The sequence below is a fragment of the Malania oleifera genome, chromosome 3 (assembly GCF_029873635.1).
Source record: "Malania oleifera isolate guangnan ecotype guangnan chromosome 3, ASM2987363v1, whole genome shotgun sequence".
Lineage (NCBI taxonomy): Eukaryota > Viridiplantae > Streptophyta > Magnoliopsida > Santalales > Ximeniaceae > Malania > Malania oleifera.
The window spans coordinates 2,762,898-2,834,986 of NC_080419.1; the positions used below are offsets into that span (position 1 = coordinate 2,762,898).

At 37.8% G+C, this 72,089-nt stretch overlaps 3 protein-coding genes across 3 annotated transcripts; 2 read left to right on the plus strand and 1 right to left on the minus strand.

Moving 5' to 3' along the window:
• Nucleotides 1-219: 219 nt before the first annotated feature.
• LOC131150339 (ferritin-like catalase Nec2) lies at nucleotides 220-719 on the minus strand. Its single transcript, XM_058100986.1, has 2 exons — nucleotides 568-719; nucleotides 220-379 (listed from the first exon to the last, which is right to left on the minus strand). The coding sequence occupies exons 1-2, from the start codon at nucleotides 717-719 to the stop codon at nucleotides 220-222; spliced, it is 312 nt and encodes a 103-aa protein (XP_057956969.1).
• Nucleotides 720-35,245: 34,526 nt separating this feature from the next.
• Nucleotides 35,246-35,677, plus strand: LOC131150340 (uncharacterized mitochondrial protein AtMg00820-like). The gene has a single exon (XM_058100987.1). The coding sequence runs from the start codon at nucleotides 35,246-35,248 to the stop codon at nucleotides 35,675-35,677; it is 432 nt and encodes a 143-aa protein (XP_057956970.1).
• Nucleotides 35,678-37,159: 1,482 nt separating this feature from the next.
• Nucleotides 37,160-42,625, plus strand: LOC131151718 (serine carboxypeptidase-like 33). Its single transcript, XM_058103098.1, has 10 exons — nucleotides 37,160-37,563; nucleotides 37,680-37,787; nucleotides 37,927-38,022; nucleotides 38,140-38,232; nucleotides 38,664-38,752; nucleotides 38,907-39,179; nucleotides 39,313-39,461; nucleotides 39,595-39,690; nucleotides 40,935-41,040; nucleotides 42,350-42,625. Exons 1-10 carry the CDS (start codon nucleotides 37,260-37,262, stop codon nucleotides 42,485-42,487), a joined length of 1,452 nt encoding a protein of 483 aa, XP_057959081.1. The 5' UTR covers nucleotides 37,160-37,259; the 3' UTR covers nucleotides 42,488-42,625.
• The last annotated feature ends 29,464 nt before the right edge of the window (nucleotides 42,626-72,089 follow it).

Sequence of the window (72,089 nt, forward strand, 5' to 3'; positions counted from 1 at the left end):
TCTTTCCCTGATTCAACAATTCTCTGATGATTGCATCTTGGCTCCATTCCACCGCCATTAGTCCTCCCACCAACTGATACACATGTACATGCATATATGCAACATTATATCTCATCCATGAATCTTATACATACATATATATATATATATATAGAGAGAGAGAGAGAGAGAGAGATATTTTTATGGAATTTGAGGTAGGCTTACCCTTCGGGATAAGGATCATTGGAGATTAACGTTACCTCCGACGTAAGGAGTATAGTAGCTGGAAAGGAGGAAGTTGATGTTATTGGCAAAAGGGTTGAAGGGAGGATACAAGGGATAACCAAATGCCTGATGCATAATCTCTGCAAACACTGCTACACTTAAATTCGTTTGCGGCCTTGCAAATCCCGATACTTTAGTCAATATGGCTCTACAAAAAAATAAAAAAGGATATATGCATATATATATATATATATATGTATGTATGTACATATGTTAAGTATATATAAATTTCTTTTCAAGTTAGCCCTTTCAAGTTTGAGATCCCTCCTAAAGGATGCGCCCAAAAATGGTAAGTATACGCACCTTAGGTGGTCGACTTCTTGCCAGGCAAATTCGTCGAAAAGTTCAGCGAATTCAAGGTTGAGGTTGGCCATCTCTGGAGGAATGGGTGCTGGACCTCCCATTGCTGACTCCGGAGCAACGTCATCTAATCCCTTTCCCGTGGCTCCAACCATGAAGAGTTATGTTATCTACAGTGATGCGTCCTTGAAGGGACTTGGCTGTGTATTGATGCAACATGATAGGGTGGTAGCGTATGCTTTGAGAAAGTTGAAAGAGTATGAAAAGAACTACCCTACCCATGATTTTGATACATGCATTGAAGATTTGGAGGCATTACCTGTATGGCGAGCGATGTGAAATCTTCTCCGACCATAAAAGTTTAAAGTACTTATTCACTCAGAAGGAACTGAACATGAGGCAGAGAAGGTGGTTGGAGCTTATTAAATATTTTGATTGTACTATCAGTTACCACCTAGGAAAAGCAAACGTGATAGTTGATGCGTTGAGCAGGAAGTATGTGGGATCAGCGCTAGCAGCTATAGAGATTCAGTGTCCGATCATGATGGATCTGGAGAGACTCAGCATAAAGTTGGTTGAGAGTGATCCTCAGGCATGTATTGTCAGTTTAGTGATGCAACCTACTTTGCAGGAAAGGATTAAAGCTGCTTAGAAGGAGGATCCAGAATTAGCAGAAGTAATAGTTTGAGTACAAGGTGGTCAGGGAGAGGAGTTTTGTATTGCAAATGACGGAACTTTGCAGTTTGTTCTAGGTTATGTGTTCTTGCGGATGCTGGTATCAGAAAGATCATTCTAGAAGAGGCTCACAGATCTTTATACATAGTTCATCCCGGCAGTACAAAAATGTATAGGATCTGCGAGAGTCTTATTGGTGGAGTGGTATGAAGAAGGAGATTGCCGAGTATGTATCACAATGTTTGACGTGCCAGTAGGTAAAGGCTGAGCACCAGAGGCCAGTAGGCCAATTGTAGCCACTTTTTATCCCAAAGTGGAAATGGGATCATATATCCATGAATTTTGTTTCAGGGTTACCATCGGCATTGCATGGTTATAATGCAATCTAGGTGATTGTAGATCGTTTGACTAAGACTGCTCATTTCCTTTCCATCAAGATCAGCTACTCCCTTAACAGACTGGCAGAGATATACATTCAGGAGATCGTCCGTTCTCACGGTGTGCCTGTATCTATAGTGTCAGATCGGGACCCACGTTTCACATCACGATTTTGGAGGAGCTTGTAGGAAGCTCTAGGGTCTTAGTTATCTTTTAGCACGACATTCCATCCTTAGTCAGACGGGCAGAATGAGAGGAAGATTCAGATATTAGAAGATATGCTTCGAGCATGCATGCTAGATTTTGAGGGTAGTTAGACTCAATTCATGCCACTAGTGGAATTTGCATACAATAGTAGTTATCAAGCTAGCATTGGCATGACACCGTTTGAGGCGCTCTATGGTAGAAGATGTCGTTCTCCTCTATACTGGGATGAGATAGGTGAACGGAGAGTTGTGGGACTACAGTTAGTACAGCAAGCGTATGATAAGGTTCGACTCATCAGAGATAGAATCAGTGCAGCTCATAGCCGACAGAAAAGTTACGCCGATAATCGCTGCAAGAAAATTAGAGTTTTATATCCGTGATCATGTGTTTTTGAAAATAGCTCTGTTAAAGGGGGTTATTAGATTTGGAAGGAAAGATAAACTTAGCCCTAGGTTCATTGGCCCATTTGAGATTCTAGAAAAAGTGGGGCCAGTTACCTACATGTTAGCTTTACCACCTGTGTTGTCCAGGATACACGACGTATTCCATGTCTCCATGTTGAGGAAATATGTTCCAAACCCTTCTCATGTAACCATTTATGGTGAATTAGAGATCAGTGATTCACTGGTTTATGAGGAGGTACCAACATAGATTTTGGACAGGAAAGAGTAGGAATTGCGTAATAAGAAGATTCCTCTAGTAAAAGTTCTGTGGAGAAATCATGCAATAGAAGAAGCTTCTTGGGAGCTCGAGGAACAGACAAAGCATAAATATCCACAATTGTTTAGTGGAATTCAGTTGTAATCAGAAAAGTGCAAGTCATTGTGTAATGTTTCTTTTGCAGGTTAGTCAGTGTATGTGTTAGTTTAGTTAATAAGTAGTATTTTGGTTTTGGGAGAATTTTATTTTATTTTATAAATGCAATCTCCTAGAACTCTGAATGTAATCAAGGTATTCCTCCCCCATAAGTGAGGGTAAGTAATAAAATAAGTAGATTGTTTGCTTTTAGGGGATGGTGAATCATATGGATAGTAATTTTCGAGGACGAAGTTTTTATAAAGAGGGGAGAATATAGAGACCTGAAGAATTATGGTATTTAAATAATAAAATAGGGAGAAAAAGAAAATTATAAATGGGGTCACAGCAGGTCTTCGTCGATGAACGCGATTGGAATCGTCAACGGGGACACGTGTCTCATCAACGAGAAGTTACCGAGGGCTATTTTATCAGCTCCAAATTTCGTTGACGAGGAATAAGCGTTCGTCAACGAACTTCCTTTGTGGCCTCATCGACGAAGTGATGTGGCTCGTCGATGAATGCAGGTGTATAAATAGCCTAAACTCGATTTTTTTCTTAGAAATCACGCGAAGAACCTCTCTCTCTCTCTCTCTCTCTCTCTCTTCTATTCGTCCCCTCTCCCTTCTTTCTAAGAATTTGGGCCGGTCTCTTTCCAGTTCAACGATCTGAGGCCACCACGACACTCTTGGGAAGTTTCTCTTCAAGTCTGCTGGAGTGGATTGTTGGTGGGGCTAACTTGGACTCCATCCCAAATTCAGGGTAAGACTTTATGTTAAGTATTTGGCTTTCCTATAGTTGTAGAAAAGTTAGTACTCGAAGAAATACTAAAGTTTTGTTCAGGGAGATGTTATTTTCAGGGTGTTGAACGGGGAACCATGCAGGTGTAGGACTAGACATTGTAGGGGCCTTTCAGTAGTTAAGTAAGGGAGTAAACTAAAATAGTAATTTTCACGAAAATTATTATTATTATTTACTAGTAGATTTATGTTCAGAAAGTATGAATTATATATAAGCATATTTGTATAAATGTATATTTGGGAAAATACTGTTGTTACACAGGAATATGTATTTTTAGTATGAAATGTCAGGAAATATGATTTGAGAGCAGAATTCATGATTTTATTCTGTATTGTGTGGCATGCATATTATTTTACACATATTGTATTATGTTAAGTCAATTTTACAGAAAAAGCATGTTTCTGCTATTTTCAGGAATAACATGATAATATAGTAAACTATGATTTTAGAATATGTATGATAAACAGTACATTTAATCGGCACAAGGCCGTAATTATTTATGTTATTATAAAAATCAGAAAATGCTATCAATCTTTTTATGTTCAAACAGTATATTATCATGTATTATATGTTATCAGAACCCGGATGATAATTCAGATCAGTTATCAGGAGCATGGTACCGTAGCTATACAGTTCAGTTCAGTTCAGATTTGTGCTAACTACTCCTGCTAGTAGAGGGGGTGGGAGATGGATAGTCGATGTGACTTTCAGTGTAGAGTTGTAGACGTCCACCTGACATTCTAGACCAGGGTGCGGTGGGCCCATCGTACTTACAAATATTTTTGACTCAGCAGTGGTCGGCCAGCCATTGTCGGGTCCCGCCTTTGGCCTGCACAACCCGTCATGGGGGGTAATACATGAAATCAGTTAGCTAATCATCCTGGGTAAATTTCAAAATTACTAGTTATATTAGATGATTTTATGAACAGTGAAATACAATATGATTTAGTAAAACTATGAAATTGTATGTTTACTCAGTTATGATATGATCAGTGTTTTCAAGCATGTGACATGTACTGTATATTTATTATAGCACGCAAATATTCATGTTACCACACAACTGTATTTAATTTATTTTCCTTACTGAGAGGTGTCTCACCCCATCTTAAACCATTTTAGGGAACCCAAAAAGACAGGTAGACCGAGCCCGCCGTTGAGGCAATATTACTACCCCGCTAGGAGGGTGAGTTTTTTTTTTTAACTGGGGTCAGTAGGTTTTTGGTGCAAGATCCTAGTTTTATCTTTTAATGTTTTGAGGATTATATATATACAGTAACATGATGGAATATAGGTAACTCTGGTATATTGTATTCTATGGTTGAGTGTATGAAATTTACGTTACTGTTGCTTAAGTTTTCGCTGTGTATGACAGATGTGTCCCTGTTACCCATGAGTTCGAGTTAACGTTGCTATCTCATTAGTTAATGGTATCAGAGTATTTAACATGATTGATTATGTAGTAAAATTTGTAGGTCATTACAGCTTAGGTTCCCCTTTTTCCTAAATCTCATTACCCCTTTCATCGGAGCAATCCTAAAAAAAATGACATCACCTACCTCAAACTCTAACTCTCGCCGGAATTTATCCGCATAGATCTTCTACCGACTCTATGCTGTCTTTATTCTTTCCCTAATAAACTGAACTTTCTCAGAGGTCTGCTGAATAAGCTTCGACCCTAAAATATGTTACTTACCGACCTTATCCCAATACAATGGAGATCGACGCCTACGACCATACAGTACCTCATACGATGCTATCTCAATACTGGCTTGATAAATATTATTATATACGAACTCAACTAACAGTAGATATTTAATTCAACTACCCCCAAAATCCAATACATATGCTCGTATCATATCCTCTAGAATCTGAATGGTCCTCTCTGACTAACTATCGGTCTGTAGGTGAAAAGCAATACTAAAAGTGAGTTGAGTTCCCAATGCTTCTTGTAGACTCTTCCAAAATTCGGAAGTAAATCCCGGGTCCCTATCTGAAACGATGGACACAGGCACCCTGTGCAGTCTGACTATCTCCTGCACATAAAGCTCTACCAGCCTATTCATGGAATTATTAACTTTAACCGGAATGAAATGAGCAGTCTTCATCAGCCTGTCAACAACCACCTATATAGCATTCTGTCTCTAAAATGCAAATGACAATCTTGTGACAAAGTCCATGGAAATATGCTCCCACTTCCACTTTGGAATGAGAAGTGGTTGCAACAGTCCTGCTGGCCTCTGGTGCTCGGCCTTCAACTTTTGACACGTCAGGCACTGCTCAACAAAATGGGCGATCTCTCTTTTCATATTAGACTACCAGAAAGATTCCTGCAAATCCCTGAACATCTTTGTGCTCCCTAGATGCACTGTATATAGAGAGCGATGTGCCTCTTCCAGGAAGGTTCGTTTAATCTCAGCATGATTTCGTACGCATATCCTGGTGTGAAATCTCAACACCCTATTGTCAGAGACATTGAAATTCAAATTCAACCCATCCTGTATTCCACTCACAATCTCTACCAGCTGCGCATCTTTCATTTGAATCGTCCTAATCATTTCCCGTAAGGTCGGTTGCACTACTAGGCTAGCAATGAACACCTAGTGATTTTCTTCCACTAACTCCACACCCAACCTTTCTAGATCCATTATGATCTGATGTTGAACCCCAACTGCTGAGACTGACGCAGTCACTGACTTTCAACTCAAAGCATTAGCTACCACATTAGCTTTTCTTGGGGGGTAACCGATGGTACAATTGTAGTCCTTTATCAACTCAAGCCATCTTTGCTACCTCATGTTTAACTTCTTCTGAGTGAAAAAGTACTTAGGACTCTTGTGGTCGGTAAAGATCTCATACCTTTCACTGTGCAGGTAGTGCCTCCAAATTTTTAATGCATAGACTACTATTTCCAATTCCATGTCATGCGTTAGATAATTCTTCTCGTACTCCTTGAGTTGGCGAGAAGTGTACGCAATAACCTTTCCCTGTTGCATTAAGACACACCTGAGTCCCTTCTAAGATGCGTCACTGTAGATCACAAATCTACCCTCTCCTGATGGAATGGTCAATACTGGGGCAGTAACTAGTCGCTGCTTTTGTTCTTGAAAACTCTGCTCGCACTCATCATTCCACTCGAACTTCATGTTCTTCCTCGTGAGCCATGGTAGTGGACTTGAATTTATAAAAAAAAAAAAACCCGCTACAAACTGGTGATAATATCCTACCAGACTCAAGAAACTTCTAATCTCATACACATTCTTTGGTCTTGTCCAATCCACTACCGCTTCTATTTTGCTTGGGTCCATTGAAACACCTTCTCTATACACTACATGCCTCAAAAATTCTACTTGCTTTAACTAGAATTCGCATTTCTTAAACTTCGCAAACAACTCATTTTCTTTGAGTACCTGGAGTACTAACCTCAAATGAATTGAATGCTCCTCAGGACTCCTCAAATAAACCAGAATGTCATCAATGAATTCAACCACAAACTGATCTAAATACTTGTGGAATACCCTGTTCATCAAGTCCATGAATGCCGCAGGAGCATTGGTCAATCCGAAAGGCATAACCAAAAATTCGTAGTGGTCATACCTAGTATGGAAGGCTGTCTTTGGTACATCCTTTGATTTAACCCTCAACTGATGATATCCGGATCGCAAATCAATCTTGGAAAAGACTTATGTGTCCTGTAGTTAGTCAAACAGATTATCAATTTAGGGTAACGAGTATTTATTCTTTGCCGTCACTTTATTAATCTCTCTATAGTCGATGCACATTCTTATCGACCCATCATTCTTCTTTACAAACAACATTGGTGCTCCCTAGGGTGATACACTTGGCCTGATAAACCCCTTGTCAAGAAGTTCCTACAACTACTCTTTTAACTCCTTTGGTTTAGCTAAAGTCATTCTATATGGAACCTTAGAAATAGATGTCGTTCCTGGAAGCAACTCAATGGAAAACTCCACCTTCTGATCAAGAGGCAATCCTGGTAAGTCCTCTTGGAAAACATCTGAGAACTCCCTTACCATGGAAATATCTTCCAGTTTATGTTGTTCCCTTGGTGCCTCTTTTATGAATGATAAATGCCCTTGGCATCCCTCTAGGAGTAACTTCCTTGTCTGAATAGTTCAAAGGATCCGTGGTGCAGAGCGCACACACGACCCAAAAAATATAAGCTCCGACTCCTCAGGAGGTCAAAACACTACCTCCATCCCGTGGCAGTCAATAATCACATAGCTGGCTACTAACCAATCCATCCCCAGAATAGGATCAAAGTCATGCATGTCAAAGCTAATCAAGTAAGCAGGTATCATTCTCCCCTGAATTTCTATTGGGCAGTCTCAAATCACTTTACTACACACTACCACTGACCTTGTCGGTGTGACCACTTCTAACTTGGCATCTAATAGTTGTGTTTTTACCACACACAATTTAATGAAACCCCGAGAAATAAAAGAATGCATCGCACTTGAGTCAAACAATACAATGAATTTATTTGACAAAATAAAAATTGTACTTGTCACCACGTCATCGACGTTCTCAGCGTCGCTAGGAGTTAAGGAATACACCTGCATCTGGGTCGTACCCCTCTGATAGTTTCCGCGTGATGCCTGATTACCTCCCTGATATGGCTGTTGGGGAGGAGCGTTGTTCCACGCCATGCGGCAATCATGCGCCAAATGTTCGGACCTGCTGTTGGGCTTTTGTGGAGCCTAGTTGTGTTTTAATTTGGATGACAACCCGACCTCTATTTAATTATAGATTTCTATCCTAAGGCTTAGTCCATGGAGCGAAAGCTTGGGCCGTAAGGCGCAACATATAAAAAAGGATTGCTTTCGGGTGATTAGGATTCGTGTGGTTGTACCTGTGAGAGAGCGAGAGGGAGAGCATTGTATCGCCGCACTCTCTGTGTTTTCTTCTTGATAATATTGAAATCCCTGTAACTCCGTGGACGTAGGCAAAATTGCCGAACCACGTAAATATTGTCTTGTGCGTGTGATTGATTTTTCTTTGGCGTTATTCTTTCTCTATTTTGTTTCTCATAGGTTTCGGGAATTTGTTCTTTATTCCCAACAACTGGTATCAGAGCCTAGGGTTAGGTTCGAGTGGGAGCAATGGAAGAGGAAGCAGGAAAGCCGTCTGGAATAGAAAAGTTTGATGGCACAGACTTTGGATTCTGGAGGATGCAGATCGAGGATTATCTCTATAGGAAGAAGCTACATCTATTGCTTCTAGGAGAAAAACCTGCTACTATGAAGGACGAGGAATGGACTCTCCTTGACAGACAGGTATTGGGAGTTATAAGATTAACTCTGTCCAAGTCTGTTGCACACAACGTCGTGAAGGAGAAAACTACAACAGATCTGATGAAGGCTTTGTCTGGTATGTATGAAAAACCATCAGCAAATAACAAGGTACATCTGATGAAGAAATTATTTAATTTAAAGATGGCAGAAAACGCATCTGTAGCACAACATCTGAATGAGTTCAATACTATCACAAATCAATTATCGTCGGTAGAAATTGATTTTGATGATGAGATTCGTGCACTGATCGTTTTGGCTTCGTTTCCAAACAGTTGGGAGGCAATGAGGATGGCAGTAAGCAACTCTACTGGAAAGGAAAAACTAAAGTATAATGATATACGGGATTTAATTTTGGCTGAGGAGATTCGTAGAAGAGATGCAGGCGAAACCTCAACATCCGGATCTGCCCTAAATCTTGAGACCAGAGGCAGAGGTAATGACCAAAATTTAGATCGGGGTAGATCAAAATCCAAAAACTATAATCGAAACAGAAGTAAATCCAGACCTGGCCAAAAGGGACAATGCTGGAACTGCAGGAAAACGGGTCACTTTAGGAGACAATGCAAAAGTCTTAAGAAGAAGAGTGAGGATGATTCTGCTAATGCTGTAACAGAAGAGGTATAGGATGCACTACTTCTTGCAGTAGATAGTCCACTTGATGATTGGGTTTTGGACTCAGGAGCTTCATTTCATACTACTTCACACCATGAAATCATACAGAACTATGTAGCAGGAGATTTTGGTAAGGTGTATTTGGCTAATGGTACAGCCTTGGATGTTGTGGGTATGGGAAACGTCTAGATGTCACTGCCAAATGGGTCTGTTTTGTTACTAGAGAAGGTACGACATATTCCTAACCTGAGAAGGAATTTGATTTCTGTCAGACATCTTGATGATGAAGGGCATGCGATCCTGTTTGCTGGTGGCACTTGGAAGGTTACAAAGGGAGCCAGAGTATTGGCTCGTGGAAAGAAATCTGGCACTCTATACATGACCTCAAGTCCAAGAGATACAATTGCAGTTGCTGAAGCAAGTACTGGTACAAGCTTATGGCACCGCAGACTTGGTCACATGAGTGAGAAGGGGATGAAGATGCTGCTGTCAAAAGGGAAACTACCGGATTTGAAGTCCGTTGATTTTGACTTGTGTGAAAGCTGCATCTTAGGAAAGCAGAAAAGGGTGAGTTTCTTGAAAAGTGGCAGAACACCGAAGGCTGAAAAATTGGAGTTAGTGCACACAGATTTATGGGGTCCTTCTCCTGTTGCATCCCTTGGGGGTTCAAGGTACTATGTTACTTTCATTGATGACTCAACCAGAAAGGTATGGGTTTATTTTCTAAGAAATAAATATGATGTATTTGAAACTTTTAAGAAGTGGAAGGCTATGGTTGAGATAGAGACAGGTTTGAAAGTAAAGTGTTTGAGGTCGGACAACGGAGGAGAGTACATAGATGGAGGGTTCAAAGAGTATTGTGTTGCACATGGAATCAAAATGGAAAAGACCATTCCTGGGACACCACAGCAGAATGGTGTGGCTGAGCGCATGAACAGAACTCTCAACGAGCGTGTTAGGAGTATGAGGCTACATGCTGGACTACCAAAAACTTTCTGGGCTGATGCTGTCAGTACTACAGCTTATTTGATAAACCGAGGACCTTCAGTTCCCATGGAGTTTAGACTTCCTGAAGAGGTTTGGAGCGATAAAGAGGTAAATTTTTCTTACTTAAAAGTTTTTGGTTGTGTTTCTTATGTTTATGTTGATTCTGATGCTCGTAGTAAACTTGATGCAAAGTCCAAAATATGTTATTTCATTGGCTAGGGTGATGAGAAATTTGGCTATCGGTTTTGGGATGAACAAAACAGGAAAATCATCATAAGTAGAAATGTGATATTTAACGAACAGGTTATGTACAAGGACAGGTCAACTGTAGTGTCAGATGTCACAGCGATAGATCAGAAAAATTCTAAGTTTATTAACTTAGATGAGTTGATTGAAAATACTGTCCAGGAAAGGGGTGAAGATGATAGGGAGAATGTAGAATCGCAGGAAATTCAAATTACACCTGTAGCTGCGGTCCGTAGATCTTCCAGGGCCATTAGACCTCCATAGTGTTATTCACCTGCTTTAAATTATCTTCTGCTAACTGATGGTGGTGAGCCAAAGTGTTATGATGAAGCCTTGCAGGAAAAAAGTTCAAGCGAGTGGGAGTTAGCCATGAAGGATGAGATGGACTTCTTGTTAGGGAATCAGACATGGGAACTAACTGAATTGCCAGTAGGGAAGAAGGCTCTGCACAACAAGTGGGTATACAGAATAAAGAACGAACATGATGGCAGCAAGCGCTACAAAGCCAGATTAGTTGTCAAAGGGTTTCAGCAAAAGGAAGGCATTGACTTTACAGAAATATTTTCTCCAGTTGTGAAGATGTCAACAATTAGACTAGTACTGGGAATGGTGGCTACAGAAAATCTACATCTTGAGCAGTTAGATGTGAAAATGGCATTCCTTCACGGTGACTTGGAGGAAGACATCTACATGATTCAGCCAGAAGGGTTCATTGTCCAGGGACAAGAGAATTTAGTTTGCAAACGGAGAAAGAGCTTGTATGGTCTAAAACAAGCTCCAAGACAGTGGTACAAGAAGTTTGATAGTTTTATGCATAAAATTGAGTTCAACAGATGTGAAACTGATCACTGTTGTTATGTTAAGTTCTTTGACAATTCTTATATCATTTTACTGCTATATGTAGATGATATGCTTATTGCAGGGTCTAGCATTGAGGATATTAATAATCTGAAGAAGCAATTGTCAGAACAGTTTGCAATGAAGGATTTGGGAGCTGCAAAGCAAATCCTTGGAATAAGAATTATTAGAGACAAGGCGAATGGTACATTGAAGCTTTCACAGTCAGAGTATGTGAAGAAAATTCTCAGAAGATTCAACATGAATGAAGCTAAACCAGTGAGCACACCCTTGGGTAGTCATTTCAAACTAAGCAAGGAACAGTCACCAAAGACAGAAGAAGAAAGGGACCATATGAGCAAGGTGCCCTATGCTTCAGCTATTGGCAGCTTGATGTATGCTGTGGTGTGTACAAGGCCAGACATTGCACATACAGTGGGAGTTGTGAGCAGATTCATGAGTAGGCCAGGAAAGCAGCATTGGGAGGCAGTAAAGTGGATTCTGAGATATCTGAGGGGTTCATCAGATACATGTCTTTGCTTCACTAGTGCAAGTTTGAAACTGCAGGGTTATGTAGACGCTGATTTTGCTGGTGATAATTGTAACGACCTACTCCTTTTTCACATATATTTATTTTTTTATAAATAAATTATCATCACATCATACATTCCAGCTCAGCAGGTCACAATCCACCTGGACCCGTGGGCACCAGGGATATAACAAAACATACAGTAGAAGCCTACGTAGTAGAAAGTATAAAATCATATACATCTTATTTATAATGTGCATAATACATATCAGAGTCACTACAATTACTATCTCACAGTATATACATTTCAAAAATGAAATCTAGGGACAATCCCACAAAACCTAACTGTCCCTACCAAAAACTTACCCTTCCAAAGAGGGCAAACAACTGATCTAGATCAGCGGGGCTTTTCCCGCTCTCCTATCAGGGGCTCCTAAAAAATGTATAAGATTTAGGGGTGAGACACCTCTTAGTAAGGGAAATAAACTAATACCAGTGTGTGGCAACATGAGTATTCTGTGTTCTACATAAACCATACATAACATATTCAATACTGTTTATCAAATCTGGGAAAACATATGCATATCAAAACATGGCAAAACATACTGCATTTTCATAAACATTTCTCATCTCATATCATAATAATAATAACATAAAAACAATCCTGGTAGGTTAGCTGGCTGTTGTCATATATTACCCCCACATGACTGGGTTGTGTGGCCCGAAGGCAGGACCTGACAATGGTTGGCCGACCACTACCAAGTCAAACATTAGTCGGTAGGTTCGATGGGTCTACCCAGACTGGTCCGTACACCAAGGGCGATAACAGCACACTTCTTGAAAATAACCACATCGACCATCTAATCTCAAACCACTCCGTACAGCGGCGTTAACACAGATATCATGATCACGAGGACCATGGAAACATAGCAACGTGCAAGTGCTAGCCTAGACCAAGCCAACCAGGTTTTGATATCATATACATATACTAAAATCGTGATACATGGATATCTCATATCAATAATTATCAAATCAATCATAACATTTTTCACATATACATATTTCATGAAAATCATCGGCCCGTACGCCGTCAAATTACATAGCACAGCCCGTACGCTGGCAAATCACATAGCACAGCTCGTATGCTGGCAAATCTCATCCACATAGCACGGCCCGTACGCCGGTAAACATATCCACATAGCACAGCCCATACGCCGACGACTCACATATATATATATATATCTCGGCCCGTACTCCGGTTTTCCATCGTAGAAATCCATATCGTCCCCATTCGCAGAAAATAGTATTTCACAACATTTTTATACTCATGCCACACTAAACAAATTTTCGACATATTCAACATATCATCATTTAAACAGTATTTTCCCAATATAAATCATATATATAAATATATTTATTTTTTTCTGAAACCAGATGCTACATATATATATATATATATATATATATATATATATATATACATGCATTTTCTCAAAACAAAACTAACTTAGTTTATCCCTTACCTGATTCCTGAAAAGCCCCTAAGAAAATCTCCTCCGTACCCACAAGGTTCTCAACTCAATACCCTGAAAATGAAAACTCGCAGAATCAAAGTTTAGTATTTTCGTACGTACAACATTTTCTATAACTACCACTAAGTCAAATTCGATTTAAAAAGTTTTACCTCAACTTAGGGATGATTCCCAACGTTTCCAATCAACACCCCTGGAACTGAAAATTTTCAGTATTAAAGTTTAGTATTTTTACGCGTATATCACTTTCTTCAACTGTCAAAAATCCAAATATTACATATAAAGCCTTACCTTGGATTTGGGATGAAATCCAACTTCGTTTCCCTGACGATCCGCTCCGGCAGACTTGTAGAGAACTTCGCCAGGAGCGTCGTGGTGGCTTCGGTTTGTCGATCCGGCGTAAAACTAACCCGAAATCGAAGAGAGAGAGAGTCGTAGGAGAGAGAGAGAGAGAGAGAGAGAGAGAGAGAGCACTTCCAAAAAATTTAAACAAGCTTCTTGAAGAAGCTTGAGTTATATTTTATATATAGTAATCATTAATTAAAGTAAAGCTTCTTGAAGAAGCTTTCATACTTTCTATATATATATATATACCTTTAACCTATATATTAAATGCATATCATAATAACTTACTTATATACACACACACACACACACACACACACACACATATATATATATATATATATATATATACATGGTTCAATATTTATATATATATCTGTTCCTTATCATATTATTCATTTTACTTGTTAATTTAATTAAGTAATTTTATTTTATTATTTTATTATTATTATTATTTTTTAAATTTTATTTTTTTTTCCGGTTACTACATTCCTCTCCCCTTAAAAGAATTTCGTCCTCGAAATTTACTGTTTCCGTAACTCGCCATCCTTTAATCAGGAAAAATGGTCTACTTATTTTATTACCTACCCTCACTTATGGCGGAGGAATACGTGGTTACATTCCAAGTCCTAAAAGATTACATGTACAAAAGAAACTTCTTCTAGAACTAGAATACTACACTATTCAAATCATTACATGTACCTGCAAAAGAAACTATCTAACTACTTACATTTTATCCACTCAGACCTCTTGAAATAAATGCGGATATCTCTGTTTCATCTGCTCTTTGGACTCCCAAGAAGCCTCTTCTACTACATGATTCCTCCACAAAACCTTTACCTGAGGAATTTTCCTGTTACATAGTTCATGTACTTTCCTATCCAGAATCTGTACTGGTACCTCCTCATATCCTAGTGAATCACTAAGCTCCAACTCATCATAACTAATGACATGAGAAGGGTCTGGGACGTATTTCCTCAACATAGCAACATGAAATACGTCGCGAATCCTAGACAATACAGGTGGCAAAGCTAGCCTGTAGGCTACCGGTCCCATTTTATCTAGAATCTCAAATGGACCGATTAACCTAGGACTAAGTTTACCCTTCCTCCCAAATCGCATAACCCCTTTCATCGGAGCTATCTTCAAAATACGTGATCACCTACGTCAAACTCTAAATTCTTGCGGCGATGGTCGGTATAACTCTTTTGTCGGCTCTGAGCTGCACTGATCCTGTCCCTGATAAGACGAACTTTATCACACGCCTGCTGAACCAGCTCTGGTCCCACTACTCGCCGCTCACCCACTTCATCCCAAAACAAAGGAGAACGACATCTCCTACCATACAGAGCCTCAAATGGTGCCATGCCAATGCTAGATTGATAACTGTTATTATACGCAAATTCTACTAATGGCATGAATTGGATCCAACTACCCACAAAGTCTAGTACACACGCTCTGAGCATGTCCTCTAATATCTGTATCGTCCTCTCAGTCTGCCCGTCTGACTGAGGATGGAATGCCGTACTAAACGATAACTGAGACCCCAGAGCCTTCTGCAGACTCCTCCAAAATCGTGATGTGAATCGTGGGTTTCGATCTGACACAATAGATACAGGCACCCCATGAGAACGTACTATCTCCTGAATGTAAATCTCCGCTAAACGGCTGAGGGAGTAGCTGATCTTGATCGGAATAAAGTGGGCGGTCTTCGTCAATCGATCAACAATCACCCAGATGGCATTATGACCATGTAACGCCGTCGGCAGTCCTGACACGAAGTCCATCGATATGTGATCCCACTTCCACTCCGGGATGAATAATGGCTGCAATTGCCCTGCCGGTCTCTGGTGCTCAGCCTTTACCTGTTGGCACGTCAAACACTGCGCTACATACTCAGCAATCTCTCTCTTCATAACACTCCACCAGTATGACCCTCGCAGATCTCTGTACATCTTCGTACTACCGGGATGAACTGTATACAAAGATCTATGAGCCTCCTCTAGAATAGTTTTCCTGATCTCAGTATCGGCAGGAACACATAATCTGGAACGGAACCGCAAAGCTCCGTCATCTGCGATACTGAACTCCTCCCTCTGCGCACTCTGTACTCTGTCTATCACCTCCACTAGCTCTGGATCTTCCTTCTAGGCAGCTTTAATTCTTTCCTGCAGGGTAGGCTGTACCACTAGGCTGGCAATACATACTGGGAGATCACTCTCCACCAACTCTATGCCAAGTCTATCTAGATCCATTATGATCGGATGCTGGATCCCCATAGCCGCCAACACTGGCTCCTTGGATTTCCTGCTCAACGCATCAGCTACCACGTTTGCTTTTCCTGGGTGATAATTGATGGTACAATCAAAATCCTTAATCAGCTCCAACCACCTTCTCTGCCTCATATTCAGTTCTTTCTGCGTAAAGAAATACTTCAAACTTTTATGGTCGGAGAAGATCTCACACTGCTCACCGTACAGGTAATGCCTCCAAATCTTTAGTGCATGTACCACTGCAGCCAACTCAAGATCATGGGTAGGGTAGTTCTTCTCATATTCTTTCAACTGCCTGGATGCATACGCCACTACCCTGCCATGCTGCATTAATACACAGCCAAGTCCCTTCAAGGACGCATCACTGTAAATGGTATACCCTTCACCCCCACATGGGATGATCAACACTGGTGCTGTGACTAGTCTCTACTTCAGCTCCTGAAAACTCTGCTCATAACTATCGTCTCACTCAAATCTAACATTCTTCTTCGTCAGTCGTGTCAAGGGCCCTGACAAAGCTGAGAATCCCTCAACAAAACGACGGTAATAGCCTGCTAGCCTCAAGAAACTCCTGATCTCCTGGACATTTCTCGGTCTAGCCCAATTCACTACAGCCTCAATCTTGCTAGGATCCACAGAAATACCGTCTCCAGATACAACATGCCCCAAGAACACGACTTTCTCCAGCCAAAACTCACATTTACTGAACTTGGCGTACAACTTCTTTTCCCGAAGTGTCTGCAAAACTTGACTAAAGTGCGTCTCATGCTCCTCATAGTTCCTAGAATAGACCAGTACATCATCAATAAAAACAACAACAAACTGGTCTAGGTATTGGTGAAAGACTCTATTCATCAAGTCCATAAATACCGCAAGAGCATTTGTCAAACCAAACGGCATCACTAGAAACTCGTAATGCCCATACCTAGTCCTGAAGGCCATCTTTGAGACGTCTTCTGCTTTCACCTTCACCTGATGGTAGCCAGATCTGAGGTCAATCTTCGAATACACCCGTGTACCTTGGAGCTGGTCAAACAAATCATCGATACGGGGTAGAGGATACCTATTCTTGATTGTCACTTTATTTATCTCCCTATAGTCTATACACATTCTCATAGTTCCGTCTTTCTTTTTCACAAATAAAATTGGAGCTCCCCACGGAGATACACTAGGCCATATGAAGCCCTTATCTAGCAGATCTTGCAACTGATTCTTCAATTCTGCTAACTCTACTGGTGCCATTCGATAAGGTACTTTAGAAATCGGCGCTGTACCGGGAGGTAGATCAATAGAGAAATCCACCTCACGGTCGGGTGGCAAGCCTGGTAACTCATCTGGAAAAACATCCACAAACTCCTTCACTACAGGCGTGCTAACAAGTTTCAATTCATTCTCTGACATTTCTTTCACAACAGCCACAAACCCCTGACAACCACTCAACAGTAGTCTCCTGGCCTGAATAGCTGAAACGAGCTGAGGCAGGGATTGCACACGTGACCCTACAAACTTGAATTCTGCTTTCCCCGTAGGTCTGAATATCACCTCTCGTGCACGACAATCTATGCTGGAAAAATTAGCCACTAGCCAATCCATGCCAAATATAACGTCAAACCCATGCATGTCTAACACTATCAAATCAGCAGACAATGTTTTCCCCTGAATCTCTACTAGGCAGTCGCGGAGTACCCTACCACACCTCACTACCGACCCAGTCGGTGTAGATACCAACAGTTCAACATCTAATGATTGTGTTTCAGCCTCACATAATTTAATACACCCCAAAGACACAAACGAGTGTGTAGCTCCTGAATCAAATAATGCAATAACTTTAAAAGAAAGCATAATGACCATACATGTCACCACGTCACCTGACGCCTCAGCCTCACCTGGCGTCAGACTAAACATCCTGGCTAGAGCCGTATTCCTCTGCTGGCCCCCACGTGGCGTCTGATAACCTCCCCGGTATGGTCTAGGAGCTGGAACTGCATCTGGTGGAGTAGGGCAGTCTTGTACCATGTGCCCTGATCTACCACAGCGATAGCACACCGGAGCTGCATCTGGCGGGGTAGGACAATCTCGCACTATATGTCCCAATCTACCGCAGCTGTAGCACACTACACCACCAGCTCGACACTCTCCCCAGTGCCTCCTACCACAAGTCTGACAAACTGAAGGACCCTGCCCTGTCTGCACCTCGCGTCCTCCTGTCTCCGCCCTCTACCATGATTACCTCTCCTCCACTAACCCGGCCTGTGACCCTGCTGGTAGCTCGTAGATGCAGATCTCTTCCTCTGTCCCTGCTCATCCGCATCAAGACGCTCACCAATCTCTGCCAAGGCCACCCTGTCGACCAACTCAGCGAAGTCCTGGATCCGTAGCACCACCACCTGCCTAAATATACTCCGCCTCAAGCCTCTCTCAAACTGCCTCGCCTTCCTCACCTCATCAGGAACAATGTATGGGGCGAATCGAGAGAGCTTGATAAAACGTGTTGCATACTGCTGGACGGATAGTTGTCCCTGCTTCAGACTCAGGAACTCTTCTACCTTAGCCTCCCTTACAGTAGCTGGAAAATATCTATAAAAAAACAGATCTTTAAACCGGTCTCATGTCATAGCTATCGGAGTCACCCTCTGCTGCTCCAATAGTCTCACCGCAGTCCACCACCTCTCAGCCTCTCCTGTCAATTTATAGGTGGCAAAGAGGACCCTCTGTTCCTCAGTACATTGCAACACAGCCAAGATTTTCTCGATCTCCTGCATCCAGTTCTCAGCGGCTACAGGATCAACTCCACCTGAGAACACTGGAGGATTCATCTTCGTAAATTTCTCTATAGTGCACCCATGGCCTGTAGATGGACCACTCTGCTCCCTCGAGCTCCTAGCAATCTCAGCCATAACCTGCTGAGCCACGCTATGTAATACCGCATTAGAGTCGGTCCTAGTTGCACCTGATGGTCCTGCTCCATCACTGCCACTCGCATGGGCACTATTTTCTTCTAGATCCATCCTAGAAAATAGCAGTTGCAATTCAGTATTCCTATCCTCATAATTTACCCACCTATCCTCACCACTTATCTCAACATTTCTAACTTATTGCTAATCCCCAGTCCTACATTCTAGGAACACAACCCGACAATAGCTTACTATGGTTTTCCTGAAATCGTCACCGCAGGAAAAACACAGAAACTACCACGGAAGTCCTGCCTCTAGACTATAGAACAAAACCTCAAATCCTTTCCTAAACTCTGGTATTGTTCCTGCTGCACTCTAAAGTCTACAGAACCTAGCAACCTAGGCTCTGATACCAACTGTAACGACCTGCTCCTTTTTCACATATTTTTTTTTCATATAAATAAATTATCATCACATCATACATTCCAACTCAGCAGGTCACAATCCACCTGGGCCTGTGGGCACCAGGGATATAACAAAACATACAGCAGAAGCCTACGCAGCAGAAAGTATAAAATCATATACATCTCATCATAATGTGCATAACACATACCAGAGACACTACAATTACTATCTCACAGCATATACATCTCAAAAATGAAATCTAGGGACAATCCCCACAAAACCTAACTGTCCCTACCAAAAACTTACCCTTCCAAAGAGGGCAAACAACTGATCTAGATCAGCGGGGCTTTTCCCGCTCTCCTATCAGGGGCTCCTGAAAAATGTATAAGATTTAGGGGTGAGACACCTCTCAGTAAGGGAAATAAACTAATACCAGTGTGTGGCAACATGAGTATTCTGTGTTCTACATATACCATATATAACATATTCAATACTGTTTATCAAATCTAGGAAAACATATGCATATCAAAACATGGCAGAACATACTGCATTTTCATAAACATTTCTCATCTCATATCATAATAATAATAACATAAAAACAATTCTGGTAGGTTAGCTGGCTGTTGTCATGTATTACCCCCACATGACTGGATTGTGTGGCCCGAAGGCGGGACCTGACAATGGTAGGCCGACCACTGCCAAGTCAAACAGTAGTCTGTAGGTCCGATGGGTCTACCCAGACTGGTCCGTACACCAGGGGCGATAATAGCACACTTCTTGAAAATAACCACATCGACCATCCAATCTCACACCACTCCGTACAGCGGCGTTAACACAGATATCATGATCACGAGGACCATGGAAACATAGCAACGGTACCGTGCAAGTGCTAGCCTAGACCAAGCCAACCAGGTTCTGATATCATATACATATACTAAAATCGTGATACATGGATATCTCATATCAATAATTATCAAATCAATCATATCATTTTTCACATATACATATTTCATGAAAATCATCGGCCCGTACGCCGGAATTACACATTTTATCATAGCTCGGCCCATACGCCAGCAAATTACATAGCATAGCCCGTACGCTGGCAAATCACATAGCTCGGCCCATACGCTGACAAATCACGTAGCACAGCTCGTACGCTGGCAAATCTAATCCACATAGCACGGCCCGTACGTTGGCAAACATATCCACATAGCACGGCCCATACGCCGGCGAATCACATATATATATATATATATATATCGGCCCGTACGCCGGTTTTCCATCATAGAAATCCATATCGTCCCCATTCGCAGAAAATAGTATTTCACAACATTTTTATACTCATGCCACACTGAATATTTTCTACATATTCAACATATCATCATTTAAATAGTATTTTCCCAATATAAATCATATATATAAATATATTTATTTTTTTCTGAAACCAGATGCTACATATATATATATACATGCATTTTCTCAAAACAAAACTAGTTTAGTTTATCCCCTTACCTGATTCCTGAAAAGCCCCTAAGAAAATCTTCCCCGTACCCACAAGGTTCTCAACTCAATATCCTGAAAATGAAAACTCGCAGAATTAAAGTTTAGTATTTTCGTACGTACAACATTTTCTATAACTACCACTAAGTCAAATTCGACTTAAAAAGTCTTACCTCAACTTAGGGATGATTCCCAATGTTCCCAATCAACACCCTTGGAACTGAAAATTTTCAGTATTAAAGTTTAGTATTTTTACGCGTATATCACTTTCTTCAACTGTCAAAAATCCAAATATTACATATAAAGCCTTACCTTGGATTTGGGATGAAATCTAACTTCGTTTCCCTGACGATCCGTTCTGGCAGACTTGTAGAGAACTTCGCCAGGAGCGTTGTGGTGGCTTCGGTTTGTCGATCCGGCAAAAAACTAGCCTGAAATCGAAGAGAGAGAGAGTCGTAGGAGAGAGAGAGAGAGAGAGAGAGAGAGAGAGAGAGAGAGAGAGAGAGAGAGAGAGAGAGAAGAGAGAGAGAGAGAGAGAGAGAGAGAGCACTTCCAGAAAATCTAAACAAGCTTCGTGAAGAAGCTTGAGTTATATTTTATATATAATAATCATTAATTAAAGTAAAGCTTCTTGAAGAAGCTTTCACACTTTCTATATATATATATATATATATATATGTATGTATATATGTATATATATATTTGTTCCTTATCATACTATTCATTTTACTTGTTAATTTAATTAATTAATTTTATTTTATTATTTTATTATTATTATTATTTTTTAAATTTTATTTTTTTTCCAGTTACTACAATAATGATGGTAGAAAGAGTACTACTGGATTTGTATTTACTCTGGGTGGTACAACTATATCTTGGGCTTCAAATTTGCAAAAGATTGTTACTTTGTCTACTACAAAAGCTGAGTATGTTGCAGCAACTGAAGCTGGAAAGGGGATGATTTGGCTACATGGTTTCTTAGAAGAATTGGGTAAGAAGCAGAAGATGGGCATTCTACATAGTGACAGTCAGACTGCAATCTTTCTTGCCAAAAATTCGGCTTTTCATTCAAAGTCGAAACACATACAAACAAAATACCACTTTATCCGTTACCTTGTTGAAAATAAGCTGGTAATACTTGACTAAGGGTGTTACTATTGAGAAACTGAAGCTGTGTGCAGCTTCAGTTGGTCTTCTAGCTTGAGGAGAGGAGGTTGAGTTGCAAGGATGAGGGATTGTTTGTTTAGGAGGATTGCAATTGATATTGGTGATTGAACTAGTCTCCAAGTGGGAGATTTGTTGGGCTTTTATGGAGCCTAGTTGTGTTTTAATTTGGATGATGACCCAACCTCTATTTAATTAGAGATTTCTATCCTAAGGCTTAGTCCATGGAGCGAAGGCTTGGGCCGTAAGGCGCAACATATAAAAAAAGATTGCTTTCGGGTGATTAGGGTTCGTGTGGTTGTACCTGCGAGAGAGCGAGAGGGAGAGCATTGTATCGCCGCACTCTCTGTGTTTTCTTCTTGATAATATTGAAATCCCTGCAACTTCGTGGACGTAGGCAAAATTGCCTAACCACGTAAATATTGTCTTGTGCATGTGATTGATTTTTTTTTTGGCGTTATTCTTTCTCTATTTTGTTTCTCACAGGTTTCGGAAATTTGTTCTTTATTCCCAACACCTGCCACACCGAAAGCAACCACCTGATCTTGTCCTAAACTCTCCCGAATGCCTCTTGCCACACGTAGGGCAAATAGGTCCTGATGAGGTACCCTGAAATGCCCTAACACCCGTATCCTGTCGCTAGCCTCTACCATTACCGTACCTCCTCCAAGGGCCCTGCCTAGCACTCGTATGAGAAATAGAAGGCCTCGGCCTCTTCTTTGGGTTCTAAGCCTTTATATCCCCCTTATAAGCTTGCCTCTGCCACAGCGGCCTTGTCTACTAGTGTAGCAAACTCCTGCACCTGTAATACAACCACCTGCTTTTTAATCTCCTACTTCAAACCCCTCTCGAACTTCCAAGCCTTCATAGACTCGTTTGGTACCATGTAAGGAGCAAAATAAGATAGCTCCACAAATTGGACGGCATACTGCTGAATAGTCAGTTGTCCCTAGGTCGGGTTTAGAAACTCCTCTGCCTTTACTTTCCTGACAGAGGCTAGAAAATACCGATCAAAGAACACCTCTCTAAAGTAGCTCCATGTCATCGCCACTGGTACCAGTCTCTGCTCCTCCAGCATCTTTACCGCTTCCAACCATCTCTCAGCCTCTCCCATTAGTTTAAACGTAGCATATAACACCTTCTGCTCATCAATGCATTGCAGTACAGCCAAGATCGTCTCGATTTCCAAAATCCAATTCTCTGCAAGGATCGGGTTGGTACTACCCATGAAGGTAGGAGGCTCTAGGCGAGTGAACTTCTCAATAGAATCCCCCAGCTTAGCAAAGGAACAATCCTGCCCCCGAGAACTCTACATAACCTCGGTGATAAACTATTGAAAAAAATCCCGTAGCACCACTGTAGAATCGCTGCCACCCTCATGGGCAGCTCCCTCACTACTACTACCTCCGACGACAGCGTTACTGTCCCTGGGATCCATCTTGTAGATATAACCAAAACGAATTTAGAATCCTAATATCCTACCATGTCTGGTGCAATCATAATACTAAAATGCTTACTTTAAATAAATTCCAAATACCGGCCTGAATCTTTATGACATACTCTGCCAATTTCATATTCCTGTTCTAGTTTTCAAGTTCCTACCCTTCTACTTGGAAATAAAACCGTCAATGGATTGCTGGGGTTTTTTGAACCCGTCAATTGATTTAGAAAAACACAGAAGTCCGTCAAGAAATTTTTGTCTCTAGGCTTACCAAGAAAAACTCGAAATTCCTATTCTATCCATTCCTATCTTTGTCCTACTTGAACATATATTCTGGTAAAATCATCCAACTTAGTATGCAAAACCTAACAACCTGGGCTCTAATACCACCTATAGCGCCTCGACCCGCCACATGGGCCCGAAGTGCTAATAAAGCATACATATATTTATATACCTTATTCTGATACCACCTATAGCATATATAAATGCAACCCGCCTTAACCAAGGAATTTCGGGTGCACCTGCCATTACTGAAATTAAACCATACAGCGGAATATTTCTAAACATTCAAACACTTTACCAGAGTTCTATATATTCCCAAATACATACATACCACTATCTGTATGTAGGTACAGTTCCTTGAAAGACCTGAAAAATAATTTGTATAATGGGGTGAGACACTTCTCAGTAAGACATATTATATTATCATCAGTGTGTGGCTAGCATGAGTTCTCATGTGAATATAAAACTTTCATTATTTAACTGTATATGCAATGACATTTAAAACTGTACTACACTGTATATTTGAAAATACATAATTTCTGAATAATAAACTATCGACTCAATATAGCCCATTTTATAGAAAATTTGCCCATTTATGTGTAAAAGATACAACTTGGATTGCTATATTAGCGTCGTCACGCTATCATAATCTCATACGACATGCTTCCCCCCATGATGAGTTGTGCGGGCGGCCGAAGGCTGGACTCAACATATGGCCAGCTAACCATAGCTGAGTTAGTAAAGGTAGTAAGTACGATTGCGTTTACCTATGGTCACCCGGAAACTCGTTGGATGCCCCCCCCCCCGGGCAAAAACCTTGGAGTAGTACTATGGCCTAGGTCACCAAATTGTCTATCCATCATCACATTATCATCCTAGTGTGATTGCACTCCCTACCAACATATAGCTACGGTACCGTGCTCCTAACATCATATTTCATATCCACGGGGCTCTAGAATCATATATGGCAATTTACATAATAAAATTGTATTATATCTCATTTGATAGAAAACCTATCATTTAATAACTCTCAGCCCCCGGCTGTTATCTCAAATCTTAGCCCCCGACCATCATATCAAATCTCACCCCCCGACCGTCATATTAAATCTCGGCCCTCGACCGTCATATTAAATCTCGGCCCTCGGCTGTCATATTATATACTATATAATATCAATAAAAATCATTCTGCTCATATATGCCATTTAAAAACTATTCTCATGCCACACAATTTTTATCTGATAACCATAAATAAAATAACTGATGGGGAAAGACAGAAATTGCTGAAAATAGGGTCTGAACATCTCCAGGGTTTTATTTAACTTAAATTATTTATTTTATAGAAAATAGGAGATTTCAAACCAACCACGTTAAATTTTCCCTAAAACGTATAACAGTAAAAACCATCCATTTCATATACTTAATTTATTCAGAAAATTACATATACCATTTCTGAAAATATACATTGCCAGTAAATCGGTCCATAATTCAAAATTAACTGACATAATATAATCCTCTTACCTCACTTACTGGGAACCCAAAATCCATGCCCTATGGCGTTCGAAGATCAAAATCTGGAAATTATATTTTTTTCCAAATTAATCAACTCAACTCAGAGCATATTTCTCATTTAGTATTTCCTAAGCCTCATAAACTCCAAATTAATAATAAATCCTAAAATAGCCTACGTATCTTGGTTTTGAAGTGGTGCTTGGAAAGCTCAAATAAAAAATCTGCTCTGCTAGACTTGTAGAGAATTTCTTCTAGATCCTTGTGGCCACTTCCGATCGTCGAATTAGGCGACGAACAACGAGAAATCAAAGAGAGAGAGAGAGTGTGTGTGTGAAGGGCGTAGTGTTAGAATTGGTGTATTCCCAAGAGGGGGGGTGAATTGGAATTTTAAACTTTTCTCCTAGGTTATGTCAGAATTCAATATGATTTGGCAACCTAGGGAGCTACACAATTCCAAATGTGCCGATAAATAAAATATGCGGAATTTAAATCATGCACATCATTCATACCATAACATACGCATGCGGTAAATATAAAGTGCAGAAATGTAAACAGACACACGATATGTTATCGGGGTTCGGCCAACTGTGCCTACGTCCCCGCCTCAAGCTCGCAAGCTCGAGGATTCCACTAAAGGCTCACTTAAGGGTGGAGCAACATCGATTGCAACTAGGTCAATTAGCACAGGACTGACCTCAACCTTAACCAGGTCAGTTAGCGGAGTTGACCTCAACCTACACGCCTTAACAGGATGACGCACCTAGCTTTCCTAACCGGATCTAAGCCAATCCGGGACTATTCCAGGGCTAGTCTCCCTCTTCAAGCCCGTGCCTGGAAATACAACAGATGTATATTATAATCAAATGGTACAGTGATTATGCTTTCATGTAAAGCAGATGTGTACCCAGTTACGCGTAATTACATACACCACAATATGATTTAATATGTAAGTTCAGTGTGATCCAATATTTCAAATCTCAAAATATTTGCAATCAGTGTAATGAGTACGTGAGAGTGTCAACTAATATAATCTTTGTATCGTAATATGTGTTCAATCTAATAGCTCACACAAAGATATCAAGTCTCACATATTCCAATCAGCAGGATGTCTCAAGCATGTAAATATCAAATAATGTATATGCTTGGTTTGCAAAAGATGTGTAATCTTTGTATTCAGCAAATAATATATAAGTGAGTAAATATTGCAACAAAGATCACTATCACACAAACAAATATCTCTTCAAATATTTTTCAAGATAAAAACACAATAGATATTTGAAAGTGATTATGAAAGGATTTTGCAACCAAAATACTATATGATCTTCTCAAGATATTGCAATGAATATACAATCTCAGAAGATCAAATGAAAGTCTTCTTAGGAGAGACTTATTAACGAAGTCCCCTAAGAGTACTTAGGTTTTGCTCTTAATAAAATCGTATCAACCAAGCAAGACAAGGAGAGCAAACCTATGGAAACAAACACTCAATCCACTTACGAATGATGTAGGCACTAATAGAAGGTAAGCATGAGTGAATGAGGATAAAAATGAGTAGTATAGGCTTTTGGGTTTTCAAAGAGTTCTCTCCCTAATCAAAGTAGCTAATCCCACATAATTTTCTCAAATGATCTCATATATATAGACATAGGAGAAAATATGACCATTGGGGACCTATTGAGTATTATTAAGAATGTTTAATGATGTTTCAAATATTTTAACCCTGTTTAAAAAATATTTAACTGTGGTAAAAATCAGGGCAACCCGAGAGGTTCGATCGACCAGAACAGTTTCGGTCGACCAGGTCTCATATGGTTCATTTGACTAGGGGGATTTTGAACTAAGTGGTCGGTCGACCGAAAGACCTCTTCCAAAGGTGATTTTCCTATTTTACCGAGGTTCGGTCGACCGGGCCATTTTGAACTGGCTGGTTCAGAAGACCAGACCGTTGGGATTTCTCCTCGATCGACCAGGTAGTTGGTGTACAAAAGTGGCTTGGTCGACCAGATGGTCAAAATGTTGACCCAGGGATTTTTCGGTCGACCGAAAGGATTTGAACTTCGTAGTTCGGTCGAACGAACATGCATTTTTGATGCATTTTGGTTCCAACTCCCTTATACATTTACCCTATTCAAATGACCATTCATGTATATGCTTGTGTGAGTGTCTTAGGGTCATTTCTAGGTCCTTTTGAAGACACCGAAAAAATCCGGTGTCGATCGATTCCCTAAGGTCTTTCTAGATGCTTTTTAGTTATTCTTGGTTTGAGCTTACGTATTAGATCATGTAGGCGATGCATGCAATTATTACAAACCAGAGAACCAATTATTACAAACCAGAGAACCTATTTACTATTACTGATCCTTTGAATAAATATGAAATACAATACAACAGAAATTGGGTCTTCAATCTTTGATCTTCTCTTTGTGCATCATGATTTGTCACTTAGAATTCCTGCACATAAACTAGATAGCCATTCAATACATGAGTATTTGTCATAATCAAAATAAGGATATGACCTATAAGGTCAACACGTAGGTTTAGAGAGAGAGAGAGAGATGGAATTTCTTAATGAAGAAGCAACCTAAAAATCTGTTTATAAGTCGTTAACCTGGCATAATTCGTCGACGAATTGGAGCCTTCGTCGACAAAATGCAGAAGGACATTTGTCGACGAAAAGGGGTTCGTCAACGAACCTTAAGTTTGATATTTTCCTATCGTTCGGGATCTCTTCGTCGACGATGCCTGAATTTCATCGACGAGGCACAGAAGGGAACTTGTCGATGAAAACAGAGGATTCGTTGACGAGTCTTGCTGTTTGCCCTTTTTTGAATTTTTCCTTTTTCCTTTTCTTTATTTATTTCCTTATTTCATAGGTTCGGGTTTCTACAACTACTATTGCATTGAAAACGAGGGAATGTTTTATTGAGGGTGAAGTCCTTGATAGCTACCATGTGTTACAAAAAAGCACAACAAAGCCAACAAACAAGTGAAAGAAAAATGAGAATTTAAAAAAATCAATGCTTAGAACACAAAGATTTGTGAGGTTTGACACTTTGTCTATGTCCTTGAAGTCAGGTTAGGCTATTGATTCCACTATTTAGCATTAATTACGAACATGATTTTTTAATCCATTTTCTTCACTCTCCTTATGTTCAACAATTTTTCATGTTCAACAATTTTTTACTTCTATAGAGAATAACGCAATTTCCCCTTTGACTCCCTCCCGCAAAGCTGCAAATAAATGTCACACTCGGAATATTGTCCATATAGTACTCCATGTACGAAAAGTTAGACTCCAAACAGAATACCATAGAGTATTATGTTTGGAGAATAGGAGGTGGGAAACACAAGAGTTTGTGGTAGGCTAGGGTTTTGGAGGTTTCAAAGTAAATAGGAGAGAATGTTTGGTGTGTTGGGGTGATACAATGGTATACAATTGCCTTTTTTTAAAAAAAAATTAATATAATATATATAATCATATAGTAAACCTTATATTTTTTGTAATATATTGGATTTGCTCGATTAATTATAGTTATTGGAAGGGTCAAATCGAAACCAAATCAATAACCAAAAAATAAACATTTCAAATCAAAATAAAAAAAAATTAATACTTGATTTTTGAGTTTGATTTGGTTCGGATTTACAACTTACTTTGTTTTTTTTTCTACCTCTAATAGCTAGAATTCAGAACCGCAAAGATATATCATTGTCGGAATGGGACATGCTTAGCATTGGGCTCAATCCTGTTTATTTTTTTATTTATTTATATTTATCAATATTTGTAAAACTGAATTTAAAATCATAAACTTAAAATTATGTGAATTTAAACTAATTTTAAAATTAAATAAATTTTATTTTAAAATTTATATTTAAAATTATATATATATATATATATATATATATATATATATATATATATATATATATATATATATAACACACATGTTATTGTGGAGCATTATGGGCACCAATTCAATCAATTAGAAAATTGAAAGGTACTTGTGGAATTTGAAAATGAAATCCTTTGCCTGACACAAAATATCTCGGTGGATATACATTGCCCCTTCTGAGTTCTGACTCAACATACAACAGAGTAAACATGGTAGGGTCATTCCATTCCCAGCTCCACCTAAAGAAGAAAAATGATTACACGCGTGGACAATCTTGATTGGGTTAGTGGTATACAATTTTAATTTGCTAAAGAGCTAAATAATAATAATAATAATAATAATAATAATAATAATAATAATAATGGAATGAAAGATGGTTTATCTCGAATTAAAAAATTAATGTGTAATTTATGTAATGTTTATTCTATTTGAAAAAGGTTTTAGATTTGGATTTGTACTATATTTGAATAACATGTGATATAAAATTCGTCTAAATCTATCTAAATCTGAATCTGAATCTGAATCTAAAGTCCGAAATTTATATTCTCAAATGTAGCGTTATAATTATAAGAATTGAAGAAATTTAAAATTAAAAAAAAAAAGAAGTTGACTTTGAGGGTATGGTAAAAAAGTCTTAAGATACTTACAAGTATTTAAAATGATTAAAATAGATATTTAGTTTTAGGAAAGATACTTAGTTTAAGGAAATATAATTAATGTTTTGATAGTTTTATAATATTTTTAAAAAAGTAAAAACAACAATGGAATAGGAAATTTTGATCCGAAAAAAGTTTGCTTTTAGGTCTTAATGTTTCGAATTTGTAACCTTTAAAAGTTCATCAAAAAGAGTTAAACACTGGCTTTTAAAAATTAAAAAAGTTGATTATGAAACATGTTACGCTCAACTTTTACTTAGGAGAAGTTGGGGCAAAAAATGAGGGGTCAAATTCATCTTTAAACAAATTATTTTTTAATAAGTAATGCAAAATGTAGTACAATTAAAAAGAAAAATATATGATCAATATATGCTTTGTTAATTTTAATTTGATATTACAATTATTTATGTAAATAGTGGGGCCTAAATTATTATTATTATTATTATTATTATTATGCTTCTCATCTCTCGCTACATACACTTTTTGGAGATCTAAATTCTCTTTCACCACTTAAGGGTTGTTTCCTTACAGATTAGTTCTCAAAATTTATTTAAGTAGTTCTAAAAAAAGTATTTATGGAAAGTATTTTTTTGTAATAAAGTGTTTGTTATCATAGGTGTACATCAATGATCTATTTTGAGTCTTTATCTTTTTGCTTTAATGTTTGATCAACTGATTATGAGTATCCAAAATGAGATTTTATGGTGTATGTTGTTTGTAGATGATATTGTATTGATTGATGAAATTAAGGGGCGGAGTAGAGGTTAAGTTGGAATTATAGAAAGAAGTTTAGGAATCTAGAGACTTTAAGATAAGTAGAAATAAAACAAAATATATGAAATGTAATTTTAGTAATAGTAGAAGGAAAATTGGAGATAAAGTTAAACTTGATGATAAAGAAATAAATAGCATTTGTGAATTTCGATACCTTAAATTTATTATGCAAACTGAATGAGAAATTGAACTATTAGAGTGAAAGTAGGTTGGATAAAATGGATAAGTGTTTTGAGTGTATTTTGTGATTATAAAATATCTTTAAAATTAAAAGAGAAGTTTTATAGAACGACTATAAGATTAGCTATGTTATATGGATCAAAATGTAAGTGACGAAGAAACAGAATATTCAAAAAGTAAAAGTTGCCCATATGAGAATTCTTAAATGGATGAGTAGTATAGCACTAAAAGATAAATTAAGAAATGAACATTTTTGTATTAAATTAGGTGTACCTCCTATAGAAAATAAGATAAATGAGGGATGATTCAAATAGTTTAGATATTTGCAACGTAGACCGCATAATGTGACGGTGAGAAAGAGTGAGTTATTGTGAAAGGTTGTAAGAAGGGTAGGGTTAAACTTAAAATAACTTAGAGTAAAATAGTGAGTAGTAATTTAATAACCCTTAATTTGTCAAAAGAAATGGTCAATGATTACATAAATTGGCGGAAAATGATTCATATAACCGATCTCACCTAATGAGACTTTAGACCTAGTTTTATTTTTATTGTATTTTACAAATCAATAGCTTTTTTTTTTTTGTTTTGTTTTGTGAAAATGCTTATTTTAAGTATAAAGTGCTATAAGCACTCTTTTCTTTTTTAAGTGCTACCAAACACAACTAAATCTAATTCATATCTTAAATGTTGTGTTTGTAGGTCAATAACTCTTAGGTTAGGATAAGAACTTACCCAATGTTTGGTATGGAGAAATAAAATGAAATAAAATTGTAAAAATTGATTCTATTTCATCATTACATAACAAAAATCATTCAGTTTATGGCTTGTATCTTGGACAGATACTATTGTCATATAAAACACATACATATTAATAAACACACTGTAAGTTACAATGTCATTTTTAATTGTCAAAATTGATTAAAACTAGGCTTTATTCCTTAATTAATGACATCATAATTTGACCTACAAATTAATAAAGCAAAAATAATAAAATGAAAAAAATATTAACTCTACATTTGGGTAGGTTTTGAAGTTGTCTTACATTTGGATAAAATTTTATTGAAATTTGTTCTAATTCCTCCAAATCCAAATCCAAAATTCATACTCTTAAAAACTATTTTAAATTGAAATTTATTAAGATAATTTTTAAACATTTGCCTTCTTCTTTCCATTGGCTCACATGTTCTCTCTCTCTCTCTCTCTCTCTCTCTCTCTCTCTCTCTCTCTCTCTCATTTATTTATATATTGGAGAAGTATCAAAGCAATCCCATGTCCATGCTGTAACTCAGCCCCATCCTACATCAGCTGGGTACACCTCATGTGATGATATTTCAGGAAATTTACAAAATAGCCCCATTCACAGATGAGGTGTCTTTGTATCATTATATAATTGCACAATTTGTTTTAACTAGTTGTTAGAATATTTTTTTGGTTGTTACAATCTGTTTTTTACTTTTCCCTGTATAAATAAACAAATCGTATATAGTTCACACATACAGGAAATTAATACAGTTCAGAGCCTTTTCCGCAGCAGCTGCTTTCATTTTTTTTCTTCCTCTGTTATTCTTACATGGTATTAGAGCAAGGTTCAATGTAAGAACCCTTTTCTTTTAATGGCTGCTGAAGCTCCCAACTCATCCAAATCCCCTTTTCTGGATTTCTCCAACCCAACCAACCCTTATTGACTTGACCATGGAGATAATCCATCTCTTGCCTTAGTCGCTGACCTCCTTTCTTCCGATAACTACACTACTTGGTTGAGAGCCGTGTGCAGAGCTCTCCATGCCAAAAATAAGCCCGAATTCATCAATGACACCTTCTCCAGACCAAGTCCCACCTTAGATCCACTTTTTGATGCATGGGAGCGATGCAATGATCTAGTGGTTTCCTGGTTGCATAACTCCATAAATCCATCTCTCAAATCCAGCATTGCTTTGGTGGATGATGCTACTCAGGTCTGGAAAGAACTCCAAGAACGATTCACTTAATCAAATGGTCATCGCATTTTTCAACTCAAAAAGGCATTAACAGGTCTCACCCAGGACAATGACTTTGTTTTTGTTTATTTTGGCAAACTGAAGACTCTATGGGATGAGCTTCTTCTGTATGATCCCTCACCTGACTGTACCTGTGGCAAGTTGGCTATTCTTCTTGATCGATGTCAAAGGGATTGTGTAATCCAATTTCTTATGGGCCTTAATGATTCATTCAATGCCACCCGTAATCAAATTATGATCTTGGATCCATTACCTCCCATAAACAAAATTTTTTCTATGGTTCAATAACAGGAACTACAACATTTCATGGTACCTAATCTCCCCTCTACTGAATCCATGGCACTTGCTGTTAACCGATCTTATTCTTCATATAAACGCTTTCCTAAACCTTCAAAATCATCCAAACATGATAGCCCATTTTGCACCCATTGCAAAATTCAAGGCCACACTCTTGATGTTTGCTTCAAAGCTGGAAATGCTCAACCCCCAACCCGCACCCATTGTCATATGACAGGACATATTGCTGCAAAGTGCTATAAATTGCATGGGTGTCCACCAGGCCACAAGTTTCATGGCAAACCCACGCAATATAATCCATCTGCTAACATGTCTTCTCTCGACCCAGTAGAAGAAATCTCATATGACGGGATGACCTTCACCAAAACTCAATACCAATAGTTGTTGGCTCTTTTGCAGCCTATTGAGACTTCCATTGCTACGCATTCAGTCAACAATGTCCAGACAGATTCTTCATACCCACCCACCATGAATGGTATCTCTTCATTTTCACACACTCCTTGGTTAATTGACACAGGAGCTACAAATCACATGATCTGCAGCACTTCCTTCTTTTCTTCAATAACGTCTTTTGTTTCATTTGTTGTTAAGCTACCTAATGGTCAAATGGCTCCTATTTCCCACATTGATACTGTCCGTATCAACCCAAAATTAACTTTACGCAATGTTTATGTGTTCCTTCATTTTCATTTCAATTTGGTTTCTGTCAAACAGCTAATCAACTCTTTTTCTTATTGTGTTCTTTTCCTTTCCCAATTTTTTTTTATTCAGGACCTTTTGTCATGAACCATGATTGGCATGGGTGAGATGAAAGCTAGACTTTACAATCTGATTACTACTCTAGTCCCACTTGCAGCTCTTTTCGACCACTTTCCCATTTCATTCCATAAAACCATTTCTGTTTCAGCAATTTCCAAAGATGTGAATCTGATTTTTAATCTCTGGCATTGTCGAGTGGGTCATACTCCCCCTTCAAAGCTTCATGTAATCAAAGATCCTTGCATTAGCAATCATATTTTCACTATTTCTAATAAGAATCCATATCTTGTTTGTCCACTTGCCAAGCATCATCGTCTCTCATTTCCTGATAGTACTCACCAGAGTACAGCTCTTTTTGAACTCATACATTGTGATATATGGGGACCTCATTCCTTTACAGCATATAATGGCACCAAATATTTTTTAACCATCGTTGATGACTATTCTCGGTGTACTTGGATATATTTGCTTAAACTCAAATCTGATGCCAGGAAATGTATTGAGGCTTTTTGCAATCTGGTTGACACTCAATTTCACACCAAAGTTCAAATCCTTCACAGTGATAATGGTCTTGAATTTCAAATGATTGAATTCTTCAACAACTGAGGCATTATTCATCAACGAATTTGTCTGGAAACTCCACAACAAAATGGAAAGGTTGAATGTAAACACCAGCACTTATTAAACATTGCCCGAGCCTTAAGAATTCAATCCAACCTCCCTCTCTTGTATTGGACAGATTGCATCCTTACAGCTGCTTACATTATTAATCACATTCTTAGTCCATTACTTTCAAATAAAACATCATTTGAGCTCTTGTTTAACAAGCTTCCCACATAATCTCACATGAAAGTATTTGGGTGCCTTTGTTTTGCTTCCACCCTCTCCCAAAATTGCCCCAAATTTGATCCAAGAGGTCGACATTGTGTTTTCCTCGGTTATGCCTTTGGTATAAAAGGCTAAAAATTGCTTGATCTCAATACCAAGTTTGTTTTCATATCTAGGGATGTTACATTCCATGAACACATCTTTCCCTTCCATCAACTAACTACCCCTACATCCCCTCCTTTATCTTTACCTTTACCCTCTCCTTATCCCATACAATCTATATCATTACATCCTTCCTCGTCTCCTTCCTTTATTCCTCCTAACTCCACATCAGAAATTTCCTCCCCACCTTCCTCACTTATCTCACCTCCTCCCATTTCTCCCCTTCATAGTTTACCTGCAGCATTATCACCACATATAACTTCACCTTCCACAGATTCTCCTCCCTTAATCAACCCTACTATTCCATCACATCCCCACCTTTGTAGATCCACTCGTGCCAAAACAACTTCTCATTATTTACAGGACTTTCATTGCCAACAGGTCAGTTCTATCTCATCCAACCAACCAGTGGACATGGTAGCCCCTCACCCAAGTATTTCTTTTCATCTGTCTTCTTTAATTTCTTATGCACTTTTATCACCTTCTTTTACTTTATTTTCTTCTACCATTTCTTCACAACAAGGCCCACAATCTTTCAATCAAGTTGCCAAGGACCCTGATTGGTGCAAAGCAAGGGAAACTGAAATTGCTGCCTTAGAACCCAACAACACCTGGGTCCTTACAGATTTACCTCCTAGGAAATCTCCAATTGCTTGCAAATATGTGTATAAAAGCAAATACAATTCTGATGGTACTCTTGAAAGGAAGAAAGCAGGCTTAGTTGCTCATGATTTTACTCAGCAAGAGGGAGTGGATTATCATGAAACTTTTTCTCTCATTGCCAAAATTGTTACAGTTTGCACCCTGCTTGCCTTGGTTGCCATTAAACGATGGCATTTGAAGTAGTTTGACGTTAACAATGCTTTCATTCATGGGGATTTACATGAAGAAATATATATGACGAAGCCCCTAGGATACACTAAAGGTCACCCAAGCTAGGTTTGCAGACTACTCAAAAGCCTTTATGGCCTTAAACAGGCCTCACGATAATGGTATGATATATTTTCTCAATCTTTAATCAGTTTTGGTTTCCATCAATCCAAGGCTGATTACAGCCTTTTTACTTGTCTAACCGCTACTGGTTTCACAGCTCTCCTTGTCTATGTTGATGACATAATTGTTGCTAGCAGCTCCTTTACTCCATTTCCCTTCTCCGCAATTTTTTAAACAACTATTTCTGTATCAAAGATCTTGGTCCCCTACAGTATTTCTTAGGCATTGAAGTGGCTCAATCTCCTGAAGGAATTTTTCTCTACCAACGAAAATACACACTAGATATTTTAGCTGACACTGATCATCTTGCTTCCAAACCCCTTAAACTCCCCATGGATTAGAACCAAAAATTATCAAAATCCTCTGGCACCCCTTTGTCTAATCACACTCCTTATCGCCAACTCATTGGCCATTTGTTTTACCTTACTCTCACTAGACCTGACATTAGCTATCCCATTCAAGTCCTGAGTCAATACATGGATCGTTCTTCAACTACTCACCTTGCTGCAGCACACAAAATGCTTCGCTACCTCAAGCATGCACCTGGCCAAGGCATTCTCTTATCTGCTACCTCTTCTATTCAGCTCATTAGATATTCTGATTCGGACTGGGCTTCTTGCCCAGACTCTCGCAGGCCTGTAATTGCTTTTTGTGTTTTTCTGGGGCAATCTCTCATTTCTTGGCTATTAAAGAAGCAAACTGTGGTATCTCGATCCTCTGCTGAGGCTGAATACTGGGCCATGACTTCCGTCTCTACTGAACTCACCTAGCTACGACATTTATTGACTGATATTTCCATCTCTCACCCTCAACCAACTGAGTTATTTTGTAACGATCAAGCTGCTCTACACATTGTTGCTAACCCAGTGTTTCACGAAAGGACAAAACACATTTAAGTGGATTGTCATTTTATTCGGGACAATATACAAGCTGACACTCTCCGAACTGCTCATGTTTCTACTCAGTTGCAGGTTGCAGATATGTTTACCAAGTCTTTACCCTCTCATTTACTCTACTTACATCTATCCAAGCTAGGAGTAGCTAACATCTACTTTCTATCTTGCGCCCGCCCCCGCGCGGGGGGGGGGGGTATCAAAGCAGTCTTATGCATGTCCATACTGCAACTCAGCATCATCCTACATCAGCTGGGTACACCTCATGTGATTATAGTTCAGGAAATTTATAAAATGACCCCATTCACAACTGAAGTATCTTTGTATTATTATATAATTGCACTACTTGTTTTCGCTTGTCGAAAAGAATAATTTTTTTTCGTTGTTACAATTGTTTTTCACTTTTTCTTTTATAAATAAACAGGATCGTGTACAGTCACACATACAGAAAATTAATACAGTACGGAGCCTTTTATGCACAGCTGCTTTCCTTTTTTTCTTATTCTTACAAGAAGAGTAGAAGCAATTAGCTCGGAGCAAAGATGGCCTGTTCTTGTTCACCTCCATTTAAGAAACTCTGTTTTTCTCTGTTCTTCCTCCTTGCTTCCTTTATTAACCCTACACGCATTAAAGCGTCATCATCACCGTCATCGTCACCATTAGACGGAGTTTTCTTGGAATCCGACAGAGTAACTAATCTTCCGGGCCAACCCCAGACTCCCTCCGTCTCCCACTTCTCAGGCCATATCACCGTCCACGCACTCCATGGGAGGTCTCTGTTCTACTGGTTCTTCGAAGCTCTGTCCCAACCTTCCCACAAACCCCTCCTCCTCTGGCTCAATGGAGGTCACTATCGCATTTAACCATATCAATCTATTCCGATTGCTTAGCAATTCTATCGATTGATAGTGCTATGCTCATGGTTTTTTTCATTAATTTGAGTTAAATTTTTCGATTTGAAGGACCTGGGTGTTCATCAGTTGGGTATGGAGCTGCTGTGGAGTTGGGTCCTCTGTTAGTCAGCAACAATGGAGCAGATCTTCACTTCAATAACTTCACTTGGGCTACAGGTTCTTAATTTTTTTTTTTTCTTTTCTTAACTATCTAGCAATTTCAATTTATCTTCAGCTTCTGCAAATTTTTGAAAATGAAGTGCGAAATTTGAGACCCATCAAACTAAATTACATACCCATTTCGAATTAAATGTAGAAGCCAATGTGCTGTTTGTGGAATCCCCTGCTGGAGTTGGATTCTCTTACACCAACATCTCCTCTGATCTCTCCATGTTGGATGATGAATTTGTAGGTAATCATATATACTTACATGTACATTTTTCACTATTCTCAGACATTACGTAACTTAATTAAGTTCTCATTAATTATTTACTTTTATATATATATAAAATTATGTTTACTTATTTAGCTGAGGATGCATACAACTTCTTGGTGAATTGGCTGCAAAGATTTCCACAGTTCAAAGACCGTGATTTCTTCATAGCAGGGGAGAGTTACGCAGGTGGGTACTCCTCTCTCTCTCTCTCTCTCTCTCTCTCCTCTTGTCGAGAAAATATTAGGTAGATCTGGTCTGTCATGCTGATTGGAAAATCGGACCTAAGTCTTCTATCACAAAAAGAATTAGGTTTTGAACATGTCCTTCCATTACATTCTCTCATTTAATGTGGATCCACATTTACTCTCTAATAGGACTTACTATTTTGTATATTTTCATAATTGAGAAGACCTATGAGAAAATCTAAAGGATGGATCATGTTCATGCTAAGTCTTTTCGGCCAATGAAATAGCAATGGATTCCATGTGGGTCTCACCTGATAGGACCTACATGTAGTCCGGCAAAATTTATTCGAAAATTTAATTTTTTATCTTTTCTGAATGAGAGAGACAACATAATTTTTATTTATTTATTTGTTGTGTATATTGAACTTGCAGGACACTACGTGCCTCAACTGGCTGAGCTTATATATGAAAGAAACAAGCAAGGGGCCAAATACCCTTCAATCAATCTCAAAGGCTTCATAGTACGTACATAGTTGAAAATCCAATGAACATATTTTTAAAGCTATAGTTTCCAAAAAGGAAAGGTTATGTTTGCTCATGCACATACAAGATCATGTTTACATGCTTTAATTTTGATTTTAATTGATTAAACTTCTTCATTAATCTATTTTGTAGGTGGGAAATCCCGAAACCGACAATTACTACGATTACAAAGGCTTGCTAGAGTATGCTTGGAGCCACTCTGTGATATCGGACGAAGATTATAACAAGACCAAACAAGTTTGTGATTTCAAGACCTTCGTTTGGTCTCGTGAATGTAACGACGCCATGAACGTCGTATTTGAGAAATACGACGAGATCGACATCTACAATATTTATGCCCCTAAATGTTTCCTTAATAGCGCATCTTCGGTCGGCCATGCCAACTTCAGGTTTTCCATGGATAAGGTAATTAATTTCTAGAAACTAATTAGGAAATATAAGTTGTATTGCTTAATTAGATGTTTTTGTTGGTTAATTACTTAATTAGCAATAATTAATTAATTAATTAATTAACTGTGTTAATTAATATTTTTAAAAGGTAAAAAGTTATGGGTGGAGGAGGAAGAGACTTGCAGGAGGCTATGACCCATGCTACTCCAAATACGCAGAAGAGTATTTCAACAGGGTAGATGTTCAGTCTTCTCTCCATGTTAAAAACAATGGGAATGTCAAATGGACTGTGTGCAAGTAAGCAACCTTTGTGTTTGTGTAAATAGATATTCCGTAAACGAAACATAGTATTAATTTTTGAGATCGATGTCGAATATATATATTCTAATATATATATATATATATATATATATATATATAATATTGACAGCAACTCCATCTTAAGGGCGTATAATTTTACTAATTTTTCCGTCCTACCCATCTACACGAAGCTCATCAAAGGCGGCCTCAGAATTTGGATTTACAGGTAAATCAATACACACATACACAGCAAAAATTTTTTGTCTAATTTTAAATTACATGTTATTCAAATTCAATACAAATTTAAATTTAAGGTCTCGGGTTATGCTACATTTAAGAGTTCGGATTTCGAGTCATATTCAAACTTCAAAGCTAGCTAGACAGGTGCATGCATGTTTGTCAATTTGCATAAAGTTAAAAATTGGTGAGGACAAAGCTGGCGAGCTTGGCTTGACTGCTCACATGTCTCTTGCCTTGTTCACAGGCCTAGCTTTATCTACGCATCCACGTACACTGTCCCTTCTAGCTTTGAATGATTTCATTGTCATACTATTTCATTTCTAAATTTGACAAGTTAGTGTAAGATAAAATTATATTATTTTTGTAGAACTCCACACAAATTTAATTTTAAATAATAAAATTTCATACTCCTACCTATAACTTAAACAAATTTTTTTTTTTTTTATTACATAGGAACTCCAGTCACCAACGAGTCCTTTCAACTCAAAGCCTATCGAACTGAATTTTAGTTGATCGGTTAACATATTTTAACCGATTTAATGTTTTAATATATATAATATATAAAATTTTAATATACAATTATTAATTTATACTATTCAGTTAATTGAATATATTAAACTCAAAAATCGAGCTAAAAATTGGAAATCGAAATTTAACGAAAATGAAAATCAAATCGAACCGAATGAATCTTTAGCTGAACCAAACCAGCTGAATTTACTCGGTTAATTTGGTTTTGACCGAATTATGCTCACCCCTGAGTCCACTAACATCACAAATTTGTCCTATAAAAAGACACTACACATAATTGAACCTCAAACTATCCTTATAAGCTTAGAATTTTCCATATATATATATATATATATGATGTGGGACTATGACAATTGCCCTCAATGATAGGGATTTACTCGATAAATTTAGTTTTAGCCCAATTATGCTCATCCTTGGGTCCACTAACCTCACGAATTTGTCCTATAAAAAATATTTCATGCAATTGAAGCCCAAGTTATCTTTATAAGCTCAAAATTTTCTTAATACATATTCGATGTGGGACTGTGACAATTGTCCTCGATGATATGGAACAACGAACCATTCGACTGAAGGCCCCATTTATTTGTGTGCATGCGCACGCGTGCGTGTTGTAATATGATGTTCGTGTATTTCTATTTTGTGTTATATTAATTTTTTTATTATAATATATTATAGCAAGGTGTGTTTGGATGGTTGTGACAGTGGGGACACAGATGGTAGGGTGCCAGTCATAGGGTCAAGATACTGCATAGAAGCTCTAGGCCTCCCTCTCAAGTCTCCTTGGCGCTCTTGGCACCACCAAGCTCAGGTCTGTCATGGCTACTTCACTCTACTCTCATGCTGTCCATTATCTATTCTTCAATTTTAGGGTACTTTTTTAAAAAAAAAAATTGAAAAGTATATTTTTCCGTAAAGCATATTTTTCACAAAAATTTATGAAAAGTAGTTTAAGAGTTTTTTTTTTTTTTTTTTTTTTTATGTTTGAGAATATAAATTTTGAATTTTGAATTTGAATGTATTATTTTGACCCAAAAAAGTAAAAATTGCATTAAATTTTTTATTTTCAAATTCATACAATATATATAAAACATATACGATTTTATTTTACATTCGTATCATACATTTTTAATAATATTATTATTTCAAAACAAATAAAAATTGATTATTGATAACCCACTTACTATATTAATGCAAATGAAAATTTATTTTTAAATTGAGCTTGGGACATATACTCAATTATAAGATCATGCTGACGATCTGCAGGACATTAATTCTGTATATATTTTCCATTTATTTGTTCTTAAATTAGTATGTAATTAACATGTAATTAGTACACTTAATCCTCAATTCATTATAAATAAATCATACTCACCACTTTACAAGTGTGGTGATTTTTCAAATCTTATCATGGTATCAGTCTAAACGATCCTAGGATTCTCTCTCTCTCTCTCTCTCTCTCTCTCTCTCTCTCTCTCTCTCTCTCTCTCTCTCTCTCTCTATATTAGAGTTTAACTTTTAAATGCTTTCTATCTATATTGTCAAAAAAAAAAAAAAAAACTCCACGAGGACCAACATCGTCCTCCCATTTTGTCCTACCATCTAATGAAAACACTTCAATAGTATATATCTCACATGGTAAGACTCACATATAATATGATAGAACCCACTGATTGAGATATTGAGAGGATTGATGATATCAGTCAATATCTAACTTTTTATCCTCTCCTGAGTCATCGAAATTCAAATTTTTCTTTCAATTTTTTATTTGGTTTTGGGTCCTACCATTATCCCCCCAATCCAATCTTTCTATCTATCACTATGTGCAAGGGTTGACTTATGAAATTATATACAGACACATTTATCTCTCGATATGCATAGTTTAAAATTTTTAATAGTTTTTTCTAGACAAGAATATATGTAATAAATAAGAAAAATATGTATTTGTATAGCTATTTTAAATTTATCATGTAAAAATCATGCATTATTAAAAAAAATTATATAACTATGAACTTGCAAAAGAACTTTTTTTTAAAAAAAAAATTTGTCTTTATTTGTTGTTTTATTAAAAATAAATTAATGGTGATGATGATGACATGATGATTAAATTGAAATTGCAGGTAGGAGGGAGGATGGTGGAGTATGAAGGGTTGACATTTGTGACAGTGAGAGGGGCAGGGCACTTGGTACCTCTGAACAAGCCCAGCCACTCTCTCTCCCTCATCCACTCTTTCCTCTCCGGTGATCCTCTCCCTTAATATTAATCAACATATGTGATTGGAGCAAGCAAGTTATGAACTAGTTTAAGTTGAAAATCATAAATGATGCAGCTATATGATCATGAAAATCTCTCCTGCAATTGATATACATTTGAATGCAGTTCATTACTTTCTCAACTTTTCTAGTGATCTTTTGGTTTGAGAATTTTAAAAAATATGTGCATACTATCTTATTACATATGGAAATTGGATCTTAAATTTAGATTTTCATGCGCTTAAATAAAATACGGTACAAAATTTGTATTGGGTTTAGTCTAAATTGACATAAATTCAAATTTCAAGTCTTCAAATTCATGTTATAAAAAATATGGTACAAAATTTGTATTGGGTTTCGTCTAAATTGACATAAATTCAAATTTAAGTATTAAAATTCGTACTATAAAAAATATGGTACAAAATTTGTATTGGGTTTCGTCTATATTGACATAAATCCAAATTTAAGTCTTAAAATTCGTGCTATAAATCATTACTTTAGAGAATTATCATAAATCGTTGAACCATAAATGACACAAATCATTTTTAAAAATCATTGCAAATGTCTATTGGTTCTCTTATTGATGGGGCATGCACATAAAATAATTATTGACATGACGCATGCATAGCGGTTCAATGATTCAATTCTTCCATAAGAAAGAAAGACGGGACAAAAAAAAATTGCCCAATGTTAAGCCAACTCACCAACAATCACGTTCAAGCATTATACGTGTTTGTGACTACTCGTCTCATGTATATGAAATAGATTACCATCATATAGTCAGTAGTATAAGTTTTATTCATTAATTGTGATAATACCTTAGTTTAAAAAGGAGTATGTTTACTCGACTAGTTTATATTTCTTAGTGTCAATTGTCAAAGGTAGACTATCGAAGAAAGCCTTTTCTAGGGGAGGATGAGTATTTATCAATCATATAAAATTCACTAGTTTTTGTAAATACGTTTCGCATACTTGTCTCCGTTGCGAAATAAGTTGCATTCGGAGGTGCTAATAATGAATTATGTTATAATTTACTGCACGACTCTCATTTGTTTCCATCAATATTTATTAATGTTTTTATATTTGATAGGTTATGAATTTGATTATGTAGTGAAACCGTGGTAATTCTTTCAACTAACTAGTTAAGTAAAAGAATTGACTAGTATCATGTGACCCGTCACAAAATGTGAAGTTTTCGGCTTGACTCTAATGTGAGTTAATTGCAATCCAATAAAACAAGTTCCATGTGATTGTGGTTGTTATGTTTGGAAGGATTTACCCTGACTAGTAAATCTATATTTGCAACTATGCAAATTTTGTTTTCATGTGCATAATGTGTAAGTTACTATCTAAGTTAGCCAAAACTTCTCTCCTAACTAATAGTGAGGGAGATTCAACCATTTCTTGCATCATTCATTCTAATGGTATAGTGGTGTTTGAGAAATAACAAGATGTTATTTAGGCAATATTTAATAGGTTGGAGTTCAATTTTTAGATTTAAAAAATGTATCAACTCATATAGTCATGTTTTATTCAGAGGACTAAAAAGAAAAATAGAAATTCTTTTTTAGAGAGATGGCCGAGTGTTTGATAGCTCCAGCCTTGAAAACTGGTATAGTTCTTTGCTCAAAACTATGAAGGGTTCAAATCCCTCTCTCTTCTTATGCTCACAGAATAGATTTGCTTCTTTTTTTATTTAATCCCGTTTAATATCATAAAAGGAATAAAAAGGAAATAGATCGACTAACACATGAGTTCCCTTTAAATGAAAGTGACGCCACTGAATTAATTAAAGACCACGATTAGAGATGAATGGATCCAACATAAAGGTTATTAGGTCAAACTCGATTTTAAGGCAGTTGCTATAATCCCATCCCTACTTGCCAAATCTGTAACGCCCTGGCCCTTTATATGGCCCCGAAGTGCTACTACACCTGTATAATACACCTATCTCTGATAAACATACATATACAACCCGCCCTAAATGGGGACATACAGGTGTTTCATACTAATCTGTAATCTCATACACAACGAAAAATATAAACATCCATATGGAAATCTATAAGACAAACCAGAGTTTCTAACTGCATTCTCACATATGAACAATCATGCTAAAAACATAACCTGTACTTACAATCCCCAAAAAGACATTCTGAACTAAGTCAATTACATATACAAAACACTTACATAATCTAAACACAATACGACACTCCAAGTCCCTCTAGCAACAAGGACTGACATCCTGTAGGACCTGAAACAAAGGTTGTATGTTGGGGTGAGACACTTCTTAGTAAGGTAGAAGATATTACATCAGTGTGTGACAATACATATTCAAACCAGTAGAAAGCAGTTACATATATAGCATATTCTCAATACTATAATATAGGAGATGTTTATATATTTCCTGCAATAGATAATTCAGCATCGTTGCAAGTGAGAGTTCCCGAGGTTAGGGTAGGGTATAAGCCCATACACTGTACAATCCCTCCGCCCGGTACTCAAACCTGTGACTTTACCTATTTTAGTTTTTAAATCATGTATATGCATATTTAGAACAACGTCCAACTTAGAAACTTCATAACTAATGTCAGCACTACCCCGTGGCACGGGTTGTGCGATTTACTATAGTCCGACTGAATCCATCTAGTCCATTAATCCACCAGTGGCACACACCTGCCCAGCCGACTATCTCAATAGCCACACTAAAAATCATATGTGTGGTTGCATTGTATCCAGAATATCGCAACGGAACCATGCTTAAGCTTTTTAAGGCTTCATATAACATTGAGCTTCTTTCAGCTCTCTTAGTAACAAGCTGCGGTCCTAATATCATATATACAATTTACAATAAAACGAATTAACTTGTTTTAAATTCACAAATCACATGTACATTTCCAGCATTTTCACAAACTCATTCATTCATACGGTGGTATAAACCAGCGCACACACTCTCGGTTTAACCCTTTTTACATACAAAGTTCGATATATAACCGGCACATGTTTTCCACATTTTCAGATAGAAAAATGGAACTCCAGTTTCCATGGTTCATATACGTGTATAACAGTTCAATATATTTCATTTCATATCATATGCTACACTCATTTGGTCAAAATCCGCTATATATAGTATATAACTCAAAAATAACATTTAAACGGAAAAAAAAAGGGGTCCAAGCATCTCCTACATAAGTTTAATGCAAATTAAGAAGTTTTGAAAAATTTGGAGATCATACGCCAAAACCCTCATTTTTACCAAAATCGTAAAATCATAAAACCGACATTTTTACCCGGTGAAACTTTGCAAATAAACAGTCAATACGTGCATATAAACATAAGCTAACTTTTTAGCGATTTAGTTTTCTAAAATAACTGATGTAAACAAATCCCTTTACCTTTTCCCGAATATTGAAATACGAACTATACGGCTCCAAAACAGCAAATCAAGTTCTCAAAACCTAAAAACTAAAGATCAATACCTTAATACAATCCTATTTACTACAAATCTACCAAACCAAAAATGAACTTAGACCCTTACCTCGATTTCAGGATGAAACCTAGAAGTCCTTAATACAAAGATCTGATCCATTATAACTGTAGAGGTTTTTCCCTTAATCCACATAGTAACGTTGGATCGTGGATTCGGGTGACGAACAGCGAAGGATTGAAGAGAGAGAGAGAGAGAGAGAGAGAGAGAGAGAGAGAGAGAGAGAGAGAGAGAGAGAAAGAGCTTTTGTGTTTCTTAACCATGAAGCAATGAAATAGATATTTATAATTTAGTTGACCTGGCCAGACTCGTCGATGAAGTGGAGCGCTTGTGTAACGACCCGAAGAATAATGTTATTTAAATAATAAAGAGGGAGAGAAATGGAAAAAGAAATAAAATGAGACAGCAGACTTCGTCGACGAACGCTTCATGTTCATTGACGACATTGTGTTTTGGATATAATAACCCAGGAATTTTCCTAGGGCCTCATCGACGAATACAGGGGATTTGTCGACGAGGGTACATGAGAACCTCGTCGACGAAAGTCGACGAGGAAGCATTTCGTCGACAAGAAAATATTGAGTGGCTGTTTTTCGAATTCTGAAATTCGTCAACGAGGAGATGGTATTCGTCGACGAACCTCCTTCTAGACCTCATCGACGAAGTCCGCAGTATAAATAGTGCAAAACCTCGGATTAATGCATAAATTCAGCGCCATTCTTTTTTCTTTCTCTCTTCTACGGTTCCTTTCACTTCTTTCTTCAATTTTGGCCCTATCAGACGCCGGATCAACGATCTGAGGCCACTACGATGCTCTTGGCAGAGTTCTCTTCAAGTTTGTCGGGGCGGATCGTCGGTGAGATCAAGTTGAACTTCTCCCCAGGTTCAGGGTAATATCTTTTATTCAAAATTAGGCTTTCCAACAGTTGTAGGAAATGAAGTAGATAGAGAAATAATGATGTTTTGTTCTTGTGAATGTGGTTTTTAGGGAGTTGAGTGGGAAACTCTACGGGTGTAGGACCGATATTCAGTAGGGGCTTTCCAGTAGTCAGGTAAGGGAAATATGCTATGCTAGGAAACCCTTTACGATTTCAGTACGAATTATATATTTTTATCAAATTATTATTCAGATTATATATATATATTTACGATTTCCAGAACCTGATAATATTAATATTTATTTGTGTGGCTTGGTAATGTTTATAATTATTAACAAAATTACCATGATATTTGCATGTTTATAGAATGATGAATTTTTCAGTGTACAATATACTCAGAAGTATGCATTTTCAGTAATTACAAAATAACTTGTTTATTAGTACCATAACGCCCCAATAAACAAATATTCAGATAGCAATTCAGTTATACAGAAAACATATTTTCAGTCAGTTTATTTAGAATTTCAGATAAATTCTATGGGGTTATGATTATTTTAGAAACGACAGTAAAAACTGTATATTATAGATATCAGCTACTTATATAGTATCAGACCCTGATGAATTAGACAGCAGAGCACGGTACCATAGCTACAGATATTCAGTTCAGAATGCAACCACTTTACTTAGATAGTAAGTGGTATGAGGTTGATCGTGCCCACGTTGGGACAGGCTCTCCATTAGATATGGATTAAGGGGGCCGATCAGACTGTCGGAGTTTAGTTGACTTACCCTGGTCGGCCAGCTAGGATAGGTCTTGCCTTCGGGCCGCACAACCCTATCATGAGGGGTTAAATCATGACATACAGCCATCCAGGGAAAGTTTCTCAAATATTATAAGTATAAGTAGATTTCCAGAAGTAGTAGTAGTATTATGAAAAGTAAATTTATATAATTTTAATATATGTTCCTTATACCAACATTTACAGTTCCAGTTATTCATGATATTATTTTTAAAACAGATTATAAATACAGAAATATAACTCAGAAGCCACACACTAGTAATAGCATGTTTCATCTTATTAAGCGTTGACTCATCCCAGTGTTGAATTGTTTTTCAGGTGAACCAGCTAGGCAAGCGGAGCAGAATCGTAGGTAGAAGGGCTGTTGTACTGCCCTTTTGAGAGTGAGTATTATTTTTGAGTGACATGTTTTGTAAACCCTAGGTAACTATAAGGATAGTTTTAGAGAGAACAACAATGTTTGTATATTGTGGGATGATTTGACACTCTGGTATTGTTTTATGTCTGGTTTTATTTTATATGATTGGCCTTCCACTGTTTAGGTTAATGATTGTATTTAAAATTAGGGAAAAAGATTTTATTTTATTAGCAGGTCGTTTCAGCTTGTCAACGAGCAGAATAAGGGTGTTCGTCGACGACAGAGTTGGCCTCGTTGACGAGCCTGAGATTCCAAAATTCTCGAAATCTCTCGGTATCCACTCTTAAATGATCCTTTGAACCTCGCTGACGAGCCACATAAGAGACTTCTTCGACGAGAGAAAGAGCCTTATCGACAAGTCTTACTGTTTTCACTATTTTAAATTCCTTCCCCTTTTCTTATTTATTTATTTCACATTTCTCGGGTCGAGTCCTTACAAAATTTGTGGAGAGGAAGGGTAGGGTTCCCTTCATTCTAGGGGCACTAGCTCCAACCATGCCTTGATTGCTCATGTGATGGGACACAATTCATTCAAATTAAAAAAAAAAAAAATTGAAAAGGGAGAAGAAAAGTAGTACATGAGCAAAAAAACAAAATAAAGTACTAATAGTAATTATGTTTTGAGTGCCAATTAGTATCTTTTTCTACGAGGAGTTATAGAGATAAATTTGCCATAATGATAAGGACATTTTTTAAATAATTATAAGTAATTAATGGATATTTTGAGATAATTATTGACAGTTATAAATATAAATTTGATATTTTTAAAAGACGACACTAAAAAGAGAACCCCTTTTATAGTATTAGAGATTATATTGTAATTCAATTTCACTTATATAAAGAAGAAATATTAATTCAATATGATAAAATTGTCGCGTCATAAATTTATTTAATTTCTCCTTTTGTATAAATATTTTTTTTAGTGTGTTCGGTCGACTGAAGCAGAAGATACATAGACTTTCGGTCAACCGAACCTCCCCACGGTAAAATGTTGACCATTTGGTCGACTATCTTAAAAATGAACTCCAACACTCTAGTCGACCGAACTGGCATGTGGGGGATTCCCAACGCTCTGGTCGATCGAACTCCTAGTTATAATATGACCTGGTCGATAGAACTTATAAAATTGGTCAACCGAAAACCTCAGTTCAAAAATGACATGATCGACCAAACTTAGTGATTTGGTCGACCGAACCTCTCAGGTTGGAAATTTTTAAAGGGGTTAAAACGTCATTAACTTTTAATTAATCTTTTCCAAAATACCGAGCGTGTCCCTCAACGGTTAGATTTCTTGAAAATCTATAAATACCACCTCTATAACTCAAATTAGTAACTTTGATTAACTCCAAATTTCTCTTTAATCTTTTGTTAATCAAAGTTCCCTCAAACCATTTTTATTGCAAAAATTTATTCTTTGGGGAAAAATTTTTCAAACTAAACTCTCCAACTCTCTTTCCATTCATTCATTTCAAAATCATTCTGTAAGAGAGTATATTTATTTTAGGCAATTATTTTTGTATATACATGCTATACTCTCACATATTTGTAACGACCCGAATTTAGAATGGTATTTAAATAATAAAGAGAAGGAAATGGAGACCGGAAACAGAAGGAGGTTGTCGAATTCGTCGACGAACGCTTCGACGACATTGAACTTTGGGAGGAAAAACGGAAAAAAAAAAAAAAGGGGGGGATCAGCAGGACTTCGTTGACGAACACAGAGTTTCGTCGACGAATGCTTAAGTTTCGTCGACGAAGGCTTAAGAGAATTCGTCGATGAACACAGGGGGCTCGTCGACGAGAAAATACTGAGAGGGGTTTTTGAGCCGACTGAATTTCGTAAACGAGGGGTGGATTTCGTCAACAAAATTTGTGAAGGGCTCGTCAACGAAATTCCTTGTTCTATAAATATGGGAAAATCCGGATTTTTAAAGCTTCATTAAGAAGCTAACTCACACGCTCTCTCTCCCCTACGGTCCTCTCCCTTTCTTTCGCCGATTTCGGCCCAGATTTACATCGGATCGACAATCCAAAGTCACCACGACGCTCTTGGCGAGATTCTCTACAAGTCTGTCGGAGCGGATCGTCGGTAGAATCAAGTTGGAAATCATCCCAAATCCAGGATAAGGCTTTTTAAGTCAAATTTGAAGTTGTGACAGTTGAGAAAAGTGTTATACGCGTTGAAATATTAAAATTTAATATTATGAGTTTTCGTTTCCAGGGGTGTTGATTGGAAACTTGGGAATCATCCCTAAGTTGAGGTGAGACTTTTTAAGCCAAATTTGACTTAGTGGTAGTTATAGAAAATGTTGTACATACAAAAATACTGAACTTTAATTCTGCGAGTTTTCATTTTCAGGGTGTTGAGTTGAGAACCCTGCAGGTGCAGGGAAAATTTTCTTAGGGACATTTCAGGAATCAGGTAAGGGGATAAACTAAGCTAATTTTGTTTTGAGAAAATGTATATATATATATATATATATATATTTAGCATCTGATTTGCGGAAAATGTATATATATTTATATATATGTTTTATATTTACAAAATACTGTGAAAATGATCGTATGATTGAATATGTGAAAATCCGTTTATGTGGCATGAGTATAAACCTATTGTGAAATACTATTTTCTGGGAATGTGGGTGATGTGGATTTTTATGATGGAAAATCGGCGTACGGGCGAGATTTTTATGTGACTGTGATTTTCCAGCGTATGGGCTGTGCTATGATTTGCCATCGTACGAGTCGTGCTATGTGGATGAAATTTGCCAGCGTACGGGCTGTGCTATATGATTTGCCGGCGTACGGGCTGGGCCATGATAAAATGTGTAATACCGGCAAATGGGCCGATGATTTTTTTATGATACACGTATATATGCAAAATGATGTGATTGATGTGAGAATAAATTATATGAGATATCTATGTATCACCATTTTAGTATATGTATATGATATCAGAAGCTGGTTGGCTTGGTCTAGGCTAGCACTTGCATGGTACTGTTGCTATATGTCCATGGTCTTTGTGATCATGATATTTGTGTTAATGCCGCTGTACGGAGTGGTGTGAGATTGGATGGTCGATGTGGTTATTAAAGAAGTGTGTTGTTATCGCCCTTGGTATACGGATCAGGTCTGCCAGACCCATTGAACTTACAGACTGGACTATTGACTTGACAGTGGTTGGCCAACCATTGTCAGGTCCCGTCTTCGGGCCACACAACCCAGTCATGTAGGGGTAATACATGACAACAGTCAGCTAATCTACTAGGGATGTTTTTATGTTATTAGTATGATATGAGATGAGATATGCTTATGAAATGCAGTATATTCTGTCATGTTTTGATATACATATGTTTTCCCAGATTTGATAAACAGTTATTGAATATGTTATATATGATATATGTAGAACACGGAATACTCATGTTGTCACACACTAGTATTAGTTTATTTCCCTTACTGAGAGGTGTCTCACCCCTAAATTTTACAAACTTTTTAGAAGCCCCTGATAGGCGAGCGGGAAGAGCCCTGCTGACCTAGTGCTGGATATCTGCCCTTTTTGAAGGGTAAGTTTTTTGTAGGGATAGTTAGGTTTTGTGGGATTTGTCCCTAGATTTCATTTTGGGATGTATATATAGAAGTACAACGATTGTAGTAACTCTGGTATATTGTGATATATGAAATGATGAAATGCATGAGATTGTATGTTTTCTGCTGCTAGGGCTTCTGCTATATGTTCTAATGTATCCCTGGTACCCATGGGTCCAGGTGAATTGTGACCTGCTGAGCTGGAATGTGAGATGTGTGGTATTGATTTTTATGATGATATTATTATTAAAAAATATATGTGGAAAATGAGCGGGTCGTGAAAATATTAGTTATTTTTGAAAATCATTTTTGTGAATATAGTTTGGGTTTTTCCCGATTATTTTCATGATAAATATTTTTCATGAGAAATTATTTATTGCACAAATATTTTCTTGAACTTAAACTCCATATTCTCCAAATACTTTAATTTGAAAAAATCTTTGTTTGAGAATATAATAATATTTTTTATATCCACATATTTTATTTGTGCAAATATTATTTAGATGAGCACTCTTACTCTACTGAGCATAAATCATATTATATTAGAGTGCATATATTTGAGCTTTAAATGTGTACATCTTTGCTTGTATTAGGAAGCGTTTCTATATGTACAAAAATGTTTTCATGTACCAGTTGGGTTCCTCTCATTAATTGAACTGGGAAGTCTCAGCCCCGTAAGTGAGACCGGTTCGGTTCAGCCTAAAAATTGAATTGGGGAGTCTCAACCCTGTAAGTGAGACCAGTTTGGTTCAGCCCGAAAATTGAACTGGGGTTTTCCTCACCCCGTAAGGAGAGGATGTAAACGGCTTCTACTCCGCCCGTTTAAGTGAGCAGGGTTAGTGTAATCCTTGGGAGGAATGCCCAAGGTGGGGACGTAGGCTAGTTTGGTCAAAACTTGATAACAAATATCCTCTCTCTCTCTCTCTCTCTCTCTCTCTCTCTCTCTCTCTCTCTCTCTCTCTCTCTATCTATCTATCTATTTATCTCATTTAAATTTCCGCACTTAAATTTCTATATGTGTATGCTTGTTCATTTACTGTTGCAATTATTTGCATGCACACACTTAAATTAAATGAGATATACTGCACACTTGTATGCATGTACTCATGGTTTAATTATTTTACATACACGTTTGTATTGTGAATGAGATATGATTTATGGTGAATCAGCAAAATGTTTAAATTAGTCAAAAAGTTTTTAAAACCCAATTCACCCCCCCTATTGGGATCACACTAATTCCAACACAAGGTACACCTTACCAAAATTACCTAGTGTATACTTCTCTAGATAATCTCTGCTGCAAGTGGCATGGAATGAGGCTCCGAAGTCTAAGACCCAAGACTCCTTTTTGCTCTCCAAAGAGCATATTAATGCATCTTTTTTCTCCTGAGGAAGAAGTGAGATTTGCTTCTGTCTTCGCCTCAGATTCCTTTCTTTGACCTTTGCACTGGTTTCTGTAATGTATGAACTTTACACAGTTCCAGCACTCAATGTTCTTTGCGCTCTGGGAACCTCTGGGATTTCTAGATATGAACCGCCTGGTCCTTAATCTGTCGCGATTGTTTGATCACCCATGCCTGCTTCCTTTCCCTCAGTTTTCCATGTTCAAGGCTGAACTTAAAGTAGAGGCATTGTTTGACTGCATCCTGATCTTATCTGTCAAAATCATGCTAATGACCTTGTCATACTTCAGCTTCGATTTTCTTGTGGAGCTACTGATCGCAGTAACAATATCTTTCCAACTCTCAGACAACTAACTAAGAATCAGTAGGGCACGAATTTCACTATCAAACGTAATTCCAACTGAGGTGATTTGATCTGACAGCTCATTGAAATTATTGAGATGTCTGCTAAAACTTTTACCTGCAGACATGTTTATGGTAAACAACCTTTTCATTAGGTGTACCTTATTCGCAGCTGATGACTGTTCGTACATGTTGGAGAGTGCATCCATAAGAGACTTGGTGGTTGTCAAGTGCTTAATATTGAAGGCAACAAACTTTGCTAGCATCATCCTGATAGTTCCAAAATCTTTTCGATCAAGCAACTCCCACTCGCCTTACTTCATGGATTCTAGCTTTTCCATCAATGGTAAGTGCAACTCCTTACCAAACAAGTAGTCTTCAATCTGCATTTTCCAAAAATAGAAATTGGTGCCGTCAAACATCTCGATCTGTGAGCTTTTTTCTTTCTACATTTCGATTTCACCTATCTAGAGATGGAATCAGCTCAAACGGATAGCACGATTGGATCCAGAACGACCGAAAACCTTGGAAATGGTTCAAGTTGTTCGAAAACGGACCTGAAATGGTTCCGAAAAGCCCGGTCAAAGGTCTAGTCAAAGATAATGGAATATTCCCTTGACTAACGAAATATTCTGATGGCAATAGTCACACCGTTAATTGACACCGTCTGTCGACGTGGACAATATAGGGCCCACTTGCTGACGTGGCTCCTGTGGGACACACTTGTTAACGTGGCACCGTGGGGCTCACCTATTGATGTGGCATTATGTGGCCCACTGCTGACGTGATAGATGACTTGGCGTGGGTCCCGACTGACGTGGCCGCTGATTGTGCTACTGACTCGTCCCTGACGTGGCGCAGTGGGGTCCGCTGCTAACGCTGTTCTAACGTCACGCTGACATCAGCTGTCTTCCTCCTTCAGTTACTTCGCCGTGAGTTCGCCAGTGCGTGGTTTCACCTGCTTGCCACACACGTGTGTGAAGGCACGTGCGTGCGCATGGCAACGTCATCCGACTATCGGTGGCCTGTGCAGGCGTGTGTGGCTTCTTCTGACCTTTGTTCGAGCTCTAGTTTGCACTGTTTGCTTCGTTTCAACGAGAAGAACACGTTGGTGACCTCAAAACTAAGTTTTGAGATACTGGACAAAAGCTTTGATATGGCAATTTTGCTCCGATCTGACTCTGATACCAATTGTTGGGGGATGCAAGAGCAATGATCACACACAAGAAAAATATAAACAATCAAAAGAACACCAGATTTATGTTGTTCGGTCCAATCTGACTTACGTCCACGGAGCACACACAACTTCACTAATCACTAAGGAGAATAATACAAGGAGGAGGAGCGGCTATGCTCAACTCTACTCTCTCTCTCTCTCTTAACACAGCTTATGTTCCCCACACACTCATGCACGCAGTTCTACACACTCTACACACACACACATTGTTGAATCCTGCAGGTGTGGAGCTACAGACAGCCGCACCAAACCAGCCACCATCTTTGACACTGGAGATGGACGGCCACCTGCTCTGCAGGCTTTGCTGAAATTGCAAGCCACCATATTTGAATTTTGCTCCCTCTCTTGTATATATATATATGTGTTGTGTGGAAAGCTTTGTGCGTGCTATATGTGCTGTGTGTTGTGTACAGATAGCTGTGAGAGAGGTGAACTTTGTGAGCTGCATGAGTAGAGGTGTGCAGTGTACTGAGAGTGCAGAGAGCAGAGAGTTGTGGTGAGAGAGAGAGAGAGAGAGTTGAGCAGTGGCTCCTCTGTATTTTTCTCCCAATTTATAGTACAGTGGTGTGCTCCCGTGGACGTAGGTCAGTTTGGACCGAACCACGTAAATCCGGTGTTCCATTGTGTGTGTTTGTATTTTTTCTTCATGTGTGTTTATTACTCCAGGTCGGTTTATTCCCCAACACACATCACATATATACATGGATGGGGGTAAAATTCAAAGAGCAGTTGGCTAAATTCAACCATGGTAGACAAGGTTGGTGGAGGGTAGAGCGATCTCTTCTAGAAATTCAACAGAAGCGGCGGGTTAGTGGTGCCGACGTGTCCACCTTCTGTGCGCAGCTCAGCAGGGAGTTTGTTTATTGTGTAGTTATTTTGGGGTTCATTCACACATTTCGAAGGGAAATTTCGTTTACTCAAATAAAAGTTGTAATGAAATAAACAATTTCTTTCCTTCTCTTCGTTTAGGAGTGTAGAGCATTGATGGAAAATGTTTTATTACTTCCATGCATCTAATTCCAACGTCCATTCTCATACTGTATTGATACATAAATCATTTTTTTCTTGAAAAGTGCAATTAGAGAGTTTAGTGTTGAAACTAAAAAATAGTTCATTTAGTGAGTTACATGTTGAGATTCTAGATAGTCTGGCTAAGGATGGTGGTAATGTAGCAAGTAGCATTAATTGTTGGTGCATTGACAAATAAACATATAAAAATATATGTTTCATGCATCCATGAAATCTATAGTAGTATGTACCCACAAAAAATCAAGCTCAATGTTCCTTCCTTAGCAAAATGTTCTATCCCAGTTGAGCACCATCAGACAATGTAAACATTTGTAATGGCTTGATTTTCTTCTATGATGTCTAGTGGTACCTCTTATCAAATATGCTGCTATAGTTCCAAGCACATCAATGCACTCTTACTGGAAGCATTATAAGGTACCATGCTTCATACAGTGCTATATGATTTACATTTTAAATGTCTTCAGACCAAAGTACGCATGCAAACTTGTACATGGATATCCTAGTCCCAAAACCTCGTGAATATTGTTATAGAAAGATAGTTAATTGATTAAGCCCCTGTTTGGAACATCTTAAAAGACAAGCACTTCTTGAGAAGATTACTTTTTATAAATAGTTGTGTCAATAAGTAGTGTTTGGTCTATACTAAAATAAATACTCATTTTAAAATATACTTTTAATAAATACTTGTTTCAATAAGTAGTGTTTGGTTTACACTTAAACAAATACTCATTTTAAAAAGTACTTTTCCAAAGTACTTTTATTTTAGAAAATAAGTATTTTATAAAAAAAAAATTTATAAAAAAAATTTATGTGGAAAAGTGCTTATTGTAAGTACTTTTTTCAGGAATTTTTTTTTCCATAAGTGATTCCATAAGTTACAACCATCAAGAATAATACTTCTAAACTGGTAGTTCTCTTTTAACTTTATTGGTGAGAAAAGTTCCAACTTTACCATTTCGAGAAAGTTGAGATATTTGTTTCAAGTTCTGTGACAACTTGCGCAAACCTGTTGTCACTATTTTCTAGAAATTATTGTTGTAATTCCCATGGGTTAGAATTTTTCTCTTCTCTTGGTTGAAATTTAATTTATGAATGAAATTTAGAACTCATGATTGTCTTTAAGAACTTTGATGTTATTGCACTTTGAAACTGGTTTTTACATTGATGAGTCCTGTTGCGATAGGAGGAAGGTTCCATGAAGGTTCTGAGTATGAAGTGCTGAATTGAGTTTGAGAAGTGGGAGAATTATCTAGGATAGGCATTTCTGCTTCTTAATGTTGCCTAGGAGCTAAATCACTTTATATTTGAGTGGTACAAGATAACTTTCATGTTTTCCATTTGTTAAGCTTCATTTGTGCTCAATAATATAGCTTGAACTACAGGGAAAATCATCTGAGTTGGAGGTCAAGTCCAAAGGGGTGAAATTTAATATTAAGCACCGTGGAAGAATATCCAAAGAAAACTTCAGCAAGGGGACTATGGTCGAGGTCAAAAGTGACGAGGAAGGTTACCAGGGCTCTTGGTACACTGCTGTCATTGTTGGTCCTGCAGGCAATGACAAATTTTTGGTGGAATACCAGACATTAAGAACAGATGATGGAGACTGAACCCCTTACAGAAGAGGCACATGCTTTCTCCATAAGGCCATGTCCCCCCTGTAATTCCTCGAGTTGACTGTTTTAAGCCACTTGAAGAAGTTGATGCTTGATATAATGATGGATGGTGGACGGGTCTTATTTCGAAAGTTCTTGATGGTTTGGTTTGAAGTACGTGGTCTATTTTGGGACCACAAAAGAAGAATTGGAATTTTTGCATTCTAATTTGACGCCTCATCAAGAATGGACTGGTGGAAAGTGGCTAATGTCCTCCAGAGTATGACTTCAATGTTCTCTCCTTACTGCACCCCTTTTATTGAGACATTGATTTAAGTTGTATTGTTGATATTTTTTTGGTTGATTACACAATTTGTTCAACTTAGTCATCACGCTTTCTATCACTTTGTTTTCCTGTTTCCTGACGACATGTAAATTGAAATGCAGAAAAGGTCATCTGAGCTGGTGAAATTCAGAGAGTATATACTGAAGAGATATTACAGTGGAAGAACCTTGGGGGCAAGTTTCTGCAAGAGGACAATAGCAGAGGTAAAAAATAATGAAGGTTTGGTCTACTACAGTTAGGAAATGCAAGCTTGTGGTGCAATGCTAGATGCTGAAAACAGATGATAAAACTGAATCCCTAAAAAAGAGGCACATTCTCTGAAATTCAACAGGTTGACCATTTTAAACTGCATGAAGAAGTTAGTCGGTGGGTCAGATCTTCCATAGCCTTGATGGTTTAAAGAATAGTCTGGTTTGGAACAATGAACAAGAATTGGAATTTAAACATTCTTATAGCCTTATCAGAGGCCTATCAAGAATGAACTAATGGAAAATGGATTGTTCCTTCAACAGTATGACTTCCATATGCTCCTAATGGAGTTCTGTTGAGGCCAACTTTCATTCGAGTACATTAGTTATGTATATGGCTGTATATGTATTGTTTCCACCCACTCCCCATCATCTTGCCAAGCATCAGATTCTTCATGCAGTTTAAATTGGTCACCTATTGAAATACAACCGGTGTAAATATGGGTTACAGATATCCATTCTGTGTCTCAGTGATCTGCTGTTCTTGGCTTACCAACTGGGTATTATGGATGAGCATTGACATCATGTTCTGTTATGCAGATTAAAACTTGACTGCACCATCCGATATTGAAAAGCCATTTCATACAGATGGATTTTCGATGATGAGTGTCATTCCATTTTGTAACAACAGATCTGAAACTTTAGTTCCGTTTAACATATTAAAAACAGTTTCTTGCGCATGGATTTAAGATGTAGGAAATATCAGAATGTGGCTGGCTGAATGAACCTCTCTAAGAAACATTTCAAATGCCTTAGATAGTATTTGGGAGCATGAATTTTGGACCTTGGATTTGGATTTGGGTGGATTTGGATAGATTTCAATACAATTTTTATACATCTTATTTAAATCCGATGCAATTCCAAATTCAAAGCCTCTCCAAACATTCTTATGCCTGACATATCTTGTCTCCAATTTTCACAGTTAGTATTTTTTATACTTTTCTCATGAAATAATGCCTCTATGGCACTGCACGATGTCATGTTTTTTTTCAACCTTTTTTTTTAAAACACGTAGTCCGTAGCCACTCAATTGTTTTAAACTTCATATTTACCTTCTGAGAACTGACACCAATGTCAGTGGACAAATGTTCTTATGCCACCTTTACAATACTATTCTCCCTGCCTGCTTTTACTTCCTTCCCCTTCACTCCTCTTTTCTTTTCCTTCGAAGTACTTATGCTTGTAATTGTGTTTTTTTTTCAGGATGAGGATGAAGAGTAACGAGCATTGAAGGGCAAAAGATACTTAAAGAAGCACACCTCTAATCTTATTGTACATATATTCTACCAGCATGAGATCTATTATTGGCACGCATTGAGACCAAGCATTTTTCTGAGTTTGAATGGATACTGTACTTGTTTTGCACTGATCTGATGGTTTCTCGCCATCTCCAACCTAGCGGCCAGCTGCAATGACAAGTTATTTCTTAGTTGGAGACAACTTTTGTTAGGATATGTGTATATATATGGTAGCACCTGCAACTCACCTTAACCTTTTGAACAATATATTGCAAAAATCTCACTAATCGTGTATAGATGAACAATGGTGATCAGGTGTTCCTAGCTTTTTCCTGGTTTAATGTCCTACCACGCACCTTTATATGCTTCTACTTGTTTCAACTTTGATCAACAGCTTGCCATAGTTGCTATGAAGCTACAATGTTTTAGCAAGATTTGCATCTGAAATGTTCTGTGCGCTTGATGCTGCATTTTGCGAACACTTTGTGCTGATAGACATGTTTGCCCGTAGCATGTCCCCAATAGTTGCTGTGTGATGGATCTAGTGTAAAGAACTTGTGAAATGTAAAACCTATTTTCAATAATTTGTGTGCTGAAACTATCAACATAAGTGGGCTACAATAGTCTACAAAAGTGGCTGCACAAATCTACAACGGTGGCTACACAAGTCTATAAAGGTAACTACACAAGTCTACAAAGGTGGATGTACAAGTCTACAAAGGTGGCTGCCTAAGTCTACAAAGGTGTGGTGCAAAAAGGAGAATTCAACAAAGGTAGACAGTACTCTTTACTATAAATAGAGATGCCTACTAGGAGTTCCAATCATCCCAAGCATCTCCAACTCCAGCTTAAAAGAGAGAGAAATCAAATACTCTCCTAAAAAAGTGTCCTTGTTGTTTCTAATGAGATTTATGTACTCCTAATTCAAGAGAGAGGTATCATTTTTTTCTTTTGTAATTAGTGAGAAGTTGTATCATTATTTTTCATAGTGGATTCCTTCTACTCATACCCGTGGTTTTTCCCTCGATTTGTTCGGGGGTTTTCCACGTAAATCTTGGTGTCAATTCTTATTTTCTCATTTCTTATTTTAGTTGTGTGATACTATTCCTACCCATTCAATTTCCTTACAGTGATATCAGAGCCTTGAGTTACGACCTTTGGGTTGGGGTTACTATTCACACGTGTCACTGGATACTTTTACAGTATTGTGAACATATACGAGATTTGTTCAAGTATATAGTTCCATTCATTTACAATATTGTTCACGTATACGATATTGATCACGGTGAAAAAGTAGGAGCCGGTTTAGTGGAGGAGCAGATCTTATCTACTACAATGGGAGCAAAGTATGAAATTGAAAAGTTCAATGGGGGTAATTTCTCCCTTTGGAAATTGAAGATGAAGGCAGTCCTGAGAAAGGACACTTGCTTAGCGACAATTGGAGAAAGACCAACAGGGATAACTCACGAAAAATGAAACGAGATGGATGACAATGTCGTGGCTAATCTTCATATAACATTAGCAGATTTGGTGTTATTAAGCATTGCGGAGAAGAAGTCAGCAAAAGAAATTTGGGATGCGCTGACAAAGCTCTATGAGGCGACTCTACACTCTTCAAATAAGTGAATCCACATTGGTTACGGACCACACCAACAATCTTAATAAGTTGTTCTCCCAACTGACAATGTTAGGCCATAAGATTGAGCCAACCAAACGAGCGAAGCTTCTAGTCCAAAGTCTGCTAGATTCGTATGATCAACTCATCTTCAACATTATCAATAATATTCAGTCAGATAATCTAGTCTTCGATGATGTTGTGGCAGTTATTCTGGAAAAGGAATCCAGATGCAAAAACAAGTAAGACAGATCGTGTAGAGACCCGAAAAAAAATAATAACAATAAAATAATGAAGGAAAAAGGGTGAATAAAGAAAAAGAAAAGAAGGAAAAATGAATTATATAAAGGGGCATCAGCAGGAATTCGTTGACGAACCCAGGATCCTCGTCGACGAACACCCTTCTAGATCTCGTCGATGAAGTACACGTGTCTCATTGACGAGAAGATACCGAGAGCAGGAAATTCGGGCCATTAAGGGTTTGTCGACGAACTCATCATCTTTGTCGACGAACACCCTTCTTTGACTCATCGACGAGTACACGTGTCTCGTCAACAAAGCCACATGGCAACAGTCTATATATATGTTAAGAATCAAATTTTTAGCAAAGATTTCATTTCTCTCTTCACTCTCTCTCTTTCTCTGGCTCTCCCTCCTTTTCTCTTCATATCCAACTCCATTTTTCCTTGTTTCGACGATTAGAGGTTACCACGATGATCCCAAGGAAATTCTTTACAACTTAGTCAGAGCGGATTACTAATTTGGGGTGCCCATCCCAAAATCAGGGTAAGTAAGTTATTTTAGGGTTTATGTGATTATTTAGTATATGTGAACTCAGGAAAGGTGTTTGATGATAATATACTGGGGTTTGAGTTGATTAAACTAGCGTTAATGCGATTTCAGGGTTTGGAGTTCTGAATGCCGCAGACGTGATTTGGGGTTTTCTATAGGCTTCTTAGGAAACAGGTAAGGGAATAGACTAACTCAGGTATTTTCAAAAAATTATTTATGAATTAATGTAGCTTTTGGGAATATTGGTATTGAACATAGAAAACAAATTTTATAGCATGTTATAGTATAATATGGAGTAGAACTCACTAGTGTGGCATGAGTATAAGTTTAATGTAAATACAGTGTGTCAGAACATGTTATTATTTCATAGAACAAGTATGTTTTTACAGTAATTTTTAGAAAAATCGTAAACAATACAGAAGGTAAGATATTTATAGTATATCATGATAATACATCCGGCACAGATGCCATGATATGATAGCCGACGCAGATATCATGATATGATAGCCGATGTAGATGTCGTGATATGATAGTCGACGCAAATGCCGAGATCAGTTTTAATGTGACAATTTATTCATAATTATGAAATAACAGCTTTTATTCAAAAATATGTAAAAGCTAGATTTCATTTCAAAAATATAAAAATGTTATTTCTAAACAAAAATATATTATGTGAAATGTATTATATAGTAATAGAACTTGAATGGTTACGTATGTTATAAGCACGGTACCATTGCTAGCTAACCAGATCGGAGAGCAGGATGCCTATTCGGAGAGAAGGATATTCACTGTATGCTGACCCGTTAGAGGTTTGACAGAGAGTAGGATGGGCAGACCAAATTGGTGTATAGCCGACAATACAACCACATTATTCAGGAAGTGTGGGTCGGAGGCCGATTAGCCCCGAAGTGTAGGCGGTGAGTAGGATACCCTCTGTGTACTAACCCATTAGAGGTTTGACAGAGAGTAGGATGGGCAAGCCAGGATGGGTGGGCAATCGTGTGTAGATATGTCATGTTTAACTTACTCTGGTAGGCCAGCCAACGTTAAGTTCAGCCGACGGGGCGCACAACCCAAATCATGCGGGGTTTGATTACGTGCTTAAATCGCGTGTTTAGGTGGTTTAATTCATGTATTGAGACCTATATTTTTAGTTAAATACCTAACTACTCTCAATATTTTAATGTTGTGTCCTATTTATAATATTTGGATTTTATTGAGTAATTTATGAATTTTTGGTATTTTTTTTATCGCAGAGCAATTATTGGAAGCTAAAATTCACATCGTTCCGTAATATGTGCGTAATTTTCTCATCCGAGCTCCGATTGAGATGATTCAAAATTCTGTGGAAATTCAAGAAAGTGTTCTATGACTTTCGTGTTTCATGCTTTGAGAGATATGAGTTTTAGGATGGTCAAAATTGCCCTTATTCGCTGAGAAGCAAAAATAAGAAAAATGGAGAAACAAGAAAAGAAGAAAAAAAAAAGAAGAAAAAAAAATAATTTGGGTTGATTTGACCCGGCCATGCAGCCGAGTCCTTCTCTATGCACTGGGTAGGGCTGAAGTGCCTCCTTATTTTCTTTCTTCTTCTCTTCAGGAAGCAACCCACACCCCTTCCTTCTCTTCAACTCTCTCTACCCTTCCTCTCTCACCCTCTCAAGTCTCTTCTCTTCCCTTTCTCTTCTCTCCCACTCTCGGCTCTCTTTGAACTCTCCCTTTTCTCACTCTCAACTCTACTTTCTCTCCTCTATCTCTCTAACTCTCTTCCTTCTCCCTTCCCGTGCCCGCTGCCCCTGCCATAGTCGCCGCTAGTGCCACCACTGTCGAGTTGCCGCTTCTTCTTCTTCATGTTGCTGCCTGCAGAAGAAGAACTTGAAGTCCCTGCTCTCCTGCACCACTGCTGAAGGTCCCAAAACTTTCCAGCCCTGCTGCTGCTCCACGATTGCTCCTGCTGGACCTCCCTCACTCAAGAACACCACGGCCACTGCAACTGCTCCACAACTCCATACGGCCAGATTATTTTCCTCATCTCTTTCTCTTTCTTTCTCTTTTCCTTTTTCTATTTTCTTTTAGTTGTTTTTTGGTTATTGCTGTTAAAGAATTGAATTTTAGTTATTTTTTCTTTGATAAAATTTTATTTAAAGTTTTAGTTTTTAAAGCTTGCTTGGGTATTATTATTGAAGTTACTTAATTTCTTTCCCTCCTAATTAATATTAGTATTATATTTAATTTTTTTGCTTGAGTTAATTTTTAATTGATTATAATTCGGTTTAGTTCTTGAAGAAAAAAAGAGAAAAATACAAAAAAAAAAAAAAAAATCTTCTTTAGGACTTAAATTAGTTTCCTTCTTTAAAATTGAATTTTGTCAAGTTCTATTTAGATTAAACTCATTTAATTAAAGTCCGAATTTTTGTTATCGTGTTTAGTTTATTGTTTAGTTGTTAAAGCTTTAATTTTAGTTCAAGTTCCTATTTGCATTAAAATTTTGGTTTTGGTTCAAGTTCTTAGTTGCGTTAAAGTTTAGTTCTTTTGTATTGATTGAGGTTCTTAGAATTGCATGTTTAATTACGTATTAAAGTTATCGCTTTTAATTCTTTCCAAAGTTCAATGCGTGTTTCAATTCTTGTTCGGCTATTAAATGTAGGATTTCCGTTTTTCGTTGTTAAATTCAGTGCATGTTAGGACTCATAGTTTAAATTGCATGTTCGTTTAATTTATCAAAAGAAATCTCAACATCCCAAAAAACCCGAATCTGAACTGTGTTCAATGACCTTTTTGTTTCTTATTTTCTAATTGTAATTGTGCAAAATTTGGACTAAACTACATTCCCTGAGGAGACGATCTAACACTTGGACTATTTATTACACGACGAAACTCCTATACATAGGATAGCTTCCGAGCTACTCATTTTTCGAGTAAGTCAGGATTAATTCATGATATGCAATTATACATCCCGGGTATGATTTCAGTAATATACAAATTTAACAGACGATTTAAATGACACAAAAATTCATTATGATATAATAAGATTATGTATAAAAGTACAAATTTTCATGTTATCAGTTACAGCTTAAGATATATATATTATGATTATATTATTTACAGTATATGTTTATAACACGATTAAACTTATATTGCCACAAACTAATATTAGTCTATTTCCCTTATTGAGAGGTGTCTCACCTCAGCATTACAAATATTTTAGGAAATCTTGATAGATGAATGGAGCGAGCTCCATGATAGAGGAGTTCGTTGGTATTACCCCAATTGCTGGATAAGTAATCGTGTCGGAGACAAGATGGATTTTTGGGTATATATGTGTATATGTAGAACAGTGAATCTCTGGTATTGTATATAAGTTAAGTATGTTATAGTTCTACTGCTTAGATGACATGTATGTATAAATAGGTAAATCACCGGTACCTATGGGTCTAGGTTGACTTTGACTACGTTTTATGGTATCAGAGTATTATTAGTACATGAAAAAAAATATAGCACAAATTTGTGGTCGTTATAGTTTGGTAGCAAAGCCTATGTTGCTAGGTTTTGTAGACTTCAGTGTACAACGGAAACAATACTAGAGTTTAGGAATAGATTAGGAATTTACTTAGTCAATGTTGAGGAATTAAGATGAGTATTTGGGATTTTGTTCCATAATCGGGAAGCAGGATTTCCATAGTGGTTTCTGTGTCTTTCCTAGGGTGACGATTTCAAGAAAGTCATAGTAAACTATTGTTGGGTTGTGTTTCTCAATTGCTGGACTGAATCTTAAATTGAGAATAAATACGTCAGATTAAATTGATGATATGAGATTCCAGTTAGATAAATATATTAGTTATGTTATGCAGACAGGATGCTCAGACTATGTTTATTATCTTTTCAAGATGGACCCTAGGGGTAGCAGCACTCACGCCAGTGGTGATGATGGTGCAGGCCCCTCTAGTGCGGGTGGTAGTGATTTAAATGCAGTTTTGTGTAGTGTAACTCAGCAGGTTATGGCTGAGATTGCACAGAGTTCTAGGGAGTAGGGAGGACCATCAGCATATTAGGGTTGTACTATAGAGAAGTTCGCTAAAATGAATCCTCCGACATTTTCAAGAGGAACTGATCCTGCAGTTGCCGAAAACTGGATGCAAAAGATTGAGAAAATACTAACGGTGCTTCACTGCACTGATGAGCAGAGGGTCCTCTATGCCATGTATAAGTTGATAGGTGCGGCTAAGAGATGGTGGACAACCATGAAGTTGCTTGAGGAACAGAGACTCGTACCAGTGGCCATGACGTGGAACCGATTCAAGGAGATGTTCTTTGATCATTATTTTCCTTCCACTGTTAGAGAAGTTAAGATAGCAGAATTTTTGAATCTGACATAGGGGCAGCTAACGGTTCAGCAATATGCAGCAAAGTTTATCGAGCTGTCACGCTTTGCTCCCTACATCGTTCCAGATGAGGTTAAGAAGACGAGAATGTTTGAGAGGGGTTTGAGGCATGATATCTATAGACAGGTGGCAATCCTAAAGGTGTTGGATTTCTCCCAATTAGTGGACAGGGCCACAGTGGCAGAGGAGATCATCCAGAGGGATGTGGGGACGTCGAGTCAGAAAAAGAGACCCAAGCCTCCGGGATTCCAGGCAAGGCTCAGACGAGGCCCTTGGAGAGGAGACAGATATGGCAGAGCTCAAAGGCAAGAGATTGGGAGATAGGAGATTCAGGGCGAGCAGGCATATCAAGTTTATCCTACATATGGAAAGAGGCATAGGGGAGAATGCAGAGCGGGGAGGAATGTCTGCTACCAATGTGGTGGACCAGGTCATGTAGCACGAGACTTCCATGCGCAATATAGTACTGCTCCTACTCCTAGACCATTTGGAGGGAATATCCAGGCACCCAAGGGTGGCAGCCAGCAGAGAAACACAATCCCGGCGAGGGTTTATGCGTTGAAGCCGGGAGATGCTGAGGCTATGGGCGACGTCATGATAGGTATGATTATTACTTTATCATATAAAACTATTGTTTTATTTGACTCAGGTGCCACCCATTTTTTCGTGTTGTTCGGGTATGTCAAGTTGACTGGAGTGGAGACACAGTTGTTAGATACTGATTTGTCTATAACCGCACCAATTGGATCGTTAGTGAGATGTAGAAGGGGGATTAAAAATTATTCAGTGGGCATTCGGGAGAAAATATTATCAGCCGATCTTGTAGTATTAGACATGTAGGGATTTGATATGGTATTGAGTATGGACTGGCTGGCAACTAACTACGCCAGCATTGATTGCCATAAAAAAGAGGTGATCTTCAGACCTCCAGGAGAGTAGGAATTCAGGTTTGTGGGATCGCGTGTGCGCCTCTCGCCATAGTTTGTGTCAGCTATTCAGGTCAGGAGGCTACTTCAAGATGGTTGCCAGGGGTATGTAGCTTATATAAAAGTGATGTCAGAGGAAGAATTGAAGCTTGCTGATAATTCAGTAGTTAAGGAATTTTCAGATGTATTCCCAGAAGAGTTACCTAGTTTACCACCCGATCGGGAGATTGAGTTTGCTGTGAATTTACTTTAAGGAACAACACTGATATCTAAGGCACCGTACAGGATGATCCCATCCGAGTTAAAGGAGTTGTAAGACCAGTTGCAGGAATTGTTAGATAAAGGGTTTATCAGACCTAGCGTGTCGTCCTAAGGAGCGCCAGTGCTATTTATAAAGAAGAAAGACGGAACGTTAAGAATGTGCATCGATTATAGGGAGATAAATAAAGTGACGACCAAGAATAAGTATCATCTTCCTAGAATTGATGATTTATTTAATCAGTTATAGGGAACCCAGGTTTATTCCAAGACTGATCTTTGGTCGGGATACCATCAAGTAAAAATTAAAGCCGAGGATATTCCAAAAACAACATTCAGGACAAGATATGGCCACTACGAGTTTCTAGTTATGTCATTGGGTCTGACTAATGCATTCGCAGCGTTTATGCACATGATGTATCGGGTATTCCATCAGTACTTAGATCAGTTTGTTATTGTCTTTATTGATGATATACTGATATATTCGAAGAGTTTTGAAGAACACGAATATCAACTGAGACTAGTATTGCATGTATTAAGGGAAAAGAAGTTATATGTTAAGTTCAAGAAATGTGAGTTTTGGCTGAGGCAGGTCACTTTCCTCGGACATGTAATTTTCGGAGATGGCATATCAGTGGATCCAAGTAAGATAGAAGCGGTGGTAAATTGAATGAGACCGGGAAATGTTTAGGAGATCAGGAGTTTTCTAGGTTTGGTGGGGTACTACCGGCATTTTGTGGATGGTTTTTTTTAGATTATCGGGTCCATTGACACGGCTCACAAGGAAAAATGTAAAGTTTGAATGGACCGATGAGTGTGAACAGAGCTTTCAAGAGTTGAAACAGCGGCTTGCCACTACACCAGTATTATCTATTCCATCAGGAGGGATGGATTTTTTATATATAGTGATGCGTCCCAAAAGGAACTCGGATGTGTGATGACGCAGCACGGGAGGGTTATTGCATGCACTTCCTAGTAACTTAAGGAGTATGAAAAGAATTACCCTACCCATTATCTGGAATTAGCTGCAGTGGTTTACGCGTTGAAAATTTGGAGACATTGTCTCTATGGGGGTAGGTGTGAAATTTTTACTGACCAAAAGAGCCTGAAGTATTTCTTCACACAGAAAGAATTAAATATGAGGCAGAGGAGATGGTTGGAGCTTATTAAAGATTACGACTGCACCATCAGTTACCACCCAAGGAAAGCAAACGTGGTGGTTAATGCTTTGAGCCGAAAATCAATGGGAGCAGCAGTATTAGCAGGGATGATTCAGCATCCAATTCAGATAAATTTGGAGAGGCTCGGTGTGGAGTTGGTAGAGGGTGAGCATTAGACATTTCTTGCTAACTTGATACTGCAGCCTACCCTACAGGAGAAAATTAAAGCTACTAAGAGAAATGATGCAGAATTAGAAAAAATGATGGATAAAGTGCAATATGGACAGTGGAAGAGTTTAATATTTCAGACGATGGAGCTCTAAGGTTTTGTACCAGGCTATGCGTACCTGCAGATGTTGAAATTAAGAGGACTATCCTAGAGGAGATGCACAGATCCCTTTACACAGTACATGCTGGGAGCACTAAGATGGATCGGGACCTCCGGGAGTCATTATGGTGAAGCGGTATGAAGAGGGAGATAGCCGAGTTTGTAGAGCAGTGTTTGACGTGCCAGCGAGTAAAAGCTAAGCACCAGAGACCGGCGAGACAGTTGCACCGTGATGAGGGTTTGATTTATATTAAAAGGTATCAGAGTAGTGAAATTTCACAATATATATATATATATATATATATATATATATATATATATAAAGAGAGAAATTAGGTCGTTACAATGTTGGTACATTTCATCACATCAGAAATATTTTCATTATTCTATGTTTCATTCCCATCATATCAATGCCCATTTCATCTCATAATAATATATATCTCATTTCACGTATTTCAACATTTCTCAATAAAACATATCGATATTTCTTAAATATTTCCATACATATAACTATTATATTCCAACACTTTCCAGTAAAATACACATTGGTATACCATAATTCATCATTTTCATTATTTCAAATCTTATATCATCGCAAAACCCTGATATCACATTTCCCCCAAATTAATCAATTCAACTCCCAGAATAATAACTATTTTAATATTTCCTAGGCTCACACACTCCCAATAGCTAATTAAACTTTAAAAATATTTAACGGATATAATTCCACTATCCTACCCTAGCCTTCGAGTGGTGCCTAGGAAGTCTACATTAAAAATCTGCTTCCATTAAAATGATGAGGATTGGAGTTAGGACCTTGTGGTGATGTCTAATCGTCGATTTAGCTAAATATTTAAGGAGAAATTGAGGAGAGAGAGAGAGAGAGAGAGAGAGAGAGAGAGAGAGAGGTTAACTTACCCCAAGAATGGTATCTACAACGCTCTCACAACAAATCCACTCCGATTAAAATATCAGTGGCGGAGAATGGAACCTAGGGGTATCTTCCATTTTTCAATTGGCGCCCGTTTGGTCAAGGAAATCGAGGAGAGAGAGACGAAGCAGAGAGAGTGAGAGATGACACTGGGGGGCGCATTCCATCTCTCAGCATTACAGATGCTTCCCAAAGGAAAGATCCTTCAAGAAGATTAATATAAACTTATAATATAATATAATATATTATAATAATATTATATTATATACTTATATATATATATATATATATATATATAACCACCATATTACTTAATTTAATTAATTCAATTTAATAATTAATTAATTAATAATTAATCTTAAATATTTTTTTATTTTTTATTTTTTTTCTTTTTAGAATCATTACATTCTCCTGTAATAATTATTTTTTTTTGGCGTTACATGCAAGGAGGCAATATGGATTAAAAGGTTAATGGAAGAACTCGGGCGCGCGTAAAAGTGGATTCTTTTGTATTGTGACAGTCAGAGTGCCTTACATATTGCAAGGAATCCAGCTTTTCATTCCAGAACAAAACACATCGGATTGCAATATCACTTCATTCGAGAAGTAGTGGAGGAAGGAAGTGTGGACTTGCAAAAGATTCACACCAAAGACAACCTAGCCGATGTTATGACAAAATCAATCAACGCTAATAAGTTCATATGGTGTAGATCCTCTTATGGCCTAACAACAACGTAAGTGGCATGAAACTGGTAAGACTAGAAAGGATGAAAAAATGGCTTTAAGTGGGAGAATGTGAAATGTAAAACCTATTTTTAGTAATTTGCGTGTTAAAATTGTCAACATAAGTGGGCTACAATAGTCTACAAAGGTGGCTACACAAGTCTACAAAGGTGGCTACACAAGTCTACAAATGTGGCTACACAAGTCGACAAAGGTAGCTACACAAGTCTACAAAGGTGGCTGCATAAGTCTACAAGGGTGGCTACCTAAGTCTACAAAGGTGTGATGCAGAAAGGAGAATTTACCAAAGGTGGGCAGTACTCTCTACTATAAATAGAGATGCCTACGAGGAGTTCCAATCATCCCAAGCATCTCCAACTCCAGCTTAAAAGAGAGAGAAATCAAGTACTCTCCCAAAAAAGTGTCCTTGTTATAGCCTATTGTTTCTAGTGAGATTTGTGTACTCCTAATTCAAGAGAGAGGTATCATTGTTCTCCTCTTGTAATTAGAGAGAAGTTGTATCATTATTTTTCATAATACTTTCCTTCTACTCTTACCCATGGTTTTTTCCCTCGACTTGTTTGGGTATTTTCCATGTAAATCTTGGTGTCAATTCATATGTTCTTATTTCTTATTTTAACTGTGTGATACTATTCCTGTAACGACCCGAATTTAAAAATGAAATTTAAATAATAAGGAAAGGGAAATGAAAACCGGGAACAGAAGGAAGCCATAGACTTCGTCGACGACATTGCATTTCGGAAGGGAAAAAAAAACAAAAAGGGGGAGTTTTAGGGCTTCGTCGATGAATCCCCTGTATTCGTCAACAAAGGCTTAAGAGAATTCGTTGACGAACACAAAGCTTCATCGACAAACACAGGGCTTCGTTGACGAGAAAATACCGAGAGAGGTTCAGAGGCAGCCTGAATTTCATCGACGAACATAGGGCCTCGTCGATGAAATTTGTGAAGGACTCATCGACGAAGGTCGGGCTTGTCGACGAAATCCTGTTTTATAAGAGTGAAAAATTCGGGAAAAATATCATATTTTTAAGAAAACTCTCTCTCTCTCTCTCTCTCTCTCTCTCTCTCTCTCTCTCTCTCTCTCTCTATGGTTCTCTCTCCCTTCTCTCTACGTTTCCGGCCCCACCAGTCGTCAGATCGACGATCCGAAGTCACCACGACGCTCCTGGCGGAGTTCTCTCCAAATCTACTGGAGCGGATCGTGGGAGAAAGTTAGTTGGAAATCATCCCAAAGTTGAGGTAAGGCTTTTTAAGCCATATTTGGTCTTGCGCTAGTTAGAAGAAGTGTCATACGCATGAAAATACTGAAGTTTAATACTGGGGGTTTTCAATTTCAAAATATTGGTCAGGAAACCCCTCAGGTGTTAAACTTGAATGCTTTTGGGTGAAAACTTTCTACCCAATATTTGAGTTTTTGGCAGTTGAGAAAAATATTATATACTTCGAAATACTGAACTTTAATTTTGGGATTTTTCATGTTCAGGGTGTTGAGTTAGGAACCCTGCGGGTGAGGGGCAATTTTATTAGGGGCTTTCTAGGAATCAAGTAAGGGGAAAAACTAAGCTAGTTCTTTTGTAATATGTATGTTTATATTTATGATACTCGTTTCAGGAAAAATACATATGTTATGTATATGTTTTATACTTGAGAAAGCCTTGTTGAAAATAATGATATGTTGTATACGTGGAAAACTGGTTTAGTGTGGCATGAATAGTAATGATTGTGACATACTGTTTTTCTGGGAATGTGGTGATATGGTTATTATGATGGGGAAACCGGCTTATGGGCTGAGATTTTTATGATGAGATTTTGTGTGATTTGCTGGCGTACGGGCTGTGCTATGTGATGAGATTTGCTAGCGTACGGGCCGTG

Bases quoted from the DNA above. Each gene is read 5' to 3' on its own strand.
- LOC131151718 (XM_058103098.1), top strand. From the start codon at position 37,260: ATGGCCTGTTCTTGTTCACCTCCATTTAAGAAACTCTGTTTTTCTCTG. The intron at 38,753-38,906 runs GTACGTACATAG...TCTATTTTGTAG, and splicing joins TCAATCTCAAAGGCTTCATA to GTGGGAAATCCCGAAACCGA. The intron at 39,462-39,594 runs GTAAGCAACCTT...TAATATTGACAG, and splicing joins GTCAAATGGACTGTGTGCAA to CAACTCCATCTTAAGGGCGT.
- LOC131150339 (XM_058100986.1), bottom strand. From the start codon at position 719: ATGGTTGGAGCCACGGGAAAGGGATTAGATGACGTTGCTCCGGAGTCA. The intron at 380-567 runs GTGCGTATACTT...GGGATTTGCAAG, and splicing joins CAAGAAGTCGACCACCTAAG to GCCGCAAACGAATTTAAGTG.
- LOC131150340 (XM_058100987.1), top strand. From the start codon at position 35,246: ATGGTAGCCCCTCACCCAAGTATTTCTTTTCATCTGTCTTCTTTAATT.